Source organism: Oncorhynchus mykiss, chromosome 23 (genome assembly GCF_057628025.1).
Source record: "Oncorhynchus mykiss isolate SJ-2025 chromosome 23, ASM5762802v1, whole genome shotgun sequence".
In the NCBI taxonomy this organism is placed as follows: Eukaryota; Metazoa; Chordata; class Actinopteri; order Salmoniformes; family Salmonidae; genus Oncorhynchus; species Oncorhynchus mykiss.
Genome location: NC_143044.1, coordinates 56297092 through 56350000, shown reverse-complemented (window position 1 = coordinate 56350000; position 52909 = coordinate 56297092). Strand labels below are relative to the sequence as shown.

The window sequence follows — 52909 nt, the reverse complement described above, 5'->3', positions numbered from 1 at the left end:
ACATAGTACTGATGAGGGTTAAAGCTGGTTCACCATGTTAGAGGGGAGACTCAGACCAGGACATGGATGACAGGTCTGGTTGAGACCAGGCTCCAATCTGATGCTCTTCATCCACAGAGGAGAGAAAGAAGAAGGAAGGGAGAGACAGAAGAAAGAGTGACAGAGAAGGGAGAGATAGAGAGACACATACAATACAGAGAGAGGAGAGGGAGAAGGGAGAGACTATTTCCGATTACTCTCCAAATGAAGAGGTCTTGTATGAGCCTACAGGTCGTCTGTTCTAATCCATCAACAGCCATAGTAGTGGTCACACGGTGGACGAGGCAGACATACTATGAGGGGGCTGACTCCCAAAATGGCGCCCTATTCTCTATATAGTGTACTACTTTTGACCAGAGCCATATGAACCCTATTTAAAGGTAGTCGTAGAGCACTATAAAGGGAAAAGGGTGCACGTTTGGGATGTAACCTATTACTGCTGCCAGAGCAGGGGAATCTGAGAAGGCCTATCTCTTGTGGAATAGCTACATGTCAGTGGGCATCCAGGAGATTACAGTGATGTGGACTAGTGACAGTAGTAATATGTGAAGTAGAGATTACAGTGATGTGGAATAGTGACAGTAGTAACATGTGAAGTAGAGATTACAGTGATGTGGACTAGTGACAGTAATAATATGTGAAGTAGAGATTACAGTGATGTGGAATAGTGACAGTAGTAACATGTGAAGTAGAGATTACAGTGATGTGGACTAGTGACAGTAGTAACATGTGAAGTAGAGATTACAGTGATGTGGACTAGTGACAGCAGTAATATGTGAAGTAGAGATTACAGTGATGTGGACTAGTGACAGTAGTAATATGTGAAGTAGAGATTACAGTGATGTGGACTAGGGACAGTAATAATATGTGAAGTAGAGATTACAGTGATGTGGACTAGTGACAGTAGTAATATGTGAAGTAGAGATTACAGTGATGTGGACTAGTGACAGTAGTAATATGTGAAGTAGAGATTACAGTGATGTGGACTAGTGACAGTAGTAACATGTGAAGTAGAGATTACAGTGATGTGGACTAGTGACAGTAGTAACATGTGAAGTAGAGATTACAGTGATGTGGACTAGTGACAGCAGTAACATGTGAAGTAGAGATTACAGTGATGTGGACTAGTGACAGCAGTAACATGTGAAGTAGAGATTACAGTGATGTGGACTAGTGACAGCAGTAACATGTGAAGTAGAGATTACAGTGATGTGGACTAGTGACAGCAGTAATATGTGAAGTAGAGATTACAGTGATGTGGACTAGTGACAGCAGTAACATGTGAAGTAGAGATTACAGTGATGTGGACTAGTAACAGCAGTAACATGTGAAGTAGAGATTACAGTGATGTGGACTAGTGACAGCAGTAATATGTGAAGTAGAGATTACAGTGATGTGGACTAGTGACAGCAGTAACATGTGAAGTAGAGATTACAGTGATGTGGACTAGTGACAGCAGTAACATGTGAAGTAGAGATTACAGTGATGTGGACTAGTGACAGCAGTAACATGTGAAGTAGAGATTACAGTGATGTGGACTAGTGACAGCAGTAATATGTGAAGTAGAGATTACAGTGATGTGGACTAGTGACAGTAGTAATATGTGAAGTAGAGATTACATGGATGTGGACTAGTGACAGCAGTAACATGTGAAGTAGAGATTACAGTGATGTGGACTAGTGACAGCAGTAACATGTGAAGTAGAGATTACAGTGATGTGGACTAGTGACAGCAGTAACATGTGAAGTAGAGATTACATGGATGTGGACTAGTGACAGCAGTAACATGTGAAGTAGAGATTACAGTGATGTGGACTAGTAACAGTAGTAACATGTGAAGTAGAGATTACAGTGATGTGGATGGACTAGTGACAGCAGTAACATGTGAAGTAGAGATTACAGTGATGTGGACTAGTGACAGCAGTAACATGTGAAGTAGAGATTACAGTGATGTGGACTAGTGACAGCAGTAGAGATTACAGTGATGTGGACTAGTGACAGCAGTAGAGATTACAGTGATGTGGACTAGTGACAGCAGTAACATGTGAAGTAGAGATTACATGGATGTGGACTAGTGACAGTAGTAACATGTGAAGTAGAGATTACAGTGATGTGGACTAGTGACAGCAGTAACATGTGAAGTAGAGATTACAGTGATGTGGACTAGTGACAGCAGTAATATGTGAAGTAGAGATTACAGTGATGTGGACTAGTGACAGCAGTAATATGTGAAGTAGAGATTACAGTGATGTGGACTAGTGACAGCAGTAACATGTGAAGTAGAGATTACAGTGATGTGGACTAGTGACAGCAGTAACATGTGAAGTAGAGATTACAGTGATGTGGACTAGTGACAGCAGTAACATGTGAAGTAGAGATTACAGTGATGTGGACTAGTGACAGCAGTAACATGTGAAGTAGAGATTACATGGATGTGGACTAGTGACAGTAGTAACATGTGAAGTAGAGATTACAGTGATGTGGACTAGTGACAGTAGTAACATGTGAAGTAGAGATTACAGTGATGTGGACTAGTGACAGTAGTAACATGTGAAGTAGAGATTACATGGATGTGGACTAGTGACAGCAGTAACATGTGAAGTAGAGATTACAGTGATGTGGACTAGTAACAGCAGTAACATGTGAAGTAGAGATTACAGTGATGTGGACTAGTAACAGCAGTAACATGTGAAGTAGAGATTACAGTGATGTGGACTAGTGACAGTAGTAATATGTGAAGTAGAGATTACAGTGATGTGGACTAGTGACAGTAGTAACATGTGAAGTAGAGATTACAGTGATGTGGACTAGTGACAGTAGTAACATGTGAAGTAGAGATTACAGTGATGTGGACTAGTGACAGTAGTAACATGTGAAGTAGAGATTACAGTGATGTGGACTAGTGACAGTAGTAACATGTGAAGTAGAGATTACAGTGATGTGGACTAGTGACAGTAGTAACATGTGAAGTAGAGATTACAGTGTTGTGGACTAGTGACAGTAGTAATATAAACTCAGCAAAAAAAGAAACGTCCCTTTTTCAGGACACTGTCTTTCAAAGATAATTAGTAAAATCCAAATAACTTCACAGATCTTCATTGTAAAGGGTTTAAACACTGTTTCCCATGCTTGTTCAATGAACCATAAACAATTAATGAACATGCACCTGTGGAACGGTCGTTAAGACACTAACAGCTTTACAGACGGTAGGCAATTAAGGTCACAGTTATGAAAACCTAGGACACTAAAGAGGCCTTTCTACTGACTCTGAAAAACACCAAAAGAAAAATGCCCAGGGTCCCTGCTCATCTGTGTGAACGTGCCTTAGGCATGCTGCAAGGAGGCATGAGGACTGCAGATGTGGCCAGGGCAATAAATTGCAATGTCCGTACTGTGAGACGCCTAAGACAGCGCTACGGGGAGACAGGACAGAGAGCTGATCGTCCTTGTAGTGGCAGACCACGTGTAACAACACCTCCAAACGATCGGTACATCACAATTGCGGGAGAGGTACAGGTTGGCAACAACAACTGCCCGAGATACACCAGGAACGCACAATCCCTCCATCAGTGCTCAGACTCTCCGCAATAAGCTGAGAGAGGCTGGACTGAGGGCTTGTAGGCCTGTTGTAAGGCAGGTCCTCACCAGACATCACCGGGAACAACGTCGCCTATGGGCACAAACCCACCGTCGCTGGACCAGACAGGACTGGCAAAAAGTGCTCTTCACTGGCGAGTCTCGGTTTTGTCTCACCAGGAGTGATGGTCGGATTCGCGTTTATCGTAGAAGGAATGAGCATTACATGGAGGCCTGTACTCTGGAGTAGGATTGATTTGGAGGTGGAGTGTCCGTCATGGTCTGGGGCAGTGTGTCACAGCATCATCGGATTGAGCTTGTTGTCATTGCAGGCAATCTCAATGTGGTACTCTTCCTGCAGGCTCATCCTGGCATGACCCTCCAGCATGACAATGCCACCAGCCATACTGCTTGTTCTGTGTGTGATTTCCTGCAAGACAGGAATGTCAGTGTTCTGCCATGGCCAGCGAAGAGCCCATTGAGCACGTCTGGGACCTGTTGGATCGGAGGGTGAGGGCTAGGGCCATTCCCCGCAGAAATGTCAGGGAACTTGCAAGTGCCTTGGTGGAAGAGTGGGGTAACATCTCACAGCAAAAACTGGCAAATCTGGTGCAGTCCATGAGGAGGAGATGCACTGCAGTACTTAATGCAGCTGGTGGCCACACCAGATACTGACTTTTGATTTTGAACCCCCCCCCCTTTGTTCAGGAACACATTATTCCATTTATGTTAGTCACATGTCTGTGGAACTTGTTCAGTTTATGTTTCAGCTGTTGAATCTTGTTATGTTCATACAAATATTTACACATGTTAAGTTTTCTGAAAATTAACACAGTTGACAGGTAGAGGACGTTTCTTTTTGTTGCTGAGTTTAAGAGGTAGCAGCAGATCTCTCTGGAATAAATAATTGTTCTTATTACCCCCATGTGGATGTTGTGAGTCCCATATGTCCTGAGTGGGAGAACCTTGGACCCGCGTCCCAAGGTTCTCGGGGCGGCAGGGTAGCCTAGTGGTTAGCGTGCTGGACTAGTAACCGGAAGGTTGCAAGTTCAAATCCCCGAACAAGGTACAAATCTGTGGGTCTGCCCCTGAACAGGCCGTCACTGAAAATAAGAATTTGTTCTTAACTGACTTGCCGAGTTAAAATAAATCAAAACAATCACACCTTTTCCCCCTATGTAGTGCTCTACATTCAACCAGGGCCCTCAGACCTAGGGGGCATCCCAAATGACTCCTATTCCATGGTCAGAAGTCATGCATTATAAAAGGCTTAGAGCAGCATTTGGGACACACATCGAAGTGGAATAATCAAGTGAGATTCTGCACTTTAAACTGTGGATGCTGCATAAAAACCGGGCCATAATTTAGGTTCAGTCAATTATTTCTAGCGAGGAGGAGGGAAGAAAGACCACGAAATAATATTTTTGCCAGGGAAGACATTTTATTTAGCAGTTTTATCATATTCCCCTCACGTCTGTCTCTTGAGGTGAGCTGTGGAAGAGCTGATGAGTTTAATTGAAATGCTGGATTAATTGATGTCATCTCGGACTCTCTTTCTCCCTCCCTCTCTCTTCCTTCTCTCCCTCTCTCTTCTCTCTGTCTCCCTCTTCTCTGTCTCCCTCTTCTCTGTCTCCCTCTCTTCTCTTTGGCTCCCTCTCTTCTCTGTCTCCCCCTCTCTTCTCTGTCTCCCTCTCTTCTCTTTGTCTCCCTCTCTTCTCTTTGTCTCCCCTCACTTCTCTGTCTCCCTCTCTTCTCTGTCTCCCTCTCTTCTCTCTCTCCCTCCCTCTTCTCTGTCTCCCCTCCCTTCTCTGTCTCCCTCTCTTCTCTGTCTCCCTCTCTTCTCTCTCTCCCTCTCTCTCTTCCTCTCTCTCTTCTCTGTCTCCCTCTCTCTTCTCTGTCTCCCTCTCTCTTCTCTGTCTCCCTCTCTCTTCTCTGTCTCCCTCTCTCTTCTCTGTCTCCCTCTCTCTTCTCTCTCTCCCTCTCTCTCTTCTCTGTCTCCCTCTCTCTCTTCTCTGTCTCCCTCTCTTCTCTCTCTCTGTCTCCCTCTCTCTTCTCTGTCTCCCCCTCTCTTCTCTGTCTCCCTCTCTCTTCTCTGTCTCCCTCTCTCTTCTCTGTCTCCCCCTCTTCTGTCTCCCCCTCTTCTGTCTCCCTCTCTCTTCTCTGTCTCCCGCTCTTCTCTGTCTCCCGCTCTTCTCTGTCTCCCTCTCTTCTCTGTCTCCCTCTCTTCTCTCTCTCCCTCTCTTCTCTGTCTCCCTCTCTTCTCTGTCTCCCTCTTTTCTGTCTCCCCCTCTTGTCGGTCTCCCTCTCTTGTCTGTCTCCCCCTTTCTTCTCTGTCTCCACCTCTCTTCTCTGTCTCCACCTCTCTTCTCTGTCTCCCCCTCTCTTCTCTGTCTCCCCCTCTCTTCTCTGTCTCCCCCTCTTCTCTGTTTCCCCCTCTTCTCTGTTTCCCTCTCTTCTGTCTCCCTCTCTTCTGTCTCCCTCTCTTCTGTCTCCCTCTCTTCTGTCTCCCTCTCTCTTCTGTCTCCATCTCTCTTCTGTCTCCCTCGCTCTTCTGTCTCCCTCGCTCTTCTGTCTCTCTCTCTCTCTTCTGTCTCCCTCTCTTCTGTCTCCCTCTCTTCTGTCTCCCTCTCTTCTGTCTCTCCCTCTCTTCTGTCTCTCCCTCTCTTCTGTCTCTCCCTCTCTTCTCTGTCTCTCTCTCTTCTCTGTCTCCCTCTCTTCTCTGTTTCCCTCTCTTCTGTCTCCCTCTCTTCTGTCTCCCTCTCTCTTCTGTCTCCCTCTCTCTTCTGTCTCCCTCGCTCTTCTGTCTCCCTCGCTCTTCTGTCTCTCTCTCTCTTCTGTCTCCCTCTCTTCTGTCTCCCTCTCTTCTGTCTCCCTCTCTTCTGTCTCCCTCTCTTCTGTCTCCCTCTCTTCTGTCTCTCCCTCTCTTCTGTCTCTCCCTCTCTTCTGTCTCTCCCTCTCTTCTGTCTCTCCCTCTCTTCTGTCTCTCCCTCTCTTCTCTGTCTCCCTCTCTTCTCTGTCTCCCCCTCTCTTCTCTGTCTCCCCCTCTCTTCTCTGTCTCCCTCTCTTCTCTGTCTCCCCCTCTCTTCTGTCTCCCTCTCTTCTCTGTCTCCCACCCTCTCCCTTCTGTAGATAGAACCATCATTAAAGTCATCTAACCTCCTCTGTGAGCATAATCAGTTTACACAAAGGACCAAGTTGAGGGCAGAAACACTTAATGTGAATAACACTGACTGACGACACACTTCAAAATGGAATCATCTACAAAATGTGAATACATTAAACCCACCATCCTATTGAATGTAGTGAAGATGTGATGGTTAGCAGGTCATAATATCATACTTTCATTTAGTGCAACCTGTTTTGCTTTCTCTTATAGTAAACACACATTGTCTATGAAAAACCTCACCTAACGACAAGCATTGAGTCCTGTCAGCCAGCCAATTCATTATGAGAAGATTAACACCTAACGACAAGCATTGAGTCCTGTCAACCAGCCAATTCATTATGAAAAGCCTCACCTAACGACAAGCATTGAGTCCTGTCAACCAGCCAATTCATTATGAAAAGCCTCACCTAACGACAAGCATTGAGTCCTGTCAACCAGCCAATTCATTATGAAAAGCCTCACCTAACGACAAGCATTGAGTCCTGTCAACCAGCCAATTCATTATGAAAAGCCACACCTAACGACAAGCATTGAGTCCTGTCAGCCAGCCAATTCATTATGAAAAGCCTCACCTAACGACAAGCATTGAGTCCTGTCAACCAGCCAATTCATTATGAGAAGCCTCACCTAACGACAAGCATTGAGTCCTGTCAACCAGCCAATTCATTATGAAAAGCCACACCTAACGACAAGCATTGAGTCCTGTCAGCCAGCCAATTCATTATGAAAAGCCTCACCTAACGACAAGCATTGAGTCCTGTCAACCAGCCAATTCATTATGAGAAGCCTCACCTAACGACAAGCATTGAGTCCTGTCAACCAGCCAATTCATTATAAAAGCCTCACCTAACGACAAGCATTGAGTCCTGTCAACCAGCCAATTCATTATGAAAAGCCTCACCTAACGACAAGCATTGAGTCCTGTCAACCAGCCAATTCATTATGAAAAGCCACACCTAACGACAAGCATTGAGTCCTGTCAACCAGCCAATTCATTATGAAAAGCCTCACCTAACGACAAGCATTGAGTCCTGTCAACCAGCCAATTCATTATGAAAAGCCTCACCTAACGACAAGCATTGAGTCCTGTCAACCAGCCAATTCATTATGAAAAGCCACACCTAACGACAAGCATTGAGTCCTGTCAAACAGCCAATTCATTATGAAAAGCCTCACCTAACGACAAGCATTGAGTCCTGTCAACCAGCCAATTCATTATGAAAAACCTCACCTAACGACAAGCATTGAGTCCTGTCAACCAGCCAATTCATTATGAGAAGATTAACACCTAACGACAAGCATTGAGTCCTGTCAACCAGCCAATTCATTATGAAAAGCCACACCTAACGACAAGCATTGAGTCCTGTCAACCAGCCAATTCATAATGAAAAGCCACACCTAACGACAAGCATTGAGTCCTGTCAGCCAGCCAATTCATTATGAGAAGCCTCACCTAACGACAAGCATTGAGTCCTGTCAACCAGCCAATTCATTATGAAAAGCCACACCTAACGACAAGCATTGAGTCCTGTCAGCCAGCCAATTCATTATGAGAAGCCTCACCTAACGACAAGCATTGAGTCCTGTCAACCAGCCAATTCATTATGAAAAGCCACACCTAACGACAAGCATTGAGTCCTGTCAACCAGCCAATTCATTATGAGAAGCCTCACCTAACGACAAGCATTGAGTGCTGTCAACCAGCCAATTCATTATGAAAAACCTCACCTAACGACAAGCATTGAGTCCTGTCAGCCAGCCAATTCATTATGAGAAGATTAACACCTAACGACAAGCATTGAGTCCTGTCAGCCAGCCAATTCATTATGAAAAGCCACACCTAACGACAAGCATTGAGTCCTGTCAACCAGCCAATTCATTATGAAAAGATTAACACCTAACGACAAGCATTGAGTCCTGTCAACCAGCCAATTCATTATGAAAAGATTAACACCTAACGACAAGCATTGAGTCCTGTCAACCAGCCAATTCATTATGAAAAGATGAACACCTAACGACAAGCATTGAGTCCTGTCAACCAGCCAATTCATTATGAAAAGCCACACCTAACGACAAGCATTGAGTCCTGTCAACCAGCCAATTCATTATGAAAAGATTAACACCTAACGACAAGCATTGAGTCCTGTCAACCAGCCAATTCATTATGAAAAGCCTCACCTAACGACAAGCATTGAGTCCTGTCAACCAGCCAATTCATTATGAGAAGCCTCACCTAACGACAAGCATTGAGTCCTGTCAACCAGCCAATTCATTATGAAAAGATTAACACCTAACGACAAGCATTGAGTCGTGTCAACCAGCCAATTCATTATGAGAAGCCTCACCTAACGACAAGCATTGAGTCCTGTCAACCAGCCAATTCATTATGAAAAGATTAACACCTAACGACAAGCATTGAGTCGTGTCAACCAGCCAATTCATTATGAAAAGCCACACCTAACGACAAGCATTGAGTCCTGTCAGCCAGCCAATTCATTATGAGAAGCCTCACCTAACGACAAGCATTGAGTCCTGTCAACCAGCCAATTCATTATGAAAAGCCTCACCTAACGACAAGCATTGAGTCCTGTCAGCCAGCCAATTCATTATGAAAAGCCACACCTAACGACAAGCATTGAGTCCTGTCAGCCAGCCAATTCATTATGAAAAGCCACACCTAACGACAAGCATTGAGTCCTGTCAACCAGCCAATTCATTATGAAAAGATTAACACCTAACGACAAGCATTGAGTCCTGTCAACCAGCCAATTCATTATGAAAAGCCACACCTAACGACAAGCATTGAGTCCTGTCAACCAGCCAATTCATTATGAAAAGCCACACCTAACGACAAGCATTGAGTCCTGTCAACCAGCCAATTCATTATGAAAAGATTAACACCTAACGACAAGCATTGAGTCCTGTCAACCAGCCAATTCATTATGAAAAGATTAACACCTAACGACAAGCATTGAGTCCTGTCAACCAGCCAATTCATTATGAAAAACCACACCTAACGACAAGCATTGAGTCCTGTCAGCCAGCCAATTCATTATGAAAAACCACACCTAACGACAAGCATTGAGTCCTGTCAACCAGCCAATTCATTATGAAAAGATTAACACCTAACGACAAGCATTGAGTCCTGTCAACCAGCCAATTCATTATGAAAAGATGAACACCTAACGACAAGCATTGAGTCCTGTCAACCAGCCAATTCATTATGAAAAGATTAACACCTAACGACAAGCATTGAGTCCTGTCAACCAGCCAATTCATTATGAAAAGATTAACACCTAACGACAAGCATTGAGTCCTGTCAACCAGCCAATTCATTATGAAAAGATTAACATGCACAAGTTTGAATAATTTGTCTGTTTATTATTAAAATATATTTTTTTACAGATTAATCTCATATCACAATAGTGGAACCTTATTCCATAGAGGGAAAAAATATCAAAACCAAATGTTACCCCAATGTGTCATTAACCCCAATGTGTAATTTATCCAATGTTTCATTAACCCCAATGTGTCATTACCCCAATGTGTCATTAACCCCATGTGTAATTTATCCAATGTGTCATTAACCCCAATGTGTAATTTATCCAATGTGTCATTACCCCAATGTGTCATTACCCCAATGTGTCATTAACCCCAATGTGTCATTACCCCAATGTGTCATTACCCCAATGTGTCATTAACCCCAATGTGTCATTACCCCAATGTGTCATTAATCCAATGTGTCATTAACCCCAATGTGTCATTACCCCAATGTGTCATTAATCCAATGTGTCATTAACCCCAATGTGTCATTAACCCCAATGTGTCATTACCCCAATGTGTCATTACCCCAATGTGTCATTAACCCCAATGTGTCATTACCCCAATGTGTCATTAATCCAATGTGTCATTAACCCCAATGTGTCATTACCCCAATGTGTCATTAATCCAATGTGTCATTAACCCCAATGTGTCATTAACCCCAATGTGTCATTACCCCAATGTGTCATTACCCCAATGTGTCATTAACCCCAATGTGTCATTAACCCCAATGTGTCATTAACCCAATGTGTCATTAACCCAATGTGTCATTAATCCAATGTGTCATTAACCCAATGTGTCATTAACCCAATGTGTCATTAACCCCAATGTGTCATTACCTCAATGTGTCATTAACCCAATGTGTCATTACCCCAATGTGTCATTAACCCCAATGTGTCATTACCCCAATGTGTAATTTATCCAATGTGTCATTAACCCCAATGTGTCATTACCCCAATGTGTCATTAACCCAATGTGTCATTAACCCCAATGTCTCATTACCCCAATGTGTAATTACCCCAATGTGTCATTAACCCAATGTGTCATTAACCCAATGTGTCATTACCCCAATGTGTCATTAATCCAATGTGTCATTAACCCCAATGTGTCATTAACCCCAATGTGTCATTAACCCAATGTGTCATTAACCCAATGTGTCATTAATCCAATGTGTCATTAACTCCAATGTGTCATTAACCCCAATGTGTCATTAACCCCAATGTGTCATTAACCCCAATGTGTCATTAACCCAATGTGTCATTACCCCAATGTGTCATTACCCCAATGTGTCATTAACCCCAATGTGTCATTAACCCCAATGTGTCATTAACCCAATGTGTCATTACCCCAATGTGTCATTAACCCAATGTGTCATTAACCCAATTGTCATTACCCCAATGTGTCATTAACCCAATGTGTCATTAACCCAAATAGTCATTACCCCAATGTGTCATTACCCCAATGTGTCATTACCCCAATGTGTCATTAACCCAATGTGTCATTACCCCAATGTGTCATTAATCCAATGTGTCATTACCCCAATGTGTCATTAACCCCAATGTGTCATTAACCCCAATGTGTCATTAACCCCAATGTGTCATTAATATAATCACGTTGTTTTCAGGCCTTCAACTCCAGTTGAAACGTAAACACTTCAGGAAGACAAGTTTTTAAATCAGGAAGCACGTGACTGGGGGAGATGGAGCACGATGTCCCACGGAAATGAACGCCAGCATTTTCTGACACAATTCCACTGGCATTTGATTGGCCTGCAGCCAAGTGCACGGTGACAGGGACATCCTAGAGTTTTCTGACACGGTGACAGGGACATCCTAGAGTTTTCTGACACGGTGACAGGGACATCCTAGAGTTTTCTGACATGGTGACAGGGACATCCTAGAGTTCCTGACATGGTGACAGGGACATCCTAGAGTTTCCTGACACGGTGACAGGGACATCCTAGAGTTTCCTGACACGGTGACAGGGACATCCTAGAGTTTCCTGACACGGTGACAGGGACATCCTAGAGTTCCTGACACGGTGACAGGGACATCCTAGAGTTTCCTGACACGGTGACAGGGACATCCTAGAGTTTCCTGACACGGTGACAGGGACATCCTAGAGTTTCCTGACATGGTGACAGGGACATCCTAGAGTTTCCTGACATGGTGACAGGGACATCCTAGAGTTCCTGACACGGTGACAGGGACATCCTAGAGTTTCCTGACACGGTGACAGGGACATCCTAGAGTTTCCTGACACGGTGACAGGGACATCCTAGAGTTCCTAACACGGTGACAGGGACATCCTAGAGTTCCTGACACGGTGACAGGGACATCCTAGAGTTTCCTGACACGGTGACAGGGACATCCTAGAGTTTCCTGACATGGTGACAGGGACATCCTAGAGTTTCCTGACATGGTGACAGGGACATCCTAGAGTTCCTGACACGGTGACAGGGACATCCTAGAGTTCCTAACACGGTGACAGGGACATCCTAGAGTTCCTGACACGGTGACAGGGACATCCGAGAGTTTTCTGACATGTCCACCTTGTAACCCGGTCCTTCATCTCTGCAGGTCCAGTCCACCTTGAAGCTTCATCGTTCACCTCTGACCTGCGAGACACAATCGACATCAACATTGAACAGAACAGTACAAGATGCAGAGGAAACATTCATGGACTCAACATTAAAGTGGAACAGTTTTTTACTCAAACATTACAGCAACAATGGCTCTGAGTGAGACCTCCACGGCAAATGAGAAATGCATCCGTGGTTATATCCCAAATGGCACCCTATTCCCTATATAGTGCACTACTTTAGACCAGAGCCCTATAGAACCCTATTCCCTATATAGTGCACTACTTTAGACCAGAGCCCTATAGAACCCTATTCCCTATATAGTGCACTACTTTAGACCAGAGCCCTATAGAACCCTATTCCCTATATAGTGCACTACTTTAGACCAGAGCCCTATAGAACCCTATTCCCTATATAGTGCACTACTTTAGACCAGGGCCCTATAGAACCCTATTCCCTATATAGTGCCCTACTTTAGACCAGAGCCCTATAGAACCCTATTCTCTATATAGAGCACTACTTTAGACCAGGGCCCTTTGGTCCTATGATCCCTATGCTATAGGCCCCGGTCAAAAGTAGTGCACTATATAGGGAACAGGTTGCCATTTTGGAGCGTAGCCTCAGTGACTCATAATGCTGTTGGGCTGTGGTGGAGAACCAACCAACGCTGCTAGAATATTCTAGGCAGAGGGAGAATACTAAGTCTGACCGGAGAAACTGTCTAATAAGTCATCTTAACTGGCTTACTGGCTGCAAGTAGGGGTTACTCCAAATATGTAGATTTAATTCAATTGGATTCAAACTGGGTCACACGGCTATTAAAGGTGCCAAGTTAGAGAGCAGAGGAGAGGAAGCCAGTCTGAAGTGAGACAGCAGAGGAGAGGAAGCCAGTCTGAAGTGAGACAGCAGAGGAGAGGAAGCTAGTCTGAAGTGAGAGAGCAGAGGAGAGGAAGCCAGTCTGAAGTGAGAGAGCAGAGGAGAGGAAGCCAGTCTGAAGTGAGAGAGCAGAGGAGAGGAAGCCAGTCTGAAGTGAGACAGCAGAGGAGAGGAAGCCAGTCTGAAGTGAGACAGCAGAGGAGAGGAAGCCAGTCTGAAGTGAGACATCAGAGGAGAGGAAGCCAGTCTGAAGTGAGAGAGCAGAGGAGAGGAAGCCAGTCTGAAGTGAGAGAGCAGAGGAGAGGAAGCCAGTCTGAAGTGAGAGAGCAGAGGAGAGGAAGCCAGTCTGAAGTGAGAGAGCAGAGGAGAGGAAGCCAGTCTGAAGTGAGACAGCAGAGGAGAGGAAGCCAGTCTGAAGTGAGAGAGCAGAGGAGAGGAAGCCAGTCTGAAGTGAGAGAGCAGAGGAGAGGAAGCCAGTCTGAAGTGAGAGAGCAGAGGAGAGGAAGCCAGTCTGAAGTGAGACAGCAGAGGAGAGGAAGCCAGTCTGAAGTTAGAGAGGAGAGGAAGCCAGTCTGAAGTGAGAGAGCAGAGGAGAGGAAGCCAGTCTGAAGTGAGAGAGGAGAGGAAGCCAGTCTGAAGTGAGAGAGGAGAGGAAGCCAGTCTGAAGTGAGAGAGGAGAGGAAGCCAGTCTGAAGTGAGAGAGGAGAGGAAGCCAGTCTGAAGTGAGAGAGCAGAGGAGAGGAAGCCAGTCTGAAGTTAGAGAGCAGAGGAGAGGAAGCCAGTCTGAAGTGAGAGAGCAGAGCAGAGCAGAGGAAGCCAGTCTGAAGTGAGAAAGCAGAGGAGAGGAAGCCAGTCTGAAGTGAGAGAGGAGAGGAAGCCAGTCTGAAGTGAGAGCAGAGGAGAGGAAGCCAGTCTGAAGTGAGAGAGCAGAGGAGAGGAAGCCAGTCTGAAGTGAGACAGCAGAGGAGAGGAAGCCAGTCTGAAGTGAGACAGCAGAGGAGAGGAAGCCAGTCTGAAGTGAGACAGCAGAGGAGAGGAAGCCAGTCTGAAGTGAGACAGCAGAGGAGAGGAAGCCAACTTAACAAATGTGGGAAGCATTGGAGTCAACATGGGCCAGCATCCCTGTGGTTATCCCATGGTTGTGTGTATTGTCTCTACAACTAAATAAACATGGTTATGTGTATTGTTTATAACTAAATAAACATGGTTATTCTCTCTCTGTGTAGATAGATTGCAGGGTAAACATGGTTATTCTCTCTCTGTGTGGATAGATTGCAGGGTAAACGTGGTTATTCTCTCTGTGTAGATAGATTGCAGGGTAAACGTGGTTATTCTCTCTGTGTAGATAGATTGCAGGGTAAACGTGGTTATTCTCTCTGTGTAGATAGATTGCAGGGTAAACATGGTTATTCTCTCTCTGTGTAGATAGATTGCAGGGTTAACATGGTTATTCTCTCTCTGTGTAGATAGATTGCAGGGTTAACATGGTTATTCTCTCTCTGTGTAGATAGATTGCAGGGTAAAAATGGTTATTCTCTCTCTGTGTGGATAGATTGCAGGGTAAACGTGGTTATTCTCTCTGTGTAGATAGATTGCAGGGTAAACGTGGTTATTCTCTCTGTGTAGATAGATTGCAGGGTAAACGTGGTTATTCTCTCTGTGTAGATAGATTGCAGGGTAAACATGGTTATTCTCTCTCTGTGTAGATAGATTGCAGGGTTAACATGGTTATTCTCTCTCTGTGTAGATAGATTGCAGGGTTAACATGGTTATTCTCTCTCTGTGTGGATAGATTGCAGGGTTAACATGGTTATTCTCTCTCTGTGTAGATAGATTGCAGGGTTAACATGGTTATTCTCTCTCTGTGTGGATAGATTGCAGGGTAAACAGACATTGACAGCAGCAGAGCCCCCTCCAGACTCACTCAGCATGTCATCTGCCTGCCTCAGCTACCCCGGAGTGTGTGTGTGTGTGTGAGAGAGAGAGAGAGTGGTCTGTTTATCTGTGCGTGGTCTGTTTCTCTCTCTCTCTGTCTGTCTTTCTGTTTGCATCGACTGGCCATCACATCAGGGTGTCTCTGTAGGCTTTTTAAAGACACTGATTGGTTAGAGATGCAATTGAGTGTCTCCTAGCTGAATGTCACATAAAACACATCAAAACAACAACCGCTGAACGGAGGAAGGTGCCCTGCGTCTGAACGGAGGGGAGGAAGGTGCCCTGCGTCTGAACGGAGGGGAGGAAGGTGCCCTGTGTCCTATTCCACAGGTAATGATATCTAACAAACGCCACAAGACATTCCCCTTCATGACAGCAGCAGCTGTCGTTGCCGTGTGCCTGTCTGGCACGTTGATAAACCATCTATCCATCTGTCCACAGAGCTTTACAAATATGTTTTACCGTTTATCAGTCCAACAATAGAAAACAAACACAAGAACATCTCATCATTTAAGCAGGTTAATGTTTGGTTACCAGCTGACTGAGAGGTACGACACACAACTAAAACCATCTCATCATTTAAGCAGATTAATGTTTGGTTACCAGCTGACTGAGAGGTACGAGGCACAACTAAAACCATCTCATCATTTAAGCAGGTTAATGTTTGGTTACCAGCTGACTGAGAGGTATGAGGCACAACTAAAACCATCTCATCATTTAAGCAGGTTAATGTTTGGTTACCAGCTGACTGAGAGGTACGACACACAACTAAAACCATCTCATCATTTAAGCAGGTTAATGTTTGGTTACCAGCTGACTGAGAGGTATGAGGCACAACTAAAACCATCTCATCATTTAAGCAGGTTAATGTTTGGTTACCAGCTGACTGAGAGGTACGACACACAACTAAAACCATCTCATCATTTAAGCAGGTTAATGTTTGGTTACCAGCTGACTGAGAGGTATGAGGCACAACTAAAACCATCTCATCATTTAAGCAGGTTAATGTTTGGTTACCAGCTGACTGAGAGGTACGACACACAACTAAAACCATCTCATCATTTAAGCAGGTTAATGTTTGGTTACCAGCTGACTGAGAGGTACGACGCACAACTAAAACCATCTCATCATTTAAGCAGGTTAATGTTTGGTTACCAGCTGACTGAGAGGTATGAGGCACAACTAAAACCATCTCATCATTTAAGCAGGTTAATGTTTGGTTACCAGCTGACTGAGAGGTACGACACACAACTAAAACCATGTCATCATTTAAGCAGGTTAATGTTTGGTTACCAGCTGACTGAGAGGTACGACGCACAACTAAAACCATCTCATCATTTAAGCAGGTTAATGTTTGGTTACCAGCTGACTGAGAGGTATGAGGCACAACTAAAACCATCTCATCATTTAAGCAGGTTAATGTTTGGTTACCAGCTGACTGAGAGGTATGAGGCACAACTAAAACCATCTCATCATTTAAGCAGGTTAATGTTTGGTTACCAGCTGACTGAGAGGTACGACACACAACTAAAACCATCTCATCATTTAAGCAGGTTAATGTTTGGTTACCAGCTGACTGAGAGGTACGACACACAACTAAAACCATCTCATCATTTAAGCAGGTTAATGTTTGGTTACCAGCTGACTGAGAGGTATGACGCACAACTAAAATTCTGTCTGTCTGTCTGTCTGTCTGTCTGTCTGTCTGTCTGTCTGTCTGTCTGTCTGTCTGTCTGTCTGTCTGTCTGTCTGTCTGTCTGTCGTGTACAATTAACCTGACGCCATTAGCAGTTTAAAAGGTAGGACTGACCACTTAAAGGAAAAAGTTCCTCTGACCTTAAAAATGGATTAACGGCTAAATCAATTTCCTGTGTGCTGCTCCAGCCACTTCAAGCATGTAACTAACTGTATCTGCACTTCTCAAAAGGTCAAAGGTCTTTGAAATGTCTTCTGCCTTTTTCTTTCCTACACGCTTTCAAATGAGATACGGGAGCTTTCTAAGTACAATGTCAGAAATGGTACAGGATGGTTTTGAATGACAACATCGTAAACATTTGGGTATTAAAAGCCAGAAGGTATCTCAGTGGATTGGCCGACTTCACTGTGTGGATCACAACAATACGCCACTTCTCCTAACTTGGTATGAAATGAAATATGTCAGTTGGGTATATAACAATATTTAGATAAGTGTTGTTTCTCTTTGAATGTCCCAAAAACACTAACTTCAGAAACTAAAATAGATTGAATACTTGTTAGAATTTGATGAAGACATTCTTATAATGGATTTTTCATTCTAGATGAAAAATCAGAAGAAGTGGATTTAATCTTTGATAGTTTAGTGCAATATTTGTAATGATCCTAGTCTTAAAGAAGGATAGGTGATTGATTTGCCGACATCATTATTTTCAATAATCCATTGGTTTCTGTTTTGCTCTACTAAGCAGAAATGGAGAGCTGTCAACGGATAGAGGAAGATTCCTCATCCCCCCCGGGGAAAGAAAAGCCTGTTTTCTCCCTATCAGCAGATCTGTTGACTTCTGTCCTGTTAGACATGACCTGTAGGAACTAGACGTTTCTCCACAGACGCTGATGCTGCAGGAAATAGACATTTATCCACGGGAAGCAGAGAAAGCATCAGTGATGCTTTAGGTGAAACCCCAAGCACAAAGAAACATTGGCATGATCTAATACTACATTTATGTAATGAGAAGAAGAAATACTTCAGAAATGATTTATTCTGAATGGCCCATGAAAACACTACAACAAAGATAGTCAACACCGAGAGAGAGAGAGAGAGAGAGAGAGAGAGAGAGAGAGAGAGAGAGACAGAGACAGAGAGACAGAGAGACAGAGAGACAGAGACAGAGAGACAGAGAGAGAGACAGAGAGAGAGACAGAGAGAGAGACAGAGAGAGAGACAGAGAGAGACAGAGAGAGAGACAGAGAGAGAGACAGAGACAGAGAGACAGAGAGAGAGACAGACATTGAGACAGAGACAAAGAGAGAGACAGAGAGAGAGACAGAGACAGAGAGAGACAGAGAGAGAGAGAGACAGAGAGAGAGACAGAGAGAGAGACAGAGAGACAGAGAGACAGAGAGACAAAGAGAGAGACAGAGAGAGAGAGAGAGACATTGAGACAGAGAGACAAAGAGAGAGACAGAGAGAGAGAGAGAGAGACAGAGAGACAGAGAGACAAAGAGAGAGACAGAGAGAGAGAGAGAGACATTGAGACAGAGAGACAAAGAGAGAGACAGAGAGAGAGAGAGAGAGAGAGAGAGAGAGAGACAGAGAGACAGAGAGACAAAGAGAGAGACAGAGAGAGAGAGAGACATTGAGACAGAGAGACAAAGAGAGAGACAGAGAGAGAGAGAGACATTGAGACAGAGAGACAAAGAGAGAGACAGAGAGAGAGAGAGACATTGAGACAGAGAGACAAAGAGAGAGACAGAGAGAGAGAGACAAAGAGAGAGACAGAGAGAGAGAGAGACATTGAGACAGAGAGACAAAGAGAGAGACAGAGAGAGAGAGAGAGACATTGAGACAGAAACAAAGAGAGAGACAGAGAGAGAGAGAGACATTGAGACAGAGAGACAAAGAGAGAGACAGAGAGAGAGAGACAAAGAGAGAGACAGAGAGAGAGACAATGAGAGAGAGACCGAGAGAGAGAGACAAAGAGAGAGACACAGAGAGAGAGAGAAACAGAGAGACATTGAGACAGAGAGACAAAGAGAGAGACAGAGAGAGAGAGAGAGACATTGAGACAGAAACAAAGAGAGAGACAGAGAGAGAGAGAGACATTGAGACAGAGAGACAAAGAGAGAGACAGAGAGAGAGAGACAAAGAGAGAGACAGAGAGAGAGAGACATTGAGACAGAAACAAAGAGAGAGACAGAGAGAGAGAGAGACATTGAGACAGAGACAAAGAGAGAGACAGAGAGAGAGAGACAAAGAGAGAGACAGAGAGAGAGACAATGAGAGAGAGACCGAGAGAGAGAGACAAAGAGAGAGACACAGAGAGAGAGAGAAACAGAGAGACATTGAGACAGAGAGACAAAGAGAGAGAGACATTGAGACAGAGAGACAAAGAGAGAGACAGAGAGAGAGAGACAAAGAGAGAGACAGAGAGAGAGAGACAATGAGAGAGAGAGACAGAGAGACAAAGAGAGAGACAGAGAGAGAGAGAGAGAAACAGAGAGAGAGAGACAGAGAGAGACAACGAGAGAGAGAGAGACAGATGATGAATGAATATCAGAATCCATAGAAGAAATGTCTATGGTACCACAAAATATCCCTGTCTGAACAGAACTGATTTATCCACAAAGTATCCCTGTCTGAACAGAACTGATTTATCCACAAAGTATCCCTGTCTGAACAGAACTGATTTATCCACAAAGTATCCCTGTCTGAACAGAACTGATTTATCCACAAAGTATCCCTGTCTGAACAGAACTGATTTATCCACAAAGTATCCCTGTCTGAACAGAACTGATTTATCCACAAAGTATCCCTGTCTGAACAGAACTGATTTATCCACAAAGTATCCCTGTCTGAACAGAACTGATTTATCCACAAAGTATCCCTGTCTGAACAGAACTGATTTATCCACAAAGTATGCAGTGTCCTGACATGTGGTCTACGCTGTAGTGCCCTGACATGTGGTCTACTCTGTAGTGTCCTGACATGTGGTCTACGCTGTAGTGCCCTGACATGTGGTCTTCTCTGCAGTGTCCTGACATGTGGTCTTCTCTGCAGTGTCCTGACATGTGGTCTACTCTGCAGTGTCCTGACATGTGGTCTACGCTATAGTGCCCTGACATGTGGTCTTCTCTGCAGTGTCCTGACATCTGGTCTTCTCTGCAGTGTCCTGACATGTGGTCTACTCTGCAGTGTCCTGACATGTGGTCTACGCTATAGTGCCCTGACATGTGGTCTTCTCTGCAGTGTCCTGACATCTGGTCTTCTCTGCAGTGTCCTGACATGTGGTCTACGCTATAGTGCCCTGACATGTGGTCTTCTCTGCAGTGTCCTGACATGTGGTCTACTCTGCAGTGTCCTGACATGTGGTCTACGCTATAGTGCCCTGACATGTGGTCTTCTCTGCAGTGTCCTGACATCTGGTCTTCTCTGCAGTGTCCTGACATGTGGTCTACTCTGCAGTGTCCTGACATGTGGTCTACTCTGCAGTGTCCTGACATGTGGTCTACTCTGTAGTGTCCTGACGTGGTCTTCTCTGCAGTGTCCTGACCTGTGGTCTTCTCTGCAGTGTCCTGACATGTGGTCTTCTCTGCAGTGTCCTGACATGTGGTCTTCTCTGCAGTGTCCTGACCTGTGGTCTTCTCTGCAGTGTCCTGACCTGTGGTCTTCTCTGCAGTGTCCTGACATGTGGTCTAGTCATTCCTGGAAACCTTTGCCCAGCACATCCTGAATGACATCTCTCTCTGCCAAAAGAAAAGAGTGTTGCAGCCCTTAACAATTTAATTAACCTGCAAATCAGGCCCTTTCCCCGTCCCTGTACTTACTAGGAGGGTATTATGGGATGTTTCCAAGAACGAATAAGCCAAGCTCTTGACGGTTTACCTGAGCCTGCGGTTTTCATTTCTCCCTTCCTGACAGTAACAAGCCTTAAAACTAGATGAGTCATTTGCTGCTTTTGTCAATACACCGTGGCATTTTCTACTGTCTGTCTACATGACACTGAGATCATTCTCTCTCTCTCTGTCAGTCAGTCAGTCAGTCAGTCAGTCTCAGGAGATAGGCAGTGGCTGATTAGGCCATGACTTCGGCCCGAAATGGCACCCTATGGGCCCTGGTCAAAAGAAGTGCACTATATAGGGAATAGGGTGCCATTTGGGCCAAACAGTGCATTTGGAAAGTGTTCAAACCCCTTGACTTTTTCCCCATCAAACTACACACAATACCCCATAATGACATCACAATACCCCATAATGACATCACAATACCCCATAATGACATCACAATACCCCATAAAGACAAAGCGAAAACAGGTTTTTAGAAATTCTTGCAAATGTATATATAACCCCCCCCCCCCTATGTAAATACGTTATATACATAGGTATTCAGACCCTTTGCTATGAGACTCAATGAAGCTGATCATCCTTGGAGATGTTTCCACAACTTGGAGTCCACCTGTAGTAAATTCAATTGATTGGACATGATTTGGAAAGGCACACACCAGTCTATATAAAGGTCCCACAGCACTGTCAGAGCAAAAACCAAGCCATGAGGTCAAAGGAATTGTCCGTAGAGCTCCATGACAGGATTTTAACAAGGCACAGATCTGGGGAAGGGTACCAAAACATTTCTGCAGCATTGAAGGTCCCCTAGAACACAGTGGTCTCCTTCATTCCTAAATTGAAGAAGTTTGGAACCTCCAAGACTCGTCCTAGAGCTGGCAGATGGTCACTCTTGACAGAGCTCCAGAGTTCCTCTGTGGAGATGGGAGAATCTTCCAGAAGGACAACCATCTCTGCAGCCGTCCACCAATCAGGCCTTTATGGTAGAGTGGCCAGAAGGATGCCAGTCCTCAGTAAAAAAGGCACATGACAGCCGCTTGGAGTTTGTCAAAAGACACCTAAAGACTCTCGGACCATGAGAAACAAGATTCTCTGGTCTGATGAAACCAAGATTGAACTCACTGGCCTGAATGCCAAGCATCATGTTTGGAGTAAACCTGCCACCATCCCTACGGTGAAGGACATCATGCTGTGGGGATGTTTTTCAGCGACAGAGACTGGGAGACTAGTCAGGATCGAGGGAAAGATGAAAGGAGCAAAGTACAGAGAGATCCTTGATGAAAACCTGTTCCAGAGCCCTCAGGACCACAGACTGGGGCGAAGGTTCACCTTCCAACAGGACAACGACCCTAAGCACACAGCCAAGACAACGCAGGAGTGGCTTTGGGACAAGTCTCTGAATGTCCTTGAGTGGCCCAGCCAGAGCCCGGACTTGAACCCGATTGAACATCTCTGGAGAGACCTGAAAATAGCTGTACAGCGACACTCCCCATCCAACCTGACAGAGACGAGAGGATCTGCAGAGAAGAATGGGAGACACTCCCCAAATACAGGTGTGCCAAGCTTGTAGTGTCATACCCAAGAAGAGTTGAGGCTGTAATCGCTGCCGAAGGTGCTTCAACAAAGTACAGAGTAAAGGGTCTGAATACTTATGTAAATGTGATATCGGTTTTTTGTGTGTTAAAAAAAAGAAAAAATAAATTGCAAACATTTCTAAAAACCTGTTATTGGTTCGTCATTATGGGGTATTGTGTGTAGAATGAGGGGGAAAAAAAAAACAATGAAGTCCATTTTAGAATAAGGCTGTAAGGTAACCATCTGTGGGAAAAGGGGTCTGAATACTTTCTAACTGTTTCTCTTCTGTCTCCGAGGCCTCTGGGAGCCAAGGAGGAGGGTTGAACAAATACATTCTATAGACACAACACAGTGTCACTATCAATGTTCTGATGCTCGGCAGGATGGCTGGGTCGGCTGGGGGCATTTACATAACCCTGTATAATCATTGCTGTTGACAAGACTCCAGGAAGAAGGACAAATGTGTGTGTGTGTGTGTGTGTGTGTGTGTGTGTGTGTGTGTGTGTGTGTGTGTGTGTGTGTGTGTGTGTGTGTGTTCTAGCTGCTACAGTATGCTAGTAATGAGTGTCTTTGAGCTGACAGACAGAGCTAGAAAAGTGCACTCGGTGGTAGATATTTCCCTCCTGCATGACATGCCAAGCAAGCAGCGGGCAGCAGGACATCTCTCTGAGGGCAGGACAGGAGGAAGTGAATGTAGCTGAGCAGACTGTGACAGCAGGACATCTCTCTGAGGGCAGGACAGGAGGAAGTGAATGTAGCTGAGCTGAGCAGACTGTGACAGCAGAACATCTCTCTGAGGGCAGGACAGGAAGAAGTGAATGTAGCTGAGCAGACTGTGACAGCAGGACATCTCTCTGAGGGCAGGACAGGAGGAAGTGAATGTAGCTGAGCAGACTGTGACAGCAGGACATCTCTCTGAGGGCAGGACAGGAGGAAGTGAATGTAGCTGAGCTGAGCAGACTGTGACAGCAGGACATCTCTCTGAGGGCAGGACAGGAGGAAGTGAATGTAGCTGAGCAGACTGTGACAGCAGAACATCTCTCTGAGGGCAGGACAGGAGGAAGTGAATGTAGCTGAGCAGACTGTGACAGCAGAATATCTCTCTGAGGGCAGGACAGGAAGAAGTGAATGTAGCTGAGCTGACTGTGACAGCAGAACATCTCTCTGAGGGCAGGACAGGAGGAAGTGAATGTAGCTGAGCTGACTGTGACAGCAGGACATCTCTCTGAGGGCAGGACAGGAGGAAGTGAATGTAGCTGAGCTGAGCAGACTGTGACAGCAGGACATCTCTCTGAGGGCAGGACAGGAGGAAGTGCATGTAGCTGAGCAGACTGTGACAGCAGGACATCTCTCTGAGGGCAGGACAGGAGGAAGTGCATGTAGCTGAGCAGACTGTGACAGCAGGACATCTCTCTGAGGGCAGGACAGGAGGAAGTGAATGTAGCTGAGCTGAGCAGACTGTGACAGCAGTACAGACAAACAGACAAGGGCAAGACAGGGGGGCAGACAACAGCACTGACAGACAACAGCACTGACAGAGGAGTGACAGACAACAGCACTGACAGGGGAGTGACAGACAACAGCACTGACAGGAAGACAGACAACAGTACTGATGGGGGGGGGGGGGGGGGGGTGGCAGACAACAGCACTGACAGACAACAGCACTGACAGAGGAGTGACAGACAACAGCACTGACAGGGGGGTGACAGACAACAGCACTGACAGGAAGACAGACAACAGTACTGATGGGGGGGGGGGGGCAGACAACAGCACTGACAGGGGGGTGACAGACAACAGCACTGACAGGAAGACAGACACCAGCACTGACAGGAAGACAGACACCAGCACTGACAGGAAGACAGACAACAGTACTGATGGGGGGGGGGGGGGGGGCAGACAACAGCACTGACAAAGGAGTGACAGACAACAGCACTGACAGGGGGGGACAGACAACAGCACTGACAGGGGGGTGACAGACAACAGCACTGACAGAGGGGTGACAGACAACAGTACTGACAGACAACAGCACTGACAGGGGGGGGGACAGACAACAGTACTGACAGACAACAGCACTGACAGGGGGGGACAGACAACAGCACTGACAGACAACAGCACTGACAGGGGGGGACAGACAACAGCACTGACAGGGGGGGGGACAGACAACAGCACTGACAGGGGGGGACAGACAACAGCACTGACAGGGGGGGACAGACAACAGCACTGACAGACAACAGCACTGACAGAGGAGTGACAGACAACAGCACTGACAGACAACAGCACTGACAGGGGGGGGGGGGCAGACAACAGCACTGACAGGGGGGGGGGGGACAGACAACAGCACTGACAGACAACAGCACTGACAGGGGGGGGACAGACAACAGCACTGACAGACAACAGCACTGACAGGGGGGGGGGCAGACAACAGCACTGACAGACAACAGCACTGACAGGGGGGGACAGACAACAGCACTGACAGACAACAGCACTGACGGGGGGGGGGACAGACAACAGCACTGACAGACAACAGCACTGGCAGGGGGGTGACAGACAACAACACTGACAGACAACAGCACTGACAGGGGGGTGACAGACAACAGCACTGACAGGGGGGTGACAGACAACAGCACTGACAGACAACAGCACTGACAGGGGGGGACAGACAACAGCACTGACAGGGGGGGACAGACAACAGCACTGACAGACAACAGCACTGACAGGGGGGTGACAGACAACAGCACTGACAGACAACAGCACTGACAGGGGGGTGACAGACAACAGCACTGACAGACAACAGCACTGACAGGGGGGTGACAGACAACAGCACTGACAGGGGGGTGACAGACAACAGCACTGACAGGAAGACAGACAACAGTACTGATGGGGGGGGGGGGCAGACAACAGCACTGACAGGGGGGTGACAGACAACAGCACTGACAGGAAGACAGACAACAGTACTGATGGGGGGGGGGCAGACAACAGCACTGACAGGGGGGTGACAGACAACAGCACTGACAGGAAGACAGACAACAGTACTGATGGGGGGGGGGCAGACAACAGCACTGACAGGGGGGTGACAGACAACAGCACTGACAGACAACAGCACTGACAGGGGGGGACAGACAACAGCACTGACAGACAACAGCACTGACAGGGGGGGTGACAGACAACAGCACTGACAGACAACAGCACTGACAGGGGGGTGACAGACAACAGTTTTTTTATTTTATTTTTTTATTTCACCTTTATTTAACCAGGTAGGCTAGTTGAGAACACCTTTATTTAACCAGGTAGGCCAGTTGAGAACACCTTTATTTAACCAGGTAGGCCAGTTGAGAACACCTTTATTTAACCAGGTAGGCTAGTTGAGAACACCTTTATTTAACCAGGTAGGCTAGTTGAGAACACCTTTATTTAACCAGGTAGGCCAGTTGAGAACACCTTTATTTAACCAGGTAGGCTAGTTGAGAACACCTTTATTTAACCAGGTAGGCTAGTTGAGAACACCTTTATTTAACCAGGTAGGCCAGTTGAGAACACCTTTATTTAACCAGGTAGGCCAGTTGAGAACACCTTTATTTAACCAGGTAGGCTAGTTGAGAACACCTTTATTTAACCAGGTAGGCTAGTTGAGAACACCTTTATTTAACCAGGTAGGCCAGTTGAGAACACCTTTATTTAACCAGGTAGGCCAGTTGAGAACACCTTTATTTAACCAGGTAGGCTAGTTGAGAACACCTTTATTTAACCAGGTAGGCCAGTTGAGAACACCTTTATTTAACCAGGTAGGCCAGTTGAGAACACCTTTATTTAACCAGGTAGGCCAGTTGAGAACACCTTTATTTAACCAGGTAGGCTAGTTGAGAACACCTTTATTTAACCAGGTAGGCTAGTTGAGAACACCTTTATTTAACCAGGTAGGCCAGTTGAGAACACCTTTATTTAACCAGGTAGGCCAGTTGAGAACACCTTTATTTAACCAGGTAGGCCAGTTGAGAACACCTTTATTTAACCAGGTAGGCTAGTTGAGAACACCTTTATTTAACCAGGTAGGCTAGTAGAGAACAAGTTCTCATTTACAACTGCGACCTGGCCAAGATAAGGCATAGCAGTGTGAACAGACAACACAGAGTTACACATGGAGTAAACAATTAACAAGTCAATAACACAGTAGAAAACAAAAGGGGAGTCTATATACATTGTGTGCAAAAGGCATGAGAAGGTAGGCGAATAATTACAATTATGCAGATTAACACTGGAGTGATAAATGATCAGATGGTTATGTACAGGTAGAGATATTGGTGTGCAAAAGAGCAGAAAAATAAATAAATAAAAACAGTATGGGGATGAGGTAGGTGAAAATGGGTGGGCTATTTACCAATAGACTATGTACAGCTGCAGCGATGGGTTAGCTGCTCAGATAGCAGATGTTTAAAGTTGGTGAGGGAGATAAAAGTCTCCAACTTCAGCGATTTTTGCAATTCGTTCCAGTCACAGGCAGCAGAGAACTGGAACGAAAGGCGGCCAAATGAGGTGTTGGCTTTAGGGATGATCAGTGAGATACACCTGCTGGAGCGCGTGCTACGGATGGGTGTTGCCATCGTAACCAGTGAACTGAGATAGGGCGGAGCTTTACCTAGCATGGACTTGTAGATGACCTGGAGCCAGTGGGTCTGGCGACGAATATGTAGCGAGGGCCAGCCGACTAGAGCATACAAGTCGCAGTGGTGGGTGGTATAAGGTGCTTTAGTGACAAAACGGATGGCACTGTGATAAACTGCATCCAGTTTGCTGAGTAGAGTGTTGGAAGCAATTTTGTAGATGACATCGCCGAAGTCGAGGATCGGTAGGATAGTCAGTTTTACTAGGGTAAGTTTGGCGTGAAGGAGGCTTTGTTGCGGAATAGAAAGCCGACTCTTGATTTGATTTTCGATTGGAGATGTTTGATATGGGTCTGGAAGGAGAGTTTAGAGTCTAGCCAGACACCTAGGTACTTATAGATGTCCACATATTCAAGGTCGGAACCATCCAGGGTGGTGATGCTGGTCAGGCGTGCGGGTGCAGGCAGCGAACGGTTGAACAGCATGCATTTGGTTTTACTAGCGTTTAAGAGCAGTTGGAGGCCACGGAAGGAGTGTCACTGCCCCTCAAAATGCCTGCACACACACACCCTCACACACACAGACGGGAGAATGCTCCATGCCTCCTCCACACTATAATAAAGCCTGATAGAGCCCTCTGCTGGCCAACAGTAGAGTGCTTTGATGTCCTGCCTGAAGAGGGATTTACACTTCTGATTTTTGAGGAAATTTACCATAATTGCTGAGATTTACCTCGTCTGTTAAACAACTGTCAAAAAAAGTTGTAAATTACTGAAAACTGGACACTTAAAATGTACAACATTTTACAGTAAAGGTAATCAATGTAAAAACCACTGTAAAAACCACTCTCTCTCTCTCTCTCTCTCTCTCTCTCTCTCTCTCTCTCTCTCTCTCTCTCTCTCTCTCTCTCTCTCTCTCTCTCTCTCTCTCTCTCTCTCTCTCTCTCTCTCTCTCTCTCACCTGAGTGAACGTTCAGGGGAGAGGTGGTCAGGAGAAGTTCAGAAGGCCAGCGGAGGTGTAGAAACCGGTGCAGTCGGTAGAATACCTCTGGGAAATCTGGACCGCATTCAGATCAAACTCCCCAAAATGGTACGACCCAAAGCTCTACGTTTAGAACAAGACAAGAGAGTTAGAACAAATGTATTGTATTGCAAATGTATTGAAAATGATATACATAACTATCTAAATTACATTAGTATTTAAACCCCCTGAGTCAATACATGTTAGAATCACCCAGCGATAACAGCTGAGTCTTTCTGGGTAAGTTTCTAAGAGCTTTCCACACCTGGGTCTTTCTGGGTGAGTCTCTAAGAGCTTTCCACACCTGGGTGTTTCTGGGTAAGTTTCTAAGAGCTTTCCACACCTGGGTGTTTCTGGGTAAGTTTCTAAGAGCTTTCCACACCTGGGTGTTTCTGGGTAAGTCTCTAAGAGCTTTCCACACCTGGATTGTACAATATTTGCACATTATTCTTTTTAAAAGTCTTCAAGCTTTGTCAAGTTGTTTGTTGATCATTGCTTGAAAGCCATTTTCATGTCTTGCCAACCCAGCGAGGTTGTAATGTCATTACAGAGGTTAGGTAGTTATTCAAAAAATCATGTCAAACACTATTACTGCAGACAGAGTGAATCCATGTGACTTGTTGTGTGACTTGTGAAGCAACTTTTTACTACTGAAGTTATTTAGACTTGGCATAACAAAAGGGTTAAATACTTATTGACTCAAGACATTTCACCTTTCAAATTCATTTGTAAAATAATTTAAAAAACATAATTCCACTTTGACATTCTGGGGTATTGTGTGTTGGCCAGTGACAAAACAACCTCTCAATGCAATAAATGTCAAATTCAGGCTGAAACACAACTAAATGTGGAGAAAGCCAAGGGGTCTGAATACATTGTGAAGACACTAATCATTGGACCTAATGAGGAAATGGAGGCTGATTCCCAGTTCTAACAACACTCATAACATTCTAAATTTTTAAGACTAATAAAATGTCATTGATCTTTTCAGTTATGGTTGGTTGGAGGGATCAAACCCAGCGTGTTGAGTTGGCTGGGACTTTAGGGTTGTCTGTCAGGAATATATTTCAGGTCCAATCAACACTCTGTTCCAGTGTTTCTTAGTCATGGTCCTGGGGAACCAATAGGTAGGATGAGCCAATTAGTGGAATCAGGTGTGTAGCGCGAGGGCGAAAACTAATATTATAGATTTATTTTTTCCTTTATTTAATTAGGCAAGTCAGTTAAGGACAAATTCTTATTTACAATGACAGCCTACACCGGCCAAACCCGGACGGCGTTGGACCAAATGTGCGCCTCCCAATCACGGCCGGTTGTGATACAGCCTGGAATCGAACCAGGGTGTCTGTAGTGACACCTCTAGCGCTGAGATGCAGTGCCTTAGACCGCTGTGCCACTCGGGAGCCCAAAATGAACAGAACGGTCCCCATTCAAGTGAATTATTAATTTGTTCGATTCATAATATTTATGTGTACTTAATCCGATAGGATAAATCCAGATAGATAGCTTTGGAAAAACTGGGCCCAGGACTAGAGCACTGCTCCATTCAGACAGACCGCACCAGGAATATACTATTGTAGTTCTTACATTTTACCAGCAGAGGGCAGCTAATCCACATGAAACAGAGCCAGAGGTATTGTTGCATCACCTACCTGACTGGCTACCATCTTGCTGACTGAATGGGCTGTCTACCATCTTACTGACTGAATGGGCTGTCTACCATCTTACTGACTGAATGGGCTGTCTACAAGCTTACTGACTGATTGGGCTGTCTACCATCTTACTAACTGAATGGGCTGACTACCATCTTACTGACTGAATGAACTGTCTACCATCTTACTGACTGAATGAACTGCCGACCATCTTACTGACTGAATGAACTGCCAACCATCTTACTGACTGAATGAACTGCCTACCATCTTAATGACTGAATGAACTACCTACCATCTTACTGACTGAATGAACTACCTACCATCTTACTGACTGAATGAACTACCTACCATTTTACTGACTGAATGAACTACCTACCATCTTACTGACTGAATGAACTACCTACCATTTTACTGACTGAATGAACTACCTACCATCTTACTGACTGAATGAACTGCCTACCATCTTAATGACTGAATGAACTACCTACCATCTTACTGACTGAATGAACTACCTACCATCTTACTGACTGAATGAACTACCTACCATTTTACTGACTGAATGAACTACCTACCATCTTACTGACTGAATGAACTGCCGACCATCTTACTGACTGAATGAACTACCTACCATCTTACTGACTGAATGAACTGCCGACCATCTTACTGACTGAATGAACTACCTACCATCTTACTGACTGAATGAACTACCTACCATCTTACTGACTGAATGAACTGCCGACCATCTTACTGACTGAATGAACTACCTACCATCTTACTGACTGAATGAACTGCCGACCATCTTACTGACTGAATGAACTACCTACCATCTTACTGACTGAATGAACTGCCGACCATTTTACTGTCTGAATGAACTACCTACCATCTTACTGACTGAATGAACTACCGACCATTTTACTGACTGAATGAACTGTCTACCATCTGACTGACTGAATGAGTGGTGCTAAATAAATCTCACTGAGTGAGTGAGTCTGCTAAATCTTACTGCATTATGCAAGCCCCGGGAGGCTTTATGTTTTCCTGGAATGTTCCTATTGCTTCTGTGAATAGTCGTTCCACCCAAAATATTATGGGAGTACTAGTCAAGAATAAAGATAACCCACAAAAACATAGTATTGCTCAATATAGGAGAGAAATGATCTCCTATGAGACAGACCTAAAGGTTGTATTGTTCCACAGACAACAGGCAGGTAAAAAGGTACCACCAGGATGTTTATTTGTTTGTGTTGTTTGACCTCTGACCTTTAATATGTTCCTGGCATCGAAGGCCTCCCGCTCATTCATGTTCTGCTGCCTTCCTCCTCCGGCTTCGGCTGGAAAACACACAACAAAAGATTGGTAAACCCTGAGCACCGTGGGTAAACCCAGAGCACCGTGTGTAAACCCTGAGCACCGTGTGTAAACCCTGAGCACCGTGGGTAAACCCAGAGCACCGTGTGTAAACCCAGAGCACCGTGTGTAAACCCAGAGTACCGTGGGTAAACCCTGAGTACCGTGGGTAAACCCAGAGCACCGTGTGTAAACCCAGAGCACCGTGTGTAAACCCTGAGCACCGTGTGTAAACCCTGAGCACCGTGTGTAAACCCTGAGCACCGCGGGTAAACCCAGAGTACCGTGGGTAAACCCTGAGCACCGTGGGTAAACCCAGAGCACCGTGTGTAAACCCTGAGCACCGTGTGTAAACCCAGAGCACCGTGTGTAAACCCAGAGCACCGTGTGTAAACCCTGAGCACCGTGGGTAAACCCAGAGCACCGTGGGTAAACCCTGAGCACCGTGGGTAAACCCAGAGCACCGTGTGTAAACCCTGAGCACCGTGTGTAAACCCTGAGCACCGCGGGTAAACCAGAGCACCGCGGATAAACCCTGAGCACCGCGGGTAAACCCAGAGTACCGCGGGTAAACCCTGATACTGAGAGCGTTGGCGTTTCCAAAATAGATATATTTGGGTGTTTTTGGAGCCTTTGTTGGTGTTTCATCTGTGCCTCTGCAACTGCACAACGAGCATGAGGAAGTCTATCGCTGGTGGGGTTACATTTCCTCACAACCAAGTAAAAAAAGGTGTCTGGACACTTAGAACACGACATTTACATCCAAAAATACAGATTTGGTAAACAAAAAGGTGTCTGGACACTTAGAACGCGACATTTACATCCAAAAATACAGATTTGGTAAACAAAAAGGTGTCTGGACACTTAGAACGCGACATTTACATCCAAAATACAGATTTGGTAAACAAAAAGGTGTCTGGACACTTAGAACGCGACATTTACATCCAAAAATACAGATTTGGTTAACAAAAAGGTGTCTGGACACTTAGAACGCGACATTTACATCCAAAATACAGATTTGGTTAACAAAAAGGTGTCTGGACACTTAGAACGCGACATTTACATCCAAAATACAGATTTGGTTAACAAAAAGGTGTCTGGACACTTAGAACGCGACATTTACATCCAAAAATACAGATTTGGTTAACAAAAAGGTGTCTGGACACTTAGAACGCGACATTTACATCGAAAAATACAGATTTGGTTAACAAAAAGGTGAACTTTGAAAAAAGGTCCTTTGACCCTAATGAACAAAACACACATCTAGTGTATTAGGTGGACAACTCTATTTTATAAAATCTAAAAATGTGGGTTAATGAGGTTTAGTGGAGTTCAACGTCAACCACACCGTTTATTACAACACTGTTCAAACCAGGTGGATATCCCTATGAACTGTTCTGGGAGATATGATCCTAAATTACTCTCGCTCTGAAAAACACTAAACAGATGACAGCCTTACCACCACCACCACCCTGATTGGTCAATGTCCCTGTCTGTTATGTAACAGCTGTGATTCTAACAACATAATGCTGACCATTCATCTGGTATGCAGCAGTGACGTACCTAAAACACTGCATTCTGAGCAATTCAGTGCTATTCTGAGCTAGTCAACAACAAGTGCAGAACCAACAGTAACCTTCCCTCCCTCCCTCGCTCTCTCTTTGGCCACAACTCTGTTTGTGTGCAACAGGGCAGAGTGTTTTCCAACAGCAGTGACAAGGGGTTTCATTCAGTTGGCCGTGGATCAAGTCCAGCCCTAGTCCTTTCACGCATGAGTTTACACAGGGCTGGCCAGCTGAGAGACTGGCCAACAACTCAGGGCTGGCCAGCTGAAAGTGTGCAAGAGCACAGGACAAAGGGAGTGGTCTGTCCAAGAGCACAGGACAAAGGGAGGGGTCTGTCCAAGAGCACAGGACAAAGGGAGGGGTCTGTCTAAGAGCACAGGACAAAGGGAGGGGTCTGTCCAAGAGCACAGGACAAAGGGAGGGGTCTGTCCAAGAGCACAGGACAAAGGGAGGGGTCTGTCCAAGAGCACAGGACAAAGGGCGGGGTCTGTCCCAAGAGCGTCCAATAAAACTCTGTTTACTACTTCAGGAACAGGGACTGGGGCGCTCCTCTTCTCAGTTCACTGCAGCCAGCGACTGCAACGAGCTGCAACAAACACTCAAACTGGACGGTTTTATCTCTTCCTTCAAAGACTCATTCCATGGACACTCTTACTGACAGTTGTGGCTGCTTTGTGTGATGTATTGTTGTCTCTACCCTCCTGCCCTTTGTGTTGTCTGTGCCCAATAATGTTTGTACCATGTTGTGCTGCTACCATGTTGTGCTGCTACCATGTTGTGCTGCTGCCATGTTGTGCTGCTACCATGTTGTGCTGCTGCCATGTTGTGCTGCTGCCATGTTGTGCTGCTGCCATGTTGTGCTGCTGCCATGTTGTGCTGCTGCCATGTTGTGCTGCTACCATGTTGTGCTGCTGCCATGTTGTGCTGCTGCCATGTTGTGCTGCTACCATGTTGTGCTGCTGCCATGTTGTGCTGCTGCCATGTTGTGCTGCTGCCATGTTGTGCTGCTGCCATGTTGTGCTGCTACCATGTTGTGCTGCTGCCATGTTGTGCTGCTACCATGTTGTGCTGCTGCCATGTTGTGCTGCTACCATGTTGTGCTGCTGCCATGTTGTGCTGCTACCATGTTGTGCTGCTGCCATGTTGTGCTGCTACCATGTTGTGCTGCTGCCATGTTGTGCTGCTGCCATGTTGTGCTGCTACCATGTTGTGCTGCTACCATGTTGTGCTGCTACCATGTTGTTGTCATGTGTTGCTGACAAAAATATTTTTTTTTTTTAAATTATATTTATAAACATTTGTATTTTATTATTTTATTTTATATATTTTTAATCCTAGCCCCCGTCCTCGCAGGAGGCCTTTTGCCTTTTGGTTGGCCGTCATTGTAAATAAGAATTTGTTCTTAACTGACTTGCCTAGTTAAATTAAATTAAATTAAAAACATTTTAAATCTAGGGGTTGTTATTGTTGTTATGGTTGTTGCTACATCCGTGTTGTTGACATGGGGTGGTGTGTTCAGGTGTCAGTTTGTTTCACTAATGTGATTATACTGTCACTCCGTGTCCATCTTTATGCTGTGACTCCGTGCCCAGTGACTCTGACTTAATGTCCATCTTTATGCTGACTGACTCCGTGCCCAATGACTGACTTAATGTCCATCTTTATGCTGACTGACTGTGTCCAGTGACTGACTTAATGTCCATCTTTATGCTGACTGACTGTGTCCAGTGACTGACTTAATGTCCATCTTTATGCTGACTGACTGTGTCCAGTGACTGACTTAATGTCCATCTTTCTGAGTGGGAGGAGAATGAGGGAAACAGGCTCACATTATCAGGAAGATACTCTGGGTCAGTTTTAGACAGTGGAAAGCCTGCTTTGAGAGAGCAGTGACACTTATTTTGCATTTTCATTTCAAGTACGTGTGTGTGTGCGTGTGTGTGTGTGTGTGTGTGTGTGTGTGTGTGTGTTTGCATTTGTACTCTAGTAAGTGTCCTTGTTTTCAAGATGAAGCTCCAATACACATACCTAAAACACACATCAGTGATGGCCATAGACAAAACCACTTTCTTCATCCTACCTGAAGCATCCTTCCTGAACAGAGTGTTCATCACTGTGCCGTGCAGTTTCACCCTGTCCCATTCTCTGACCATCAGCCCTGAGGAAACAAAGTGGTCCACCAGCCGCTCCACAATGGTCTGCAGCCTGCACAGCAGACAGTCAACACAGACAGTCAACACAAGAGTTAGTTGTTGTTACCTGGGAGCAACCCTCTCACACTGTTGACATCCTATCGATGAACATCATTTTAATGTACTAATTGTCACTCAATCTGTCATTAAAAAAGTCAACTGTAAAAATACAGGGTGCACCTGAGCTCAATTTCAAGTCTCATGGCAAAGGATCTGAATACTTATGGAAATAACGTATTTCAGTTTTTATTTTTAATACATTTGCAAATAATTGTAAAAATCAGTTTTTGCTTTGTCATTATGGTGGATTGTGATGTCATTATGGGGTATTGTGATGTCATTATGGGGTATTGTGATGTCATTATGGGGTATTGTGATGTCATTATGGGGTATTGTGTGTAGATCACAGAGGTTTTTTGTTGTATTTAATCCATTTTAGAATAAGGCTGTGTCAAGGGGTCTGAATACTGAATACTTTTCCCAAAGGCACTGTATATAGTGCTTTTCAAGGAGCCAGAGTCACTGTGGTACAAACTGTGGTTAAAGAAAGAGACATGAGAGTATCCAGGAACCAGACTCTTACTTGTCCGAACCATCTTTCACTTGGACCTTGGCATACAGGACATCCACCATGGCTGGGTCATCGTTCATGTACTCAATCCCTGTCACCTCCAGCGGGAGAGGCTTCCCTTCTGTGATGGTCCTGAAACATAACATAATGTGTTACATGACATAACGTGTTACTTGACATAACGTGTGTTACATGACATAACGTGTTACTTGACATAACATAACAAGACAATGTGTTACTTGACATGACATAATGTGTGTTACATGACATAACGTGTTACTTGACATAACGTGTTACTTGACATAACGTGTGTTACATGACATAACGTGTTACTTGACATAACATAACAAGACAATGTGTTACTTGACATGACATAATGTGTGTTACATGACATAACATGTGTTACATGACATAACGTGTGTTACATGACATAACATGTGTTACATGACATAACGTGTGTTACATGACATAACGTGTGTTACATGACATAGCGTGTGTTACATGACATAACATGTGTGTTACATAATATGACATAACATGAGTTACATAACATAATGTGTTACTTGACATAACATGACATAATGTGTGTTACATGACATAACATGTGTTCCTAAAATCAAATCAAATCAAATTTTATTTGTCACATACACATGGTTAGCAGATGTTAATGCGAGTGTAGCGAAATGCTTGTGCTCCAACTCAATGTTTTATACAATCTAGATAGGGATAGTCCCTCCCTGTTTCAGTCTGTTTTCATCTGTTTGATTCCTAATGAACATGACCCAGTTGTCAGTCAGTCATACGTACTTGATAAAGTCCTGACAGTGCTGGAGTTGTTTACATGCTTGGGTCACTTCCAGGTCGTTCAGCAGAGCCAGGGTGCCGACTGTTAGATGGAGCTTAGCAGGGTTCTGGAAGATGCTTCCATCTACTCCGTGGTCCTTAACAAGAGAGGAGAGAGACCTGCGATGAACTGACCGCACAGAGAAACACTGTAGGGTGAAGTTGCCCTTAGACACCGATCTTAGGTCCGTTTGGCATTTCCTCCACTAATGGTTGAGATTAGTATTGGACGAAGAGGAAGCTGATCCTAGATCTGCACAATTTAACCCTTAGAACCAGACAACCAGATAAACTAAAACAGGGACCCAAGATCTCTGATAGCTATTCAGTCAATATAAACATGAATGGAATATAGTCAAGTCTCAAACTGGAGTTTGAGACTATTATGCACGATTTTACAGATTGTCATCCCTCCCATCCGCCATGCACGCACTCACTGACACACACACACACACACACACACACACACACACACACACACACACACACACTCTTCCTTACCTGAGAACACTGCTCCAACACCTCCTCTTTAAACCTCAGGAATCCATCCTGAACTTGAGGGTGGTTAAGAGCGAACGACAGGAAGTGGGTGAACGGCTGCTTCTTGCGAAAGCTCTGCACCAGGAGCTCGACACGAGTCACGGCAGAGGACACCGCGGCCTTCTGGGAGCCAGTGATCACTGGAACAATGCGAGACCGTTATTGTGTGACTGTGAATGTGAGACTTTTATTTTTGATATCCCATGATTCTAGCCCTTAGAAGAAGAGCAGAGGTTCATGGATAATGTCTTGAGTTTTGAGTTTTGTGTGGTTGCTGGAACCACGTTCTTGGCTGACTTTTATTACTAAACTCATTCATTTTTATTTTATTTATTTCACCTTTATTTAACCAGGCAGGCAAGTTGAGAACAAGTTCTCATTTACAATTGCGACCTGGCCAAGATAAAGCAAAGCAGTTCGACACATACAACGACACAGAGTTAGACATGGAGTAAAACAAACATACAGTCAATAATACAGTATAAACAAGTCTATCTACAATGTGAGCAAATTAGGTGAGATAAGGGAGGTAAAGGCAAAAAAAAGGCCATGGTGGCAAAGTAAATACAATATAGCAAGTAAAATATGAGTTGACTGCTGACAGAAAACCACTGAAATTCCCAGAGATAGAGAAAGAAGAGTTTTGCTAGACTGGTCCCAGATCTGTTTGTGCTTGCATAGTGAACTCCTATAGTCATTGTTAATCACTTGCCTAGTTAAATAAAGGTTAAATAAAATAAAAACATTAATTGTCTAGTAATTCCGACCACAGGAGTTGGTGAGACAGCACAAACAGTCATAATATGGGACGAGGCTACAGTGTTGCACCAGTATCTTTACTATAAACCTCTGGTTTGGGCTGGTCTCCAAGCTCTGGTCCAGGGCGTTACGTGAGGCCTGACCCTTCTTCAAGAAGGCTGAAAGAAGGCTCAAGCCCTGGACCAGAGGTACTGGTCTCTCTGCTAATAAAACGCCACTCACCGATCTGTCCTTCCACTCCTTGTTTTGGAATGTGGATGTCTGTCTTTGTGTCTGCCTCGAGTCTTCTACGTGTCTCTCCTTTCCTTCCGATGATGTATCTGGTAAAAACAACAACAACACTTCTCTGGTTAGTACACCGTATCCTTGATTTTCATTGACGATGTACACATAACCCTAATAAAACACACACAAACACACACACACACACACCTAATTTGCCTAAAATATTACGCTGTTACCATGGTTACCTCATGTAGTCTTAACTACAAGCTAGAATGTTGAATAAAATTATATTTAAATGTGACGGTAGGAAGTGGAGATAAACACAGAGGTTTATTAACCAGACTTTATGGGGCGTCGGTCTGTTTGACTCTGTCAGCTTGTATTCCTGCTACACTGTGGACACCTGTTCAAACATCTCATTCCAAAATCATGGGCATTAATATGGAGTTGGTCCCCCCCTCTTTGCTGCTATAACAGCCTCCACTCTTCTGGGAAGGCTTTCCACTAGATGTTGGAACATTGTTGTGGGGGCATGCTTCCATTCAGCCACAAGAGCATTAGTGAGGTCAGGCACGGATGTTGGGTGATTAGTCCTGGCTCGCAGTCGGTGTTTCAATTCATCCTAAAGGTGTTTGATTGGGTTGCGGTCAGGGCTCTGTGCAGGCCAGTCAAGTTCTTCCACACCAATCTCGATAAAACATTTCTGTATGGACCTCGCTTTGTGCACAGGGGTGTTGTCATGCTGAAACTGTAAAGGGGCACAGAATCGTATAGAATGTCATTGTATGCTGTACTGTTAAAATTACCCTTCACTGGAACTAAGGGGCCCGAACCATGAAAAGAGCCCCAGACTATCACTCCTCCTCCACCAAACTTCGCAGTTGGCATTATACATTGGGGCAGGTAGTGTTCCTCTGGCATCCTCCAAACCCAGATTCGTCCGTCAGACTGCCAGATAGTGAAGCGTGATTCATCACTCAAGAGAACACGTTTCCACCGCTCCAGAGTCCAATGGCAGTGAGCTTTACACCAGTCCAGCTGAAGCTTGGCATTGTGATCTTAGGCTTGTGTGCGGCTGCTCGGCCACGGAAACCCATTTCATGAAGCTCCCGAAGAGTTCTAGTGCTGACGTTGCTTCCAGAGACAGTTTGAAAGACGGTAGTGAGTGTTGCAACCGAGGACAGACGATTTTTATGCGATACATGCTTCAGCACTAGGCGGTCCCGTTCTGTGAGCTTGTGTGGCCTACCACTTCGCGGCTGAGCCGTTGCTGCTCCTAGACATTTCCACTTCACATTAACAGCACTTACTGTCGACAGGGACTTGTTAGAAGGTAGCATCCTATGACAGTGCCACGTTGAAAGTCACTGAGCTCTTCAGGAAGGCCATTCTACTGCCAATGTTTGTCTGTGGAGATTGCATGGCTGTGTGCTCGATTTTATACACCTGTCAACAACGGGTGTAGCTGAAATAGCCTAATCCTCTAATTTGAAGGGGTGTCCACATATCTGCTGACGTTGCTTCCAGAGACAGTTTGGAGGGGTGTCCACATACTGTTATAGATATGTGTCCCTATCCAGTGTCCCTATCCTGAACAGGACACTGGCTTTTATATAGCTTCAGATTGAATGGGTAATTGGAGACAGCTGTGTCTTGACGAGGGGGCGGGGTCAGCTCTCCAATTAGCCCTGGAGTCGACCAATCAGCTGCTTGAGGATTTCAGGAAGCCATTTCCTGAAATAAAACACATGCAAATACCCAAACTACAACACATGAACTGGGGAACGTAACAAGTGTATGTGAAATGAGCACGGGCAAAGTGTGTATGTATTTTCAATCTTCTGATGCATGGCACGTCGCCAAACGTTGTCGCCTGAACCACGTTTCCTTCGCAATCAGCTGGAAGTGCTTGCGTCTTACTGCAAATTAAAAGTCTGCAACGTTCGGTCTCTGGTACGGTTACACTTGGCCCTCGTTTACATATTGTGCTGCAACGTTCGGTCTCTGGTGGGGTTACACTTGGCCATTGTTTACATATTGTGCTACAACGTTCGGTCTCTGGTGGGGTTACACTTGGCCATTGTTTACATATTGTGCTGCAACGTTCGGTCTCTGGTGGGGTTACACTTGGCCATTGTTTACATATTGTGCTGCAACGTTCGGTCTCTGGTGGGGTTACACTTGGCCATCGTTTACATATTGTGCTGCAACGTTCGGTCTCTGGTGGGGTTACACTTGGCCATTGTTTACATATTGTGCTGCAACGTTCGGTCTCTGGTGGGGTTACACTTGGCCATCGTTTACATATTGTGCTGCAACGTTCGGTCTCTGGTGGGGTTACACTTGGCCATCGTTTACATATTGTGCTGCAACGTTCGGTCTCTGGTGGGGTTACACTTGGCCATCGTTTACATATTGTGCTGCAACGTTCGGTCTCTGGTACGGTTACACTTGGCCATCGTTTACATATTGTGCTACAACGTTCGGTCTCTGGTACGGTTACACTTGGCCATCGTTTACATATTGTGCTGCAACGTTCGGTCTCTGGTGGGGTTACACTTGGCTATTGTTTACATATTGTGCTACAACGTTCGGTCTCTGGTGGGGTTACACTTGGCCATTGTTTACATATTGTGCTGCAACGTTCGGTCTCTGGTGGGGTTTACACTTGGCCATCGTTTACATATTGTGCTGCAACGTTCGGTCTCTGGTGGGGTTACACTTGGCCATTGTTTACATATTGTGCTACAACGTTCGGTCTCTGGTGCGGTTACACTTGGCCATTGTTTAGATATTGTGCTACAACGTTCGGTCTCTGGTGCGGTTACACTTGGCCATCGTTTACATATTGTGCTACAACGTTCGGTCTCTGGTGGGGTTACACTTGGCCATTGTTTACATATTGTGCTGCAACGTTCGGTCTCTGGTACGGTTACACTTGGCCATTGTTTACATATTGTGCTACAACGTTCGGTCTCTGGTGCGGTTACACTTGGCCATCGTTTACATATTGTGCTGCAACGTTCGGTCTCTGGTGGGGTTACACTTGGCCATTGTTTACATATTGTGCTACAACGTTCGGTCTCTGGTGCGGTTACACTTGGCCATTGTTTACATATTGTGCTGCAACGTTCGGTCTCTGGTGGGGTTACACTTGGCCATTGTTTACATATTGTGCTGCAACGTTCGGTCTCTGGTGGGGTTACACTTGGCCATCGTTTACATATTGTGCTGCAACGTTCGGTCTCTGGTGGGGTTACACTTGGCCATTGTTTACATATTGTGCTGCAACGTTCGGTCTCTGGTGGGGTTACACTTGGCCATCGTTTACATATTGTGCTGCAACGTTCGGTCTCTGGTGGGGTTACACTTGGCCATCGTTTACATATTGTGCTGCAACGTTCGGTCTCTGGTGGGGTTACACTTGGCCATCGTTTACATATTGTGCTGCAACGTTCGGCCTCTGGTACGGTTACACTTGGCCATCGTTTACATATTGTGCTACAACGTTCGGTCTCTGGTACGGTTACACTTGGCCATCGTTTACATATTGTGCTGCAACGTTCGGTCTCTGGTGGGGTTACACTTGGCCATTGTTTACATATTGTGCTACAACGTTCGGTCTCTGGTGGGGTTACACTTGGCCATTGTTTACATATTGTGCTGCAACGTTCGGTCTCTGGTGGGGTTTACACTTGGCCATCGTTTACATATTGTGCTGCAACGTTCGGTCTCTGGTAGGGTTACACTTGGCCATTGTTTACATATTGTGCTACAACGTTCGGTCTCTGGTGCGGTTACACTTGGCCATTGTTTAGATATTGTGCTACAACGTTCGGTCTCTGGTGCGGTTACACTTGGCCATCGTTTACATATTGTGCTACAACGTTCGGTCTCTGGTGGGGTTACACTTGGCCATTGTTTACATATTGTGCTGCAACGTTCGGTCTCTGGTACGGTTACACTTGGCCATTGTTTACATATTGTGCTACAACGTTCGGTCTCTGGTGCGGTTACACTTGGCCATTGTTTAGATATTGTGCTACAACGTTCGGTCTCTGGTGGGGTTACACTTGGCCATCGTTTACATATTGTGCTGCAACGTTCGGTCTCTGGTGGGGTTACACTTGGCCATTGTTTACATATTGTGCTGCAACGTTCGGTCTCTGGTGGGGTTACACTTGGCCATCGTTTACATATTGTGCTGCAACGTTCGGTCTCTGGTGGGGTTACACTTGGCCATCGTTTACATATTGTGCTGCAACGTTCGGTCTCTGGTGGGGTTACACTTGGCCATCGTTTACATATTGTGCTGCAACGTTCGGTCTCTGGTACGGTTACACTTGGCCATCGTTTACATATTGTGCTACAACGTTCGGTCTCTGGTACGGTTACACTTGGCCATCGTTTACATATTGTGCTGCAACGTTCGGTCTCTGGTGGGGTTACACTTGGCCATTGTTTACATATTGTGCTACAACGTTCGGTCTCTGGTGGGGTTACACTTGGCCATTGTTTACATATTGTGCTGCAACGTTCGGTCTCTGGTGGGGTTTACACTTGGCCATCGTTTACATATTGTGCTGCAACGTTCGGTCTCTGGTGGGGTTACACTTGGCCATTGTTTACATATTGTGCTACAACGTTCGGTCTCTGGTGCGGTTACACTTGGCCATTGTTTAGATATTGTGCTACAACGTTCGGTCTCTGGTGCGGTTACACTTGGCCATCGTTTACATATTGTGCTACAACGTTCGGTCTCTGGTGGGGTTACACTTGGCCATTGTTTACATATTGTGCTGCAACGTTCGGTCTCTGGTACGGTTACACTTGGCCATTGTTTACATATTGTGCTACAACGTTCGGTCTCTGGTGCGGTTACACTTGGCCATCGTTTACATATTGTGCTGCAACGTTCGGTCTCTGGTGGGGTTACACTTGGCCATTGTTTACATATTGTGCTACAACGTTCGGTCTCTGGTGCGGTTACACTTGGCCATTGTTTACATATTGTGCTGCAACGTTCGGTCTCTGGTGCGGTTACACTTGGCCATCGTTTACATATTGTGCTACAACGTTCGGTCTCTGGTGGGGTTACACTTGGCCATTGTTTACATATTGTGCTACAACGTTCGGTCTCTGGTACGGTTACACTTGGCCATTGTTTACATATTGTGCTACAACGTTCGGTCTCTGGTACGGTTACACTTGGCCATCGTTTACATATTGTGCTGCAACGTTCGGTCTCTGGTGGGGTTACACTTGGCCATCGTTTACATATTGTGCTGCAACGTTCGGTCTCTGGTACGGTTTACACTTGGCCCTCGTTTACATATTGTGCTGCAACGTTCGGTCTCTGGTGGGGTTACACTTGGCCATCGTTTAGATATTGTGCTGCAACGTTCGGTCTCTGGTGGGGTTACACTTGGCCATCGTTTACATATTGTGCTACAACGTTCGGTCTCTGGTGGGGTTACACTTGGCCATCGTTTACATATTGTGCTGCAACGTTCGGTCTCTGGTACGGTTACACTTGGCCATTGTTTACATATTGTGCTACAACGTTCGGTCTCTGGTGGGGTTACACTTGGCCATTGTTTACATATTGTGCTGCAACGTTCGGTCTCTGGTACGGTTACACTTGGCCATTGTTTACATATTGTGCTACAACGTTCGGTCTCTGGTGCGGTTACACTTGGCCATTGTTTACATATTGTGCTGCAACGTTCGGTCTCTGGTGCGGTTACACTTGGCCATCGTTTACATATTGTGCTACAACGTTCGGTCTCTGGTGGGGTTACACTTGGCCATTGTTTACATATTGTGCTACAACGTTCGGTCTCTGGTACGGTTACACTTGGCCATTGTTTACATATTGTGCTACAACGTTCGGTCTCTGGTACGGTTACACTTGGCCATCGTTTACATATTGTGCTGCAACGTTCGGTCTCTGGTGGGGTTACACTTGGCCATCGTTTACATATTGTGCTGCAACGTTCGGTCTCTGGTACGGTTACACTTGGCCCTCGTTTACATATTGTGCTGCAACGTTCGGTCTCTGGTGGGGTTACACTTGGCCATTGTTTAGATATTGTGCTGCAACGTTCGGTCTCTGGTGGGGTTACACTTGGCCATTGTTTAGATATTGTGCTGCAACGTTCGGTCTCTGGTGGGGTTACACTTGGCCATCGTTTACATATTGTGCTACAACGTTCGGTCTCTGGTGGGGTTACACTTGGCCATTGTTTACATATTGTGCTGCAACGTTCGGTCTCTGGTGCGGTTACACTTGGCCATCGTTTACATATTGTGCTGCAACGTTCGGTCTCTGGTACGGTTACACTTGGCCATCGTTTACATATTGTGCTGCAACGTTTACGTCACATACGAATTGTATCGAAAGTATCGAAACTCCAAACCAACAGAATCATATGCAGACCATCGTACTGAAAGTCCGGCTACAAAACACTTCCCTGTGGACAACGGGTAATGTAAATCAAAATGAGGTTTATTCAACATTTTCATCTGTAATGGGACGGTTCGGAAATGTTGAGCTCACGCGTTAGAGACGAGAGTGTGGGTCATCTAGTCCCGGATTCTAAAATGGACTAACAACCTCATATGCAGTCATCGACTCATGACGTGCATCCCAAATGGCACCCTATTCCCTTAAGGCTCTGGTCAAAAGTAATGCACTATATAGGGGATAGGGTACCATTTAGGGCGCATAGCCTACATGGTGTTTGTAACTCACTTGTAAAGAACACTTGGGACATCAATGGCACAGCTGAAACCTTTGTCAGTCTGTTCTATGGAGTGGCTGTCACAGAACTCTTCTTCTTCTTCGTCAAACTGTTCACTTGCTAATCAAAACAACAAAGTGCATTTGTGAGATTGGCAAGAACATGTTGGTGTTCCATAATAGGTGCAGCAGGGACAAATGGGAGAGGAGACAGCTACATTTAGAGGAGACAAGCATCCCACAACACAATGTGGTGGTCAATTGGTCAGCTATAACTAGCTGTCTCAGTAGAATAAAGTCAATAATCTGGTAGTACTGTACAGTATTGTAGCCATCTGTCTTATCTAGCTAGCTAGAGTTAGCTGGGGGTGTAGGGAGCTAGCACCACTGAGGTATAATGGCTGGCACTGAGGACCTAGCTACCTGGTGGTCCCATGTAGGAGTCGTCCTCTTCCCCCTCTTCATACTGGTCTTCTTTGATCGTATTTCTTCTGTATACTCTTCCACTTATGTTGATCAATGATGGACGTAAGATTTCCATTGTAGCAGTTATCTTGAACAGTAAATAAAACGAGATATACTGTAGTGAATAGTAGCTGCCAACTACGTGTGGGCTCTTTGGCTGTTTTGCGACATACGGCAGTTTGACGTAAAGTAACCAGCTGATTACGTCGTCGCTGATCTCTAAACCGCATGGATAAACATTCCGCGCTCGCAACAAATGAATGATGCGCCGATATCTGGAGTTGGTGACCCATGATCCTTTTGAATCATAGTTGGATCTTCATCCAACAGAGGACGTACATGGGCACCAGCAAGCAGTCAGTGCTCTGCCAATGGGTCAGCCCACAACACCCACCACCAGTTTTGTCACATCACACAAGAGGATCTGTTTGTTTGAACCCAATGGGCCATCTGGCTACTTGCCCCTGCTTTGTGCATCCCAAATGACACCCTATTACCTACGTTGTGCACTAATTTTGACCAGAGCCTTATGTGCCAGAGTTGTACACTATATTAGGATAGGGTGCCCCATCCTTTGTTACCTCATAGACCCCAAATCAAACATTGTGTTGTAATGAATGTCTTAGTTTGGGTCATTGTGCTGGAAAGCACTGGGTGTTCAGAGGACTAATGGGCTCACTGTTAAGTGGGACAGCAGTGAAGCTGGTGGCCAGGGTTGGGGTTCTTTTCCACTTTGTTTTTGGGGCCTGTGCCATAGGGCGGCGCACAATTGGCCCAGCGTCGTCCGGGTTTGGCCCGGGGTAGGTCGTCCTTGTAAATAAGAATTTGTTCTTAACTGACTTGCCTAGTTAAAGAAAATTAAAAAATATATATTACAAAATGATTAATAAATGGCACCCTATTCCCTATACCAGGGATCATCAACTAGATTCAGCCGCGGGATGATTTTTGTTTTTACTTGAGTGGATGGTCGGGGGCCTGAACATAATCAGACTGCAAATTGACCGCAAGAAGGCCAAACAGATTGTTTTAGTCAAATATTATATCAAACCTTGCTTACTTGTATACTGTATATGATCAGATGTGTCTCTCTATTCTGCACAGGACTACTTGGGAACAGATTTCGCAATGTTTGATTCTTTTGGCCAACATTGAAAATGGGGGGGACCGAATTCGGTCCTTGGGCCGCCAGTTGAAGAACCTAATCCTACCTTGTGCACTAATATCATGTGGGCCATGGTCAACAGTAGTGCACTGTCTAGGGCCATGGTCAACAGTAGTGCACTGTCTAGGGCCATAGTCAACAGTAGTGCACTGTCTAGGGCCATGGTCAACAGTAGTGCACTGTCTAGGGCCATGATCAACAGTAGTCCATTGTCTAGGGCCATGATCAACAGTAGTCCATTGTCTAGGGCCATGATCAACAGTAGTCCATTGTCTAGGGCCATGGTCAACAGTAGTGCACTGTCTAGGGCCATGATCAACAGTAGTGCACTGTCTAGGGCCATGATCAACAGTAGTCCATTGTCTAGGGCCATGATCAACAGTAGTCCATTGTCTAGGGCCATGGTCAACAGTAGTGCACTGTCTAGGACCATGGTCAATAGTAGTGCACTTTCTAGGCCCATGGTCAACATGTCTAGGGCCATGGTCAACAGTAGTACACTGTCTAGGGCCATGGTCAACAGTAGTGCACTGTCTAGGGCCATGGTCAACAGTAGTGCACTGTCTAGGGCCATGGTCAACAGTAGTCCATTGTCTAGGGCCATGGTTAACAGTAGTGCACTGTCTAGGGCTATGGTCAACAGTAGTGCACTGTCTAGGGCCATGGTCAACAGTAGTGCACTGTCTAGGGCCATGGTCAACAGTAGTGCACTGTCTAGGGCCATGGTCACCAATAGTGCACTGTCTAGGGCCATGGTCAACAGTAGTGCACTGTCTAGGGCCATGGTCAACAGTAATGCACTGTCTAGGGCCATGGTCAACAGTAGTGCACTGTCTAGGGCCATGGTCAACGGTAGTGCACTGTCTAGGGCCATGGTCAACGGTAGTGCACTGTCTAGGGCCATGGTCAATAGTAGTGCACTGTCTAGGGCCATGGTCAACATGTCTAGGCCCATGGTCAACAGTAGTACACTGTCTAGGGCCATGGTCAACAGTAGTGCACTGTCTAGGGCCATGGTCAACAGTAGTGCACTGTCTAGGGCCATGGTCAACAGTAGTCCATTGTCTAGGGCCATGGTTAACAGTAGTGCACTGTCTAGGGCCATGGTCAACAGTAGTGCACTGTCTAGGGCCATGGTCAACAGTAGTGCACTGTCTAGGGCCATGGTCAACAGTAGTGCACTGTCTAGGGCCATGGTCAACAGTAGTGCACTGTCTAGGGCCATGGTCAACAGTAGTGCACTGTCTAGGGCCATGGTCAACAGTAGTGCACTGTCTAGGGCCATGGTCAACAGTAGTGCACTGTCTAGGGCCATGGTCAACAGTAGTGCACTGTCTAGGGCCATGGTCAACAGTAGTGCACTGTCTAGGGCCATGGTCAACAGTAGTGCACTGTCTAGGGCCATGGTCAACAGTAGTGCACTGTCCAGGGCCATGGTCAATAGTAGTGCACTGTCTAGGGCCATGGTCAACATGTCTAGGGCCATGGTCAACAGTAGTGCACTGTCTAGGGCCATGGTCAACAGTAGTGCACTGTCTAGGGCCATGGTCAACAGTAGTGCACTATCTAGGGAACAGAGTGCCATTTGTGACACATTGTGTGCTAGTTGATTATTTTGGCTAGTCTTTTTATTCTCCAGCAAACTGAACGGTGGCACATGTTGGCATAATGTGAGGAGTTATATCATGTTTTAGCCAACTCCTCTACTTACTTACTCGGTAATTACTGAGGATTGTGCTCGCCCGGAGGATTGGGTATTAAATAGTTTGTACCACAAAACCATATACTATAATACGTAATGTTATATAATAGATCTATAGCCTAATAGTTTAGTGTGAGTGCGTGTGTGTGTGTGAGTGTGTGCGCGCGTGTGCGTGTGCTGGTTTGGGTTGTGATCCAGAAGGCACGTTTCCATTCTTGTTGTTTAAACTATCTCAGGGCTAAACTAACTTGTCTACCACTACAGTATTTTGTAACATGTGCTAGTTGAGGAAAGCATAACAGTAGTTGATGTGATAGTGAACATGAACTCTTGTGTCTTCAGACGGCTCAGACAGATTTCTGTGTGAGTCTGTGTTCAGCTACCAGGTGGCGTCAACACTGAAACAGGTGAAGCATGGTAAGTCCATCAGTCTCTTCATTCAATTATTTTATTGCAGTTGTCTTTAAAAATAATAATAATAATGAATGCCTAAGAGTGCATCTCAAATGGCACCCTATTTCCTATATATAGTGGACTACCTTCAACCAGAGCCCTATGGCGCTGGTCAAAAGTAGCCCACTATATAGGGAATAGGGTGCTATTTAGGACACATTTGTTGTTTAGGGAAAAATAACTCTGGTAAGGGATACAAACGAATGCAATGCTTTGATCTAACAGGATATTTCACTGATCTGTTTTTTTTTTTAGATCAACAGGTATCTAGAATGGAGAAACTGGCCAGTTTGGTTGAAGAGCTGGAAGCAGATGAGTGGCGTTACAAACCAATCGAACAGCTTTTGGGATTTACTCCGTCTTAGAGGTCCAAATAAAGACCTGCCCAGTAGCCCGCTAGCTGGTCACCACTGGAGGAACACGTTGACCGCAGAACACGACTTTATTTCCAACACGTTTGCTTTATTGTCATTTGTTGTGTCATTCCCACAGGGAAGGATGTTCCTGCCTGTTATTGGCCAATGATTAGCTGTGGTCACTAACTGGAGGAAGGAACACCCTGATACGAGAGAGCTATTGTTGTGACCTAAAAAAAAAAAAAACTTTATCACTGCAATGAATTATGAATTGAGTAATTAATCATGTTATAGTGGGGAAATTGATGCATTCGTGTTTTACTGGTGTTTTTTTTTAAATAAACTAAATTATATTAAGGAATAAGGAATCCTCTTCCTATGTATTAAAATGAAAACATGAAGTACTTGGATTATCATTTATTAAATATTGAAATAAAAATATACAGAATCAATTGTATTCGAGTTATTTACTGTTTTATAACATTATTACAATGGATTATTTGTTATCACATAGTTGAAAACAATTAGAACCAGGCTATGTATTACTGTAAATACCAAGGTCAAGGAGAATGTAGGGCAACACAATAACATCTGCAGCAACAGCCAGGCCTGTTATTCCCCACACATTCTGAAGGGAGGGGACTGAACAGGCTGATGTTCTGGATGACGGTGCTAGTACGTCCATGTGTCGATGCCCTCGGAGCTGCTCTCAATATGCAGATACACACACACACACAATAACATCAGGCAGTCAGTCATTAAAGGACAAGGGGAGAGAGAAGTAGGTTTTGTTAATAAATAACCACCATTCTGTCTACACTACCAGGGCTGTAGGTGTTCTGTCTACACTACCAGGGCTGTAGGTGTTCTGTCTACACTACCAGGCTGTAGGTGTTCTGTCTACACTACCAGGGCTGTAGTTGTTCTGTCTACACTACCAGGCTGTAGGTGTTCTGTCTACACTACCAGGGCTGTAGGTGTTCTGTCTACACTACCAGGGCTGTAGGTGTTCTGTCTACACTACCAGGGCTGTAGGTGTTCTGTCTACACTATCATGTTCTGTCTACACTACCAGGGCTGTAGGTGTTCTGTCTACACTACCAGGGCTGTAGGTGTTCTGTCTACACTACCAGGGCTGTACGTGTTCTGTCTACACTACCAGGGCTGTAGGTGTTCTGTCTACACTACCAGGGCTGTAGGTGTTCTGTCTACACTACCAGGGCTGTAGGTGTTCTGTCTACACTACCAGGGCTGTAGGTGTTCTGTCTACACTACCAGGCTGTAGGTGTTCTGTCTACACTACCAGGCTGTAGGTGTTCCGTCTACACTACCAGGCTGTAGGTGTTCTGTCTACACTACCAGGCTGTAGGTGTTCTGTCTACACTACCAGGGCTGTAGATGTTCTGTCTACACTACCAGGGCTGTAGGTGTTCTGTCTACACTACCAGGGCTGTAGGTGTTCTGTCTACACTACCAGGGCTGTAGGTGTTCTGTCTACACTACCAGGGCTGTAGGTGTTCTGTCTACACTACCAGGGCTGTAGGTGTTCTGTCTACACTACCAGGGCTGTAGGTGTTCTGTCTACACTACCAGGGCTGTAGGTATTCTGTCTACACTACCAGGGCTGTATGTGTTCTGTCTACACTACCAGGGCTGTAGGTGTTCTGTCTACACTACCAGGGCTGTAGGTGTTCTGTCTACACTACCAGGGCTGTAGGTGTTCTGTCTACACTACCAGGGCTGTAGGTGTTCTGTCTACACTACCAGGGCTGTAGGTGTTCTGTCTACACTACCAGGGCTGTAGGTGTTCTGTCTACACTACCAGGGCTGTAGGTGTTCTGTCTACACTACCAGGGCTGTATGTGTTCTGTCTACACTACCAGGGCTGTAGGTGTTCTGTCTACACTACCAGGGCTGTAGGTGTTCTGTCTACACTACCAGGGCTGTAGGTGTTCTGTCTATACTACCAGGGCTGTAGGTGTTCTGTCTACACTACCAGGGCTGTAGGTGTTCTGTCTACACTACCAGGGCTGTAGATGTTCTGTCTACACTACCAGGGCTGTAGGTGTTCTGTCTACACTACCAGGCTGTAGGTCTTCTGTCTACACTACCAGGGCTGTAGGTGTTCTGTCTACACTACCAGGGCTGTAGGTGTTCTGTCTACACTACCAGGGCTGTAGGTGTTCTGTCTACACTACCAGGGCTGTAGGTGTTCTGTCTACACTACCAGGGCTGTAGGTCTTCTGTCTACACTACCAGGGCTGTAGGTGTTCTGTCTACACTACCAGGGCTGTAGGTGTTCTGTCTACACTACCAGGGCTGTAGGTGTTCTGTCTATACTACCAGGGCTGTAGGTGTTCTGTCTACACTACCAGGGCTGTAGGTGTTCTGTCTACACTACCAGGGCTGTAGGTGTTCTGTCTACACTACCAGGGCTGTAGGTGTTCTGTCTACACTACCAGGGCTGTAGGTGTTCTGTCTACACTACCAGGGCTGTAGGTGTTCTGTCTATACTACCAGGGCTGTAGGTGTTCTGTCTACACTACCAGGGCTGTAGGTGTTCTGTCTACACTACCAGGGCTGTAGGTGTTCTGTCTACACTACCAGGGCTGTAGGTGTTCTGTCTATACTACCAGGGCTGTAGGTGTTCTGTCTACACTATCATGTTCTGTCTACACTACCAGGGCTGTAGGTGTTCTGTCTACACTACCAGGGCTATAGGTGTTCTGTCTACACTACCAGGGCTGTAGGTGTTCTGCTAACACTACCAGGGCTGTAGGTGTTCTGTCTACACTACCAGGCTGTAGGTGTTCTGTCTACACTACCAGGGCTGTAGGTGTTCTGTCTACACTACCAGGGCTGTAGGTGTTGTCTACACTACCAGGGCTGTAGGTGTTCTGTCTACACTACCAGGGCTGTAGGTGTTCTGTCTACACTACCAGGCTGTAGGTCTTCTGTCTACACTACCAGGCTGTAGGTGTTCTGTCTACACTACCAGGACTGTAGGTGTTCTGTCTACACTACCAGGACTGTAGGTGTTCTGTCTACACTACCAGGGCTGTAGGTGTTCTGTCTACACTACCAGGACTGTAGGTGTTCTGTCTACACTACCAGGGCTGTAGGTGTTGTCTACACTACCAGGGCTGTAGGTGTTCTGTCTACACTACCAGGCTGTAGGTGTTCTGTCTACACTACCAGGGCTGTAGGTGTTCTGTCTACACTACCAGGGCTGTAGGTGTTCTGTCTACACTACCAGGGCTGTAGGTGTTCTGTCTACACTACCAGGGCTGTAGGTGTTCTGTCTACACTACCAGGGCTGTAGGTGTTCTGTCTACACTACCAAGCTGTAGGTGTTCTGTCTACACTACCAGGGCTGTAGGTGTTCTGTCTACACTACCAGGGCTGTAGTTGTTCTGTCTACACTACCAAGGACAGACTGTTTACCAGGAGTCTGATCAGTACAGTCCAGGGACAGACTGTTGTTTACCAGGAGTCTGATCAGTACAGTCCAGGTACAGACTGTTGTTTACCAGGAGTCTGATCAGCAGGGTGCAATGTTACAGGATATTGGGATAGAACTGTATTGTGGAACTTATATGTTGTCTGTAATGTCCAGTAGAATAGAGCATTTTAAAATGTCAGCTCTTTTCTTATGTCATTTCTATCTGCGGTGTTCCTCCACAGTGTTTGTCTACTGAGCGTGGCCCTGGCAGAGATCCAGTCTCTTTCACCCTGGTGTTTGGTGGGTCTTATTGAATCAGAAGTCAGGAAATGTGCTGTACTTGGTGATCACACCAGTGAATGAATGTTTTTCAGTTGAATGAGCAGTGGGGAAGCTCAGTGGTTGGTTGACTGTACAGAATGTACTGTACTAGTTTACAAACTGTTTTTTTTTTCCAATAAAAGGGTGTGACTAACCGAGAGGAACACTTCTGGGTCCTAAAGTTAGTCCAGTTAAAACTTGTTTTTAACCAGGCTCCTGTTTCTCTACACTTTGTGTCTCTTGTTGTGTCCGTTGGTAGATTTGTATTTTTTACAAAGTACACATAATAAAAGTTATTTCAAACAATCAACTTGCCTCTACTGATTTCGGTAACCTATCTATTTTCCT

The 52909-nt window shown here is 45.5% G+C and overlaps 1 protein-coding gene across 3 annotated transcripts; it reads right to left on the bottom strand.

The window, feature by feature from the left end:
* Nucleotides 1-10140: 10140 nt before the first annotated feature.
* LOC118943830 (activating signal cointegrator 1 complex subunit 1) lies at nt 10141-45392 on the bottom strand. Of its 3 annotated transcripts, none has more exons than XM_090217726.1 (10): nt 45081-45392; nt 44670-44778; nt 37913-38010; nt 36893-37071; nt 36356-36489; nt 35561-35680; nt 34866-34990; nt 31134-31204; nt 28162-28305; nt 10141-12718 (listed from the first exon to the last, which is right to left on the bottom strand). In XM_090217726.1, exons 1-9 carry the CDS (start codon nt 45196-45198, stop codon nt 28189-28191), a joined length of 1071 nt encoding a protein of 356 aa, XP_090073852.1. In that variant the 5' UTR covers nt 45199-45392; the 3' UTR covers nt 10141-12718; nt 28162-28188. The 3 variants fall into 3 exon arrangements, with proteins under 3 accessions (XP_090073852.1, XP_090073854.1, XP_090073853.1); XM_090217728.1 differs by having other exon boundaries at nt 31134-31198; nt 45081-45324; XM_090217727.1 differs by lacking the exon at nt 10141-12718 and adding an exon at nt 20740-20932.
* Between the last annotated feature and the right edge of the window lie 7517 nt (nt 45393-52909).

Coding starts and splice junctions, on each gene's coding strand:
- LOC118943830 (XM_090217726.1), bottom strand. CDS start 45,198: ATGGAAATCTTACGTCCATCATTGATCAACATAAGTGGAAGAGTATAC. Junction 35,681..36,355: donor CACTGTCAGGACTTTATCAA/GTACGTATGACT, acceptor GTTATGTTTCAG/GACCATCACAGAAGGGAAGC. Junction 34,991..35,560: donor GTGAAAGATGGTTCGGACAA/GTAAGAGTCTGG, acceptor TCTGCTGTGCAG/GCTGCAGACCATTGTGGAGC.